The sequence below is a fragment of the Ailuropoda melanoleuca genome, chromosome 12 (genome assembly GCF_002007445.2).
Source record: "Ailuropoda melanoleuca isolate Jingjing chromosome 12, ASM200744v2, whole genome shotgun sequence".
Taxonomy (NCBI): domain Eukaryota; kingdom Metazoa; phylum Chordata; class Mammalia; order Carnivora; family Ursidae; genus Ailuropoda; species Ailuropoda melanoleuca.
In genome coordinates this window covers 15,947,203-16,017,199 of record NC_048229.1, presented here as the reverse complement: position 1 = coordinate 16,017,199, position 69,997 = coordinate 15,947,203, and the positions used below count along the sequence as shown (strand labels likewise).

The 69,997-nt window shown below is 50.0% G+C and overlaps 3 protein-coding genes across 4 annotated transcripts; all 3 read right to left on the bottom strand.

The window, feature by feature from the left end:
* Positions 1–20,773: 20,773 nt before the first annotated feature.
* On the bottom strand, positions 20,774–32,730 carry ACADS (acyl-CoA dehydrogenase short chain). The gene is made up of 10 exons (XM_034672620.1): positions 32,386–32,730; positions 31,152–31,315; positions 23,850–23,999; positions 23,510–23,621; positions 22,910–23,061; positions 22,424–22,594; positions 22,216–22,353; positions 21,992–22,087; positions 21,735–21,791; positions 20,774–21,591 (listed from the first exon to the last, which is right to left on the bottom strand). Exons 1-10 carry the CDS (start codon positions 32,429–32,431, stop codon positions 21,439–21,441), a joined length of 1,239 nt encoding a protein of 412 aa, XP_034528511.1. The 5' UTR covers positions 32,432–32,730; the 3' UTR covers positions 20,774–21,438.
* A 1,395-nt stretch (positions 32,731–34,125) lies between these two features.
* UNC119B (unc-119 lipid binding chaperone B) lies at positions 34,126–45,196 on the bottom strand. Its single transcript, XM_002928886.4, has 5 exons — positions 44,923–45,196; positions 42,233–42,346; positions 39,842–39,965; positions 39,543–39,715; positions 34,126–37,678 (listed from the first exon to the last, which is right to left on the bottom strand). The coding sequence occupies exons 1-5, from the start codon at positions 45,164–45,166 to the stop codon at positions 37,566–37,568; spliced, it is 768 nt and encodes a 255-aa protein (XP_002928932.3). The 5' UTR covers positions 45,167–45,196; the 3' UTR covers positions 34,126–37,565.
* A 6,088-nt stretch (positions 45,197–51,284) lies between these two features.
* On the bottom strand, positions 51,285–65,780 carry MLEC (malectin). 2 transcript variants are annotated; one of them, XM_034672856.1, is made up of 5 exons: positions 65,368–65,777; positions 59,202–59,380; positions 58,250–58,426; positions 58,086–58,143; positions 51,285–56,897 (listed from the first exon to the last, which is right to left on the bottom strand). In XM_034672856.1, exons 1-5 carry the CDS (start codon positions 65,591–65,593, stop codon positions 56,668–56,670), a joined length of 870 nt encoding a protein of 289 aa, XP_034528747.1. In that variant the 5' UTR covers positions 65,594–65,777; the 3' UTR covers positions 51,285–56,667. The 2 variants fall into 2 exon arrangements, with proteins under 2 accessions (XP_034528747.1, XP_034528748.1); XM_034672857.1 differs by lacking the exons at positions 58,086–58,143; positions 58,250–58,426 and having other exon boundaries at positions 65,368–65,780.
* Between the last annotated feature and the right edge of the window lie 4,217 nt (positions 65,781–69,997).

Here is a 69,997-nt window from a genome sequence, read left to right as displayed (position 1 = left end):
TATTTATAGAACACTGCACCCAACAACAGAATATGTATTTCTCTCAAGTGCAGAAAGAACATTTACCAAGATAGACCTTATTGTGAGCCATAAGTTAATAAATGAAAAAGGAGTGACATAATGCAAAGGTTGTCCTCCACCACAACAAAATTAAATTAAAAATCATTAACAAAGATCTAGAAAATTCTCAAATATTTGGAAACTTAAATCAAAAGGGAGGGAAGAGGGCAATCACAGGAAAATTTAGGGGGGAAAAACATTTGGAATGGAAAGTCGAATGAAAACACTACATGTCAAACTCATGGGAAACTGCCAAAGCAGTTCTGAGAGGGAATTTATGGTGTTAAATGTTCGTATCTGAAATCAAGAAAAGTCTCCAATACGTTACCTAAGCTTCTGCCTTAATCAACTAGAATGGAAAACCCGAATTAAACCTAAAGTACAAGAGGAAATAATAAAGATAAAAGCAGAAATGTCAGAAAATACAGAAAAATAATAGAGAAAAATCAATTAAGCCAAAGGCTGATGCTTTGAGAAGATCAATAAAATTCGTAAACATTTAACCAAACCGATGGGGGGGGCATAAATTACCAATATCAGGAATAAGAGTGGAGACATCCCCACAGAGTCTATAGCTATGAAAAGGATATTAATAAAATATTATGAACTTTACGCCAATAAATTTGAGAATTTAATTGAAATGGAAAAATTTCTTGAAAGATGACAAACTACCAGAGCTCAATGAATAAGTAACAGATAACAGGAATAGCCCTGAAGCTACTTAATTGAATTTATAGTTCGAAACCTCTCCACAAAGAAAACTCCAGTCCTGAGGTCTTCAACAGTGAGTTTTACCGAACATTTCAGAAAGAAATATTACTAGTTTTCCAAAATTCTTCCAGAAAATTGAAGAGAAGGAAATACTTGCTCTATGCGGCACCATTATCCTCGACATCTAAACCAGAAGAAAGTGCAAGAAAACGCCACACCAGTATCCCTCATGAAATCAGAGGTGAAAATTCTTGACAAAAGTTTAGCAGATTGAATCCAACAATATATAAAAAGGACAATATATAATGACCAAGACGGCTTTATGAACGCAAGTTTGGGTTAAGATTCAAAGATCTATCAACGTCATTCATATCAACAGACTAAAACAAAACAAAACAGATACAGAAAAAGCATGTAACAAAATCCAGTATCCATTCATCATAAAAACTTTCAGGAAACCAGCAATAGAAAGGAACTTCCTCAATTGGATAAAAGGCACCTAAAAAAATTAAACATCATACTTAAACTGAAAGAAATCAGAAAACAGAAGTGTGAGGAAAAAAGCCAATTCAGAAATCCCTGGTTTGGGGTGTCAGTTAATGAACTTTGCTCATGATTCCTGCAAGCACACTTTAATCAACTGCATAACTGACATCACATTTCTTTATCCTGCATATGCTTGTCCTAATAATTATCCTTAAAATCTTTTGGATATAAAAATAGCTTCTAAAGATGTTATTCTTAGAGCGACCACATGCACATGACTGGGGCGGGGGAGAGGGAGAGAGAGAATCTCAAGCAGACTCCACACTGAGTGCAGAGCCCGAGATCATGAGCTGAGCCAAAATCAAGAGTCGGGCCCTTAACCAGCTGAGCCACCCAGGCGCCCCAAAATAAGCTTCTAAAATTCTAAAACAACAGAATTTAGTGGATGGACTGAATTACTCAACCCGAAGAGGGCTGAGGAAATTATCCAGAAGGCAGCACACAGAAACAGAGATGGCAACGTGAGAGAGAGGTTAGAGCACACAGACAGGAGGAGAAGGTCTGTGTTGCATCTACCAGGAATTCCAGGTGGAAATAACAGTGGCCGCCAAGAGGTCTGTTCTGAGAATGAGAAGAACAATCATCAAAGCTCACACGTACAGCGTTTACTATGTGCCGACGATGTTCTGCACGTAAGACGATCTGGCAAAAATATCCTCCAAAAAGACTTAAATCATGGTAGACCCAGAAAAGTGGAAGCCATGAAGCTATTAAAAACCACAGGCTGGATCTACAAGTACTAGGATCTGGCGATGTTCGGGATTCATCACTCAGCGGAATAAGCAAATACAGACCAGCGTGGGCCTGTTCCCATGAAGGCGATGCGGACAGATCACATCGCCCTCACACACACGTCTCTGGGAAGTTGTGAGGCTAGAGGAACAGCCACTGCTCTGCGGGGAAGTAGGAGGGGAAGGAGTTTGAGCTTTTAAACGTGTGCCTATATTAAAGAATAAAAAAATATTAAGCTGAAAGAAAATTTTGCCAGGCAGTGGGAATCACCAGTGCATGGCCTGGTGGCAGGAAAGAGACACTGGGTCACCGAGTGTACACCAGGTGGTGTTCATGTCCCCAGCAAAGCCCTGCCATTAACCACAGACTCAGGCCACAGGCCAGGCTCTTGGCCAGACTAGGCTGCACACGCCGTCGCCATGGCCAACACCCTCCTCTTGGGGTGAAGCCACTTCAGGCCAGTCCCACTCCCCGTGGTAAAAAAGAGCAAGACAGACCCACCTCCTCCTCTTTCCCACGGGAGGGAATTAACATCATAAAATGGATGTCACTTGTCGTCATTCCCAAAGCAGATGATACACGATACAGTAATAATCTACGGTGACAAAAACCCAGGGATGCACCCGCAAACGTGTGAGGTGAAGGGCAGAGAAGAAAGCAGACATGCATGGTTATTTCTTCTTCCTGCGAGAAGTCAGTATCCTGACCCATTTCTGAAGATGAGAAACTGGAAATACAGACCTAAATATATTATTTAAAAAGCTAAAGATAGCAACTAGGAGAACTAAAAATGTCAATTTTCCTAATTACCCAGGGAAAGACATCGCAGCGAAAGACGAAGAGCAAAGAAAACAGTAAGGAAGCATAAAAAGGGGTAATGTGGAAAAGGTGAAGCTAAGATCAAGAATCTGGTACTAATGTAAGCAGGATAAAGTCACTTGTTGGGGGAACAAGTTCCTATCAGACCAAAAAGATAAATCCACCCACTGAGAAATGACTCAAAAGTTCCAAAGTCAAAGTTTGAGCAAAGATATACCAAGCAAACACACGTGAGAAGAAAGGACATGGTATTCGGATCCAGCAAAACTGAATTTAGGTAAAAAGCATTAAGCACACATTTCCTCCTGGTGAGACCCTCACCCACAGTACTATCCAACCCAAGCCGTGAGCCAAGGTTCCTTTGAGACAGGGTAACAGAGGGGAACCACAAATGGGGACTGTCCACAGCTTTGAGTGCTTCAGGACAATGTTTTCAGTTATTGTTTCAATAATTAAAGATAACTTTTTAAGATTTTGTTTGTTTGCTTGTTTTTTATTTATCAGAGACAGAGAGAGGGAGACAGAGCACAAGCAAGGGGAGCAGCAGGCAGAGGGAGAAGCAGGCTCCCTGCTGAGCAGGAAGTCTGATGCAGGACTCGATCCCAGGACCCTGGTATCATGACCTAAGCCAAAGGCAGATGCTTAACCAACTGAACCACCCAGGCATCCCCAAAATAAAAATCTTAAATTCTGACACTGTTAGGAACTTTTACTGGCCAAAGAGATCAAACTATATAAGCAAAGATGCAAAACAAGAAATTGAGAGAAATAAAAATGTTGCTGAAGAATGTGTGTAGAAAGGCTCATCATGTCTTGGGCCCTCCCCAACATCACTGCTAACAGTGGTGCCCCTTCTCTGCATGAAAGACACCACCATCCATCCAGCTGGACAAGTCCCTCTGCCCCCATGACCAGTCAACCCATCACTGACTCCTGTCCGTTTATCTTCCTAAATGTCCCTGGGACCCATCCATTTCTCTCCATCTCCTGTCTCCACCCTGGTCCAAGATACTACTGTCTTGCCCCTAGATTATTACAGGAGCCTTCTAACTCACTCTGACCAACCTCCCCTTCTGTCTCCCATCACCTGCTTTGTACACCACAGCCAGGGTGATCTTTCCAAAATGGAAATATTCTCATACCACCCCTCTGAGTCAAGTGGGCCAAGGCCTTCCTGTTTCTCTCAAGGTAAGGCAGAAATCTGTAATGTGACCCATAGGGCCAGGGCCACATTGTCCTCCCTGCCTCTCTAGGCTCCTTTCACACCATGCTCCTCTCCCACCACAGGGCATTTGCACAAGCCATTCCCTAGATCTGCACTGTTCACTTCCAGGCTCTCTGTCTCGTTGATGCCAGCTCATCCTTCAGATCTCAGTGCACCTGTCACCTTATCAGGGAAGCCTGCTGTGACCTACCATTCTAGCTCAGATTCCTCTGTGTTACGCTCTCATAGAACTCTGTTCCTTTCTTGTGTTGTAGTTATCCCATTTGGGCTATTATTTGATTGTCTGCCCCTACGCCCCAGCCTAACACCACCACCACCATTATCCTAGAAGGACGGTAAGAAAAGGAACTTCTGTTTTTTTCCTATTTCCCCCAATGGCTTGCAGAGGATCTCAAATGTACTAGGTGCTATAATAAACACTAGTAAAACAAATCTGAATCAAATTATTAACATTTATTAGATCTTATTAATACCTATTTACTGTCACAGAAATCATAACCCTTTTAGTTCTTATGGAATATTGATGAAAATTGCAATCGTCACACAACATCATAATCTGAACCACTTTCTCGGACTACCACACAGAAGTGAACATGAAAAGAAATAAGACCCAGAGAGGGCTTTGTCTCATTCCCCACGGTGTCTCCAGCACCTATTCCAGCTGCTCGATACATATGTGTCGAACAAATAAGAATGGAAAGATGAAACTGAAGACCCCCCAAAAGTAGGACAGAGACAAAGAAGGAAAAAAGAAAATTAGACATTCAGTCAAAAACAGCCAACATCAGATTCGTGGGAATTTCAGAAAGAAGACAAAAAAGAGAGAATTGATCAAAGACTATAATATTTCCAAGAAGCTCAGAACAGCAACCCCCAGACTGGGAGCAGCCAGCCAAGCACTCAGCTAACTGGCTGAGAAACGACCCGCATCAAGGCGCATTGCCTTAAAATCTCAGAGCACTGGAGACAAGGAGAGGGTGCCAGACTCTCAGGAAACACAGGTTGCCTACGAAGATTCAAGAACAGAACGGCTCTGGACTTCCAAACGGTAACACTGGAAGCTAAAAGACAATGCCTTCAAAATTCTGAAGAACCATAATTCCACTAGAATTCTATACCCTGCCTAACTACCAAAGGTTCGATAAAGGACAGAATAAAAGCATTGAAGATATGTGGGGCACCTGGGTGGCTCAGTCGGTTAAGCGCTTGACTTCAGCTCAGGCCATGGTCTCAGGGTCCTGGGATCAAGCCCCATGTCCAGCTCCCTGCTCTTCAGGGAATCTGCTTGTCCTTCTCCCTCTGCTCCTCCCCACTTCATCTGCTCGCTCCCTCGCTTGCTCTCTAATGAATAAATAAAAGTCTTTTAAAAATATTTAAGATATGCAAGGCCTTTAAAAAATTGCCTCCCATTCATCTTTTCTCAGGAAACTACTGGAGGAAATATTCTACCAAAACTAGGTAATAAAACAAAAAACACTTAGGATCCAAGAAACAAAGAATCTAACGCAAGAAAGATGGCAAGGAACGTTCCAGAATGATGCTGTACGTAGTGGGTTCAGATTAACAGGAAGAGGGAGGTTGAGGGGCCATGAAAATGCACCTGTCAGACCCTTAAGTACAGGGAGCACAACTGACCAAGGGCCTCAGCTGCTCTCCTTTACAGTCCATACTGGTATTTGCGCCACACACCCCCCCGCCCAGGCTGCTCGCTGTCAGTGACTGAGGGCCACAGGGATTCTAAGGAAGACCCATTCCTGGGAGACGGGGACTCTCCCAATGGCTCAGTTTGGATGGAAGATGCCCTGAAGGCTTTGCTGAACTTTCCTGACACTGCACGAAAGTCTAGGATGGTTCCACCCAAACTTCTCTCCTTCGCTGGGGGCCCGATGGCTCACCCAGCCTTCTCTGCCTCCCCCCGCCCACATTTTCCATCATGGGGGCATTCCTCTTAATAAGTTCTCATGTGTTGGGTCCCACCATGGTGCCTGCTTCTCCAAGGACTCAGCGAACACAAGTGAAACCAGGAGTGGCCTAAGAAAACAGGCAGTAAGACAGGGGTTTGGAGCTGCCTCTCCAGCAGCAGCAAGGGAAGAGGACACGGTCCCGGCTGGCAGGTGGCGTGGACAGATCCTGTCACAGGTGATGGCTCAACCGCTAAAGATCTCACCCGCGGTGACCCAAGGCACGTCGTGGTTGGGGAGAAGGGGATGCTGTGGCAGATGTGATGATCCAGGCATTTGAAAAATATCAAAAGCACAAGCGTGGGGGACAGTGTCTCTAGAAATAGCAGAGTTGGCTGTTAATATTATTACTGATCCTATGGATGCCCTGTAGAAGACAGTGAGAAACCGAGAGCTACTAACAGTTACCGGCCAGGGAGGAGCACCAGAGGTCCTTGATCCAGAATAGTGTATACAGAGGCTCTTTCTCTTTTCTTATTGAGATATAAGTAACACAGAACACTGTGTACGTTTAAGGTACACAACGCACTGCTTGCATACATTTCCATATTGCAGTGATTGCCGCCCCAGCATTTGCCGACACCCCTGGCACTTATGGTCCTTCCTAAGGAGGCTCTTTTTTTTTTTTTTTTAAAGATTTTATTTATTTATTTGACAGAGATAGAGACAGCTAGCGGGAGAGGGAACACAAGCAGGGGGATTGGGAGAGGAAGAAGCAGGCTCCCAGCAGAGGAGCCTGATGTGGGGCTCGATCCCATAACGCCGGGATCACGCCCTGAGCCGAAGGCAGACGCTTAACCGCTGTGCCACCCAGGCGCCCCCCTAAGGAGGCTCTTATCGCCCGCGGCAGAAGGGCAGACACGGCTGAGGGACAAGTGAAAGACCTGACTGCAGGAGTCAGAGCTCCAGAAACCGAATGCTCAGCCAAGGCAGGTCTGCTCTGCCAAGGTGAGGAGCGTGGCGGGGAAAGCCTGGAGACGTCGGGAGGGGGCCCCAAAGATGTGGAGTCCACCCCCTCCAGCCCAGACTCTCTGGGCTTGCACAGGTGCTCCCTTCCCGGGAGGCCAGCACGGCCGCTGAGCTGACAGCCGCTGTCGAAGCCTCTCACCAATAAGGCGACAGGTGCCCCCTCAGGAGCTGCCCTCACCCCTCCTGGCTGCCAAGCTGCTAAATGGGGTTAAGCCCTAGCATAACCCAACAGGGGATACGCCGGCCCTGCTAAGGCAGCGGACAGACTCGCTTTCTACTGCCGTGAACAACATCACCCCAGACTCCGTGGCTTTCAAGTTCCCGTTAAGCGTCCGACTCTTGATTTCAGCTTAGGTCATGATTTCAGAATCGTGAAATCGAGCCCCACGTCAGTCTCCACACCCGGCATGGAGCCTGCTTAAGATTCTCTCTCCCAGGGTACCTGGGTAGCACAGTCCATTGAGCATCAGACTTCTGGTTTTGGCTCAGGTGGTGATCTCATGGGTCATGAGATCAAGTCCTGTGTCAGGTTCCATGTTCAGCGGGGAGCCTGCTTGAAGATTCTCTCCTTCTGCCCCTCCCCCGACTCACACACACTCTAAGATAAATATATCTAAAAAAAAAAACAGTTTCTCTCTCCATCACCTTCTGCCTCTCCCCCCTCTCTCTCTCCCCTTCTCTACAAATTAAAAAAAATAAATTAAAAAAAAGTGCCATTTATAATCTCTCAGTTCCCACAGTTCAGGAGTCTAGGCACAGCTAAGCTGGATCCTTTGCTCAGGGCCTCACAGAGCTGCGATCAAGACGGTAGCTGGCCTGCATCTCATGTGAGACTCAGGGTTCTCTCCCAAGCTCATATGCTTGTCGGCAGAATTCAGTTCCTGGCAGTTATATGACTGAGGTCCCTGCTTTCTTGCTGCTGACAATTGGGGGTCCCCTCAGCTCCTAGGGGCCAGGCCGTTCTGGACATACTGCCCCCGCACAGGCCTTCTTCTCACAACATGGCAGCACGCTTCCTCAAAGCCAGCAAGAAAGCATCTATGAACTTGGAAGTTTCTGTTTTAAAGCTCACCTGATTAGGTATGGCCCACCCAGGATCAACTCCCTTTTGATTAATTCATAATAAACTGATCTGGGATCCTAATTCCAGTGGTACAAACTTCTCAAGAACTTTCTGGGTCACCCATGTATGTCACAAGGATTCACACCAGTAGACAAGGGGCTAGCCATACATCTTTCCTACATAATCACATCTCTATTTTGGGCCTCTGCTGAAGTGACTCCAGGGATCTGAGTCACACATGTAATCTCTTCAAAGAGACTGGTCTGGGATCCACTGACTGAAAAAGCACCCAGGTCCTCAGGAGCAAGGACACCCAAGCCATCCACCACGGATCCTGTGACATCACGGCAAGCACGTAATCCATGAGCATTCCCCTCGGTCATCCCCCAAGGGAAGTATGGTCCTTTACTTGGATGACGTACACCGGGAGGAAAGGGATTAACCACATTTTTCAAGGACTACTGGACACAGGACCTGAGTTGACACTGATGTCCAGAGGCCCAATGTTTCATCCCAGTCCCCCCTCCTTAGAGTGGGGGCTCACAGGGTCAGGTCCCAGACGGAGTCCTAGCTAAAGTCCACCCCACAGTGGGTGCAGACTGATGGAAAGGTCGTTGCTCCAGTCCCTGCGTGTGTGATTGGCATTGGTAAACTTGGCCATCGACATGATGCCCATGTTAGGTCCCTGGGTGTGGAGGAAGGGCTGTCACAGTAGGGAGGCCAAACGGAAACCTCTGAAACTCAGATACACACCCCAGCGACCCACCAAGGAAGAGGCACTAAACCACCAGGCAGACAAACCGGCTCGCTGAGCCGACAGTAGCCAGTGTTCACCGCCAGCCGCCCGAAAACCAGCACAACAGGTACGTGATGGAAAGGCCACAGTGGCAGAGGCCACATATGCCCCCAACAGCGTGGACTCCCCCTTATCAAGACTGATCCAGCTGCTCCTGCCTCAGAAGGTCCAGCTGGTCAGCACCAGGGACAAAACACCAAGCCCCTTACGGCACTAGTCCCTGAGAAGACCGCGTGCCTACCGGTCAACAGTCCCATCCTGGCAGGGCCAGTGGTTCACCGTCGCAGGGACGGATGGCTGCAGAGCGGCAGCCAGCACCAGTACCCGGGCCCGCAGTCCTACACAGCAGGCCGGGCCCGCAGCCACGATCCTGGGAGCCCCTGGAAGGTGTCACATACCAGAAGCGGACCCACAGAAACCTCCAGCGGCCTAAAGGCACAGCTGAAACTCCAGTTTAGGAAACATTCTCAAAGGACAGGTGCTACCCGTCACGCTGGGTTTTTATTAAATCAGAGACTCGCGTCTAGGTCTGAGTCCTCACGGGAAGAACACATGGCTCTCGAAACAAGGAGTGGCAGCAGGAGTTGCCCCCGTTGCCATTTTGTGCTTCCCATCCCACAACTCTGGGCTCTGCGGGGTTACATGTTGCGGTCACCAAAGGGGTGAGCAGCGAGAATCCTGTTGCTCTACGAGTTCCAGCTGCGGCCAGGGCACCATGGGTGTCTGCGGGACAGTGACAGGAGAAGAAGGATCACCGTGTTGGCAGAGGTCACTGATCCGCAGGGAGAGGCTGTTTTTACACAAGGAGGACAGGGAAAGAGAATTCAGGTGACACTCCTGGACCCCTCCTGGTACTCTCCTGCCCCATTCCAACCGTGAGCAGATCTGTGCAGCAACCCCAGGCTGAGAAGGCTCTGACGACCAGTAAGTGCTCAGACCGTTCAGAGACGAAGGTCTGGGCTACTCCACCAGGCAGAGCCACCGGCCCATGGCACGGCGACTGACTGCCAGGGGTAAGAGGGATGTGGGACGGACAGCGGAGGAGAATGGGGATGAGCGTCATTTGCAAGCTCAAAGTCAACCGCAGCAAAGGGAGCTGTAGTTCACCTGTCTTCCTCCTTCTGAATTTCACCAGGGGAAGAAGGGCCCATGGAAACCACAGAATTGCTGCTCCCCACACCTGCGTAGAGAAGCAGAACTGAAAATGCGCCTCACAGACCTCCAACATCAGGGAACATAGCTGACCAACAGCCCCAGCTGCTAAGTTTTGAACTCCACCCTCCAGGTTTTGCTGAGGCTTTGCCTGCCATGGGCCCCTCCCAGTCCAAGACAGAGTACAATAGGGATACTAAGGCAGAGGACCCAGGACTCCTGTGACAGTCAATTTTAGCTCAGAATTCCCTGAGAGCTTTGCAGAAACCTCCTTGGGACGCACAACAATCCAGGATGCTTCCACCCAACCTTCTCTTCTGCTCTCCTCTACTTAGTATAATTACATCTCAGTCTTGTGTCTCTCCCAGCCTGGGCAGGCTCCCTCATTTTCTCTCACACAGGTATTTCATGGAAAAAAACCTTGCATATTTAATCCCATCTTGGTGTCACTTCTTAAAGGTCCTGGACTAACACAGGAAGCCTCCTGAAGGGATGGCACCAAGAAAAACATGGAACTTGCAAGACATATAACGTGTGTAAACATGTAGAAAATATAATCAGAAAAGTTTTTCACTCTGGAGAGATTGGAAAAATTAATAACAGATACACAGAAATAAGCAAATAGAAAAACAAGGCAATTACTAACTCCAGAAAAAAACCACATCATAAAAAAAAAAAGAACTGGGTCTTATACACAATGAATCACAGAACACTACATCAAAAACTAACGATGTACTCTATGGTGACTAACATAATAAAAAATTTTTAAAAAAAGAAGAAATCACTACTTGGCTCAACTGTCACGGTAGTAACATGGTCATAATAAGATCAACACTGAATACTGACTAAGCCAAAAACTGGGACATAGCTAGACTGAGAATGTGGATTGGAGGGTAGTGGGAGGACAGGTTGGGTAAAAAGTTAAAATGGAAACCTTTATAACTGGGACAGGAACCTACAGAATCCCAAATTATAAATCAAGAAATAGAGTGAACACCCCCTGCTTGTGTTCCCTCTCTCACTGGCTGTCTCTATCTCTGTCGAATAAATGAATAAAATCTTTAAAAAAAAGAAAAAAGAAAAAAGAAATAGAGTGAACAGCATAAATATGCAAATACTGAAAGAGCCAGGAAGTGAAAAGGGAAAGGTAGGACACTAAGTGGTTTGTTACAACCTTGCAAATACTATTTAATCTTTGTACATTTTACTTTTTAAGAAAAAGAATTTAGGGGCACCTGGGTGGCTCAGGCAGTTGGGCAACTGCCTTCGGCTCGGGTCGGGTCATGATCCTGGGGTCCTGGGATCAACCCCACATTGGCCTCCTTGCTAAGCAGAGAGCCTGCTTCTCCCTCTCCTCCCCACTTGTGCTCTCTCTTGCTATCTCTGTCACTGTATCCCTCTCAAATAAATAAATAAAATCTTTTTTAAAAAAAGAATTTAATATATAATGAAAACATTATGTATCAAAACCTATAATAGTCATGCTGATAAAATTTTAAATCTACATAAATGGTTATCTAGGAAAACCTAGATTTAAATCTACATAAATGGTTATCTAGGTTATCTAGGAAAAATTTTAAATCTACATAAATGGTTATCTAGGAAAACACGAATTACCAAAATTAATCCTAGAGAAGGCAGACAAAAACCAGAATGGATCAGAAAGTCTAGAACAAATTGAAAAAGCAGTTATACATCTGCCCTGAGTGTGAATACTCTGTATGACACTAAGATGTTGGATACCTGTCATTACACATTTATCCAAACCCACAGAATGTACAACCGAGAATGAACTCTAATGTGAACTACGGACTCTGGATAATAATGACATGTCAATGCAGATTTGTCGATTGTAACAAATGTACTGCTCGGTGTGGGGGGAGGTTGATAATGGAGGAGGCTTTGCATGTGTGGGCGCAGGGGAAGATGGGAAATCTCTGTAGCTCCCTCCCCATTTTGCTGTGAACCTAAAACTGCTCCGAAAAAATAGTCTTAAAACTGAGAAAAAAGAATCTGTCCCTTGCCCTTAAAAAGGCATCTCATCACAGGTGTCAGTGGGGGTATGGAGCACCTGGAACCGCCCGTCGTCGTGGGCAGTAACCACTAAACACACACCCTATGCGCAGCACAATACCACCCTCACACTTCCATCCAACAGAACTGAGTGCTCGTGTCCCCAAGGCAGGGGCAAGAATGCTCAGATCAGCTTGACCTGTAACAGACAAAAACTGGAAAGCACCCAACAACCCATAGTAGAATGAATGGATAAATAAATCGAGGCATAGTCATACAGTGAATATAAAGCTATTTTTTAAAAATGAACTATTGACCATAATTATCATGGATAAGTCTCACAGACATAAGGTTGAGTGAAAAAAGCTAGACATCAAAAGAGTTCATGCCATATCACTGTATTATATGACGTTGAAATGTATGCAAAACTAATCTATGGTGATCGAAATCGGACTACTGGTTACCTTGGGAGCCACTCACTGATCGGAGGCACAAGGGAATCTGTGGGGTGCTGGGAATGTTCTAGATCCTTCCCTGGATGGTGGTTATTCGAGCATAGTCATGCAAGAAAACTCACAAAGCTGTACACTGAAAATTATGGAAACTCCTAGTTACACCTCTTCTTTTTGAAATAGAAAAATAAGGTATTGGGCCCAGATGGTTTTACTGAAAATTCTAAGAAAACTTTTATTGCTAATTAAACATTCCAGAGCACATCAAAAGTTGGAAACAACCTAACACGTCTTCAAGTTTGGCATAACCCTGACATCAGAGCAGAATAAAAAATAAAAAGCTTTATAGATCTTCCTTATAATATATATGAACATATATATTAACTTATATCAACTTATATATGCAAAAATGATAAATATTAACAAACTAAACCTTGCATTACATAAAAATAAACCATGACCAATTAAATTTCATCCCATAACATTCATACTAAACAGGAGAAAAAGTATTAATGTAATTCCACACATTTGTAGATTAGAGAAAAACCATCACCTTCAAAACTCAAAATACATTTTTTAACTTATCTTTTTGGTGTATTTTTTTTTAAGATTTATTTACTTAATAGAGCGAGCGAGTGACCATGCACACGGTGGAGTGGGGCAGTGGGAGAGAAAGAGAGAGAATCTCCAGCAGACTCCCCACTGGGCGAGGAGCCTGACTCGGGGCTCCAGCCCACGACCCTGGGATCGCAACCTGAGCAGAAACCAAGAGTTGGATGCTTAGCCAACTGAGCCACCCAGATGCCCCTCAAAACACCTTTTTAAAATCTGCAACCCAATCTACATTAAAAAGAAAAACACAACCAGATAAACACAGAGAAATAAAAGAACGTCAACTACATCAGCAATAAACAATTTCTATAAAAATAACGGATGGCTTCTGGTTTCCCGCAAGATGGTGAACCGGGGCAGGCTGCTGGCCCCTCCCCAGCCAAACTCCAAACGCTGCAGAGGCAAATGGAAAGCATACAGCACTAAGGAACTCAAGCGAATGAAGACTGCAAGAAAATTCCCGGGAGCGACGGTGGTGGACGTCACATGTAGAGGGAACCGCAGCAGCCCAGGGCAGAGGAGGGTCAGGGGCCACAGTAGATGTGTCAGTGGTCCCGTGACCATCCTCGACTCTGGTGACTCACTAAAAGGACTCGGAGGACCTGATATCAAGTTACATCACAGTTAAGGTTTCTTAAGCACAGGACACAGGACAGAGGCAGCAGGAGAAAGGCAAAGATAAAGCCTAGAGAGGTCAAGAGCAGACCCGAGGCAAGGGCTGCACAGATTTTTAAAATTTTACTTTATTTGAGAGAGAGAGAGCAGGAGAGGGGAGGGGAGGGGCAGAGGGAGAAGCAGACTCCCCGCTGAGCAGGGACCCCCCCCCCCAACTGGGGCTCCATGCCAGGACCCTGGAATCATGACCTGAGCCCCAGGCAGATGCTTAACCAACTGACTGAGCCACCCAGGCACCCCATTTTTTTTTAGATGAAGTGCTTATTTTTAGATCAAACAATATTTCACATAAAACCCCTTTAGTATGCAAACCCTAATCACAACAGCATCCACAGAGCCGGAAGGGAATGGGGTACAGCAGAGAGTATGGCAGGGGGGAGGGAAGATTTTCAGGGTCCCTCCTGCTTCCCTTGCCCGCAGTCACTCTGTGGCCTGTGAGAGCATGAGGCCTTAGCCGAAAGATCAAGGCAGCCAGAGGCTGAGAGGTCCTGGTGTTGCCTCTGAGAAAGGCTAAGCAGAGCCAGGCCCTTGCAACGTGTCATCTCCCCACTGCGGCAGCCCCCAGGGACAGCCAGATCCAGTCAGGAGGTAAGGGGGGCTGGCTGTGGCTGACAGGAGAGTCAACCATCATTCCTCAGCATCCCACAGACTGTCCCCTTCGGAACAGAGTCTTTCAGGGGCCCTCAGTGCAGCGCAGAGACGTGAGAGGTGCCCAGGGAAAGCCACTAGGTCTTAGAACCCAGAGCTCTTACAAGACACCCATAGAGGCACCTTCCTGCTACATGACCAGTGGTGCTAACACTCAGGACTCCAAAACAGACACCGGAGGCACAACACAAGCCCTGAGAGTCATGTTGAATATCCTAACATCTGGTAATCTGCAACATCGTACCCCAAGGCCCTGGGGATTGTAGAGAACGTAGTTAACTGTCATGATGTCACGCCCAAGAATGTTGCAAAATTAAAGACAGATAAAGACAAAGGCTCATTGAGTGCTATACAAACCAAACGATAAAAATCCCACCTGCAGGGGATGCCCACGTGGCTCAGGGAAGCGTCCAGACTCTTGATCTCAGCTCAGGTCTTGATCTCAGGATCACGAGTTCAAGCCCCACCTCCCACCTCCAAGCACTTCATGGTTTAACTTAAGAACCTCAAAGATAAAAACAATGGAAGGCTTCTAGAGATAAAGAGCAAATAATTTATAACAGAAAAGAAAAAAATAGGGCCAGACTTTTAAAGTGGGACACCAGAAGCAAGAAGACAAAGATATTCTGAGCTCTCAGAAAAGCTTCTGTAGAAAGGACCTCAATGAATCAATCTTGGATAAAGTCCTTCAGTAAGAATATAAATAAGTCTGGGGATGCATGGAAATAAGGGAAAACATCNGGGGGGCGGAAGAGAAAGGAGAGACCAGACAATGAGAGAATCCTCGAGTTCTTTACCTATCTTAGGAAAGGATGTAGATATAAGTTAAATAAATTGACAGGAAAAATTAAACATAACTACTGGCCTAAGTTACCTCAACCAGCAGAAGAATAAAACTAGAATCCATGCATTTTAAAAATAAGAAAATTCAATGTATGCAATCAAAGGCAGAAAGGGAGAAAAACGAAAACACAACAAAATGGAGAGGGGAAAATATAAAATGGCAGAAGTAGGTACAAATATGAAACAATTACAACAGATACAAATGGGTTAAATTCCCTAAGCAAAATTGAGACACAGATCTGGGTAAGGTGGGGGGGAGAGAAGATCCAATAATATGTTTTTCCAGGGAGACACGCTTACAACAGCAAGATAAGGCTGAAAACAAACAAAAATAAATAAATAAAATTTTATATATTAGGAAAATATGAACCAAAAAACGCAAAGGTTCCTCAAAAAGATAACATGGTTACTATATGACCCAGCACTCCAGTGTATGCAGAAGTGAAAACGTAGGTTCACGCAAAAACTTGTACACGAAGGTCCACAGCAGCATTATTTGTAAGAGCCAAAAAAGAAATGACCCAAATGGATAAACGAGATTATTTATCCATAAAAAGGCATGAAATGCAGACACGAGACATACCACGGACAAACCTACAGAACCTGAGGCTGACTGCAAGACGCCAGGTGCAAAAGGCCAAGTTTGGGCGACGCCATTTCCAGAAAATGTGCAGAACAGGTTAAGTCACCAGACTGGTGGTTGCCGGGGGCTTTGGGGCTGGGGGCTGGAAGGGAACGGGGAGAAGCTGCATAACACGTGAGGGGCCGACTTCTGAGCGAAGCTAACAGAGGCGTCACGGATCAGAAGGAGGTGCCCGCACTGCCGAAAACCAGCAGGGATTTTTCCTACCTGGGCTATAAGGATCCTCCACTAATTAACAAGAGAAAGACAGGGAGGAAAAACGGATCCGGGAAATGAAAAAGAAACTCACAGACAACAGGGAAGTAATCAATGAATATCTGAAAATAGGCTCAAGCTCCCTGGAAAACTACAAAGTCACATTTTTCAACTGTCCTATTGGCACAAATTAGACGCCTGATCATTTTTTTTTAAGTTTATTTATTTATTTATGTATTTAAGTAATCACTACTCCCAACATGGGGCTCAAACTCACGGCCCCGGGGATTAAGAGTCTCACACTCCTCTGACTGAGCCAGCCAGGCGCCCCAGATGCCTGGGAATGTCTGGCGTTGGGAAGATTCAGGGAAACAGGTGCCTCCCGGTGTGCAGGAGAAGTGGACGTGCAGTGCAGTTGGGCAGAACTGGAGGTAAAACCATACAACCAAATGTCTCAAATCGGTTCCAAAGAACAAATTGTTCAAATGTATTGCCATGAAGAAATGTGACTAAAGCTAAATAATGCTTTGGAGGACTCATCTCCCCAGGGGCAGGCGGACTCATCTCCCCAGGGGAGACGAGGGGACACATCAGTGAGCAGGGGCATCTCCCCAGGGGCAGGCGGACTCATCTCCCCAGGGGCAGGCGAGGGGACACATCAGTGAGATGTTCATAATGCACAGGAAAAGGTCTGGAAGGACGCACCCCCCAGAAAGGACTGTCACTTTTTGCCACGAAATGTGTATCTGAAATGTTTGCAGAGGACAAAACTTCTAAAACAAATTTTTAAAGTTAAAAAAAGTTAAAGTTAAAAATCATTTTTTTTAAAGATTTTACTTATTTTTTAAATTTAGAGAGTACCACTGGGGGGAGGGGCAGAGGAGGAGAGAGAGAATCTCAAGCCGACTCTCTGGCAAGAGCACAGCCCAGGTGGGGCTGGATCTCAGGACCCTGAGATCATGACCTGAGCCGAAAACAAGAGTCAGATGCTTAACCGACTGAGCCACCCCAGGCGCCCCTGCAAAACCATTTCAAAAAGTGGAAGCCACACATTATATGAGCCTATTCGCAACTATCCAGCTGACAAACAATTAGCATCTGAAATATAACCCAGAGACAATTACAAGTCAACAAGGGAAGGAGCAAAGAACACCAATGGCCAGTCACAGCAGAAACCACAATGGCCAATGAACACGTGAAAAAGATGTACCATAATAAGCAAGGAAATGCAAGTTAAAATCACAATCAGGTTGAAGAAAATGTGTAAAGTCGGGGGTTGGGAGGGATGGACACGCTCCTGCCCTTCTGGAAGGCTGCATGCTCCCCAGCTGCTGCGGAAGGCAACCGGGCAATACCTGGTAAAGCTGAAGAAACAGCCCAAAGCCCAGCAAAGACGGCTTCTACATACGTACTCAACAGTTGTCACCTGTGAACAAAGAGACATATTCCAGAATGTTCTCTGCACCATAGTTTGTGTCAGTGAAAAACTGGAAACTTCCTAAGTATATTTATACAATGGGACGTCATGTGGCTATCAAAATAAATGAACAAGAGTTAATGTATCACAATGGAATAATCTTTTTTTTTCTGAAGATAGAAGTATTTTTTTTTTGGTGGGTTTTTTTCGTTGTTTTTGGTTTTTTCTTTTTTTATTTAAATTCAATGAGCCAACCCATTGTACATCCTTAGTTTTTGGTGTAGTGTTCAATGATTCATTAGTTGTATATAATGCCCCGTGCTCAACACGTCAAAAAAGAATCTCTTAAACAATATTTGGTTTTTACAAAAAAAAGTGACTTAGGGACCATTAAGTAAATCCCAATACATTTTAAAGAATTTAAATCATCAGGAAATGTTCTGAGACCACAATGCAATTAAGGTAAAAATCAATATCAAAGGATACGGAGTTTCCTTTTGGGGTGACGCAAATGTTCTGGAACAAGATAGCGCCGATGGTTACACACACTATACTGTGCTAAATGCCACTGAACTGCACATTTTTAAAGAAAAAGGGTAAATTTTATGTTATGTGTATTTTACAATTTTTTTAAAAATCAACAAAAAGTACCAAGGAAAATCCCATGTTAATAAAATACTCCTCTCAATAACTGATAAGTCAAAGGAGAAGCACAACGGAACTGAGAATCCTGAAAGAATGAAAATACGTCAGGTTTTCTGGAGTGAAGCTAAAGCCCTGCCTAGAGAGAATGTGTAACTTCAAATTCATTTATTCGAAAAAAGACTGAAAAAATCCATGAACATTCAACCCCGAAAGCTGGAAAAAGCACTGCATATGGAATCCAAAAATAGAAGGAAACCAGGCATCAAACAAGATAAAATTTAAAACCACAAGACCCAAAGTCAGTAAAGCCAAAAGTTGTTTCTTTACAAAGACTGCAAAAACTGAGAAACCTCAGATTAATTCGGAAAAGGGTAACATAACTAACAACGGAAGTCAGCAATAAAACAGGGACTTCACCCCATTCTCACTGCCAAAAATAGGGACCATGTAGCCGGCCAATCCTGGAGAAACCACCAGACGAATCCAGACTGAGGCGCAGCCCGTGACATGACCGCCCGGACACTTCAGACATGCCAGCGTCGGGACAAACAGACGCAGTCTGAGAACCTGTCCTGCAGGGAAGGCGACAAGAGACCTCTCCATGCAACGGGGGACCCCGGACCTTAAAACAAAACCGACCAAGACCACGGGCCACCTGACAATTGTGCCCGACGTCAGCAGCTGGCCACCGCTGGGGTAACCGGCCTGGCGCGGTGACAGCGAAAGTCCTCGTGCTTAGGGAACGCGCACCGGACCCGGGCACAAAGGGACGTGACGCCGGAGACCTCCCTCGGCGGCTCAGCCGCAGACCCACCCGGGGGGGCGGAGGTCAGCATTTAGTCCTTGGCTGGAGGGGGCGCCTCGTCAAAGCCAAGGCCCTCGGCTGGAGGGGGCCCCGCGACGGCTCCTGGAAGCACCGGAGTGCGGCCCGGACCCTGGCTCGGCGCCCGCCCCCCGGCTCGGCGCCCGCCCCCCGCCGCTGTGCGGCTGCTCCCGCCGGTCCTCCGCGCCAGGCCCAGCCGCTTCTGAGAGGCAGATCCCCGACTTGGGAAACAGGCCTGTCCTTGGCGCCCAGCCCTTTGCCTTAGTGGGAGCAGCGTTCGGCTCCAGCCCGCGGCCTCTTGGCCCTCGCACACCCACGTGCTCTGCAGCAGGTGTGCCGGGCGGCCTGACGCCTGAGGCGGAGAGCCGGGGTTCCAGCTCGGCTACCCGGGCCACGGGCTAAGGCTGCTGTGGGCTCCCTCTGCCCCCCACGGAGCCTCCGCATCACCCGCGCCCCCCACCACCCAGACTAACGCCCAGACAACACGAACCACCTGCTGCTCCCTCACCCCTCGGCTGGGCCCGCGAGCCAGTGCTACCCGGCTGAAGGGGTCACAGAGCCACCCGAACACCCTCTCCCGGCTGCTCGTGGGGTCAGGGACTCAGCGGGGAGCGGGGACAGGCCTTCATCTGCCTCCCAGGTGCGGCGGGTCAGACTTGGCCGCTCCTGGGGAGAAGCCCCGAATCCCACCCGGTGCCTCGCACCTTCGGCTTGCACCTGGAGCCCAGAACGGCGACAGCGGCTGGTCCCCGCGGAGGGTGTGAGCCAGGAGCCAAGCCCCTCGGGGCGCTCACCTGTTGCAGTTGGGGGCGCAGATGTCCGGGACGTCCGTCCTCCGGCCAGCCAGCCTGAGCTGGAGAGCGCGCAGAGAAGCCGCAATCGGCCTCGACTGCCGCTTGTTGTCGGACGTCGCACCTGCTGCCCCGCCCCGCGGCCCGTGGGCACCGCCCCGCCGCGCAGGGAGACCCCACCTCCACGTCCCCGCAGCGCCGCGCACGCAGCGAGCCCCTGGCGTGGGAGCGTGGGCCGGGGTCAAGGGCAGGGCCTCAGGGGAGGCACGCGGCTCCGGGCGGCTTCCTCCGCCAAGAGCGTGGAGAAGGCTGTTCAGCGTCCACGTGACGGGGACTCCAAAGGGGTCACGTCTCAGTCCCCACTTCCCTGCAGAGACCTCACCCTGCCGACAGGCCCGCTTCCCCGCCCTGCGGAGGGCTGACCCTCGCTCCCTCGAAATCTGTCTTGCTCGGTTTCTCTTCCCGCTGTCTCACGGCCGTGGGTGGAAGTCATTAAAAGCTCCAGGGGCACCAGACCCATTACCCGCGGAGGATGCTGCGGCGGTCCCATGTCCACCGATCCGCAGCCGGGCTTGCAGGCCTGTACCGCCTTTCCCTGTCCCCTAGACCCCTCCCCACCTAGGAGGCACCATCCCCTCCTCCTGCTCAGGGGCTGGACGCACCCTGCGCAGCTCCCTAGACAAAGCCCTCTGACCCAGAGGCCCCGACCTGCCCTCCCTGCGCAGCGGTCACTGTCCTAGACCCCCACCCCAGCCGGGGACGCAGGTCCCTCCCGGAGCAGGTCAACCCTGCCTGGTGCTGGATCTCTCCCTCCAGACGGATACCCCTGCAGTCGGCTTTGCGCAAGCGTGCACACACACACACACACACACACACACACACACTCTCTCTCTCTCTCTCTCTCTCTCAGGTCGCAGCCGTCCCAGAGCACACTAGCCGACCATGTCCCCTCCCCAGCAAGGCCCAGGCAAGGACACGAGGACCAGGGCACAGGTATGTTTTATTAGTTTCCACAAGAGTGTCCTCAAGGATGATTTAGACCCCTTCCCACTCATTTACACTTTATGAAGAACACAGCTTATGGGGTTCCAGGTGCTTCGCGAGGAGCCAGCCAGCCTTCCCAAGACAACTGGTCATTCTGGCTCCCACCCCACTCCTCCTCCCGACCCCTGACCTCAGGGAAAAGAGCAGGCACAGCCAAGAGCCTGTCCCACCTGGACCTCCTGCTGAGAAAGGAACTGGGGGTCCCAAAGTGGTAATCTTCCCAAGGCCCCGCCTCCAGGAGGCCAGGTCCACTCCGATGAAGAAAACAAGGCACAGGTGTGAAGAGGAAACAAAGTCAAAAAACTGAGCCTAAGACGGGCGTCCTCCAATGCAGGTCACCGCCCCTCACCTTTCCTTTCTCCCTGACTTACCCCCAGGCAGTTGGGTCTGGGGCTGGTGGAGGTGAGGGCGGCAGGTGAGTCCACACCAGAGGGCTGGGGCCGGGTGGTCCCGGCAAGAAGCGGCATGGCCCCCGGCTGTCCACTCCCCAGGGTCCTGGACCAAGCGTTGGGGTTAAGGCCACACGGCTCCTGCCCCCCCTTCCCGTGGTCCTCAGGCCAGCCCGGCGCCCGAGCGGGGAGCTCCTCGGCCCTGCAGCACGGCTCAGCCCCGGTAGCACTTGAGCAGGTGGCCAGCGATCACCAGCCTCTGGATCTCGCTGGTGCCCTCATAGATCTCCGTGATGCGTGCATCGCGGTAGTGGCGCTCAGCCGGCATCTCTGTCACGTAGCCCATGCCGCCCAGGATCTGGATGGCCTACCGCGGAAAGCGGGGCATCCGGAGGGAAAAAGCCGTGTCAGGGGCAGGGTCAGCCACACTAGGGGACCAGCAGGGGAGGGGTAGCCGGCCCACTTCCTGCCACTCGACCCCAAGGTCCCCCGAGGCACCGGGACGCTCACCTGGTGGGTGACCGCAGTCGCAGCCTCCGATGCGGCCAGCTTGGCCATTGCCGCTTCCTAAGCACAGGGGACAGTGGGGTAAGGGACTTTACTTCGGGAGGAGCCGCCAGCACCGGGCCCTTCAGCGGGGCTCGTCCCGGGAAGCCTCCCTGTGGCAATAAACCCACAGGCCCGCGAAGCAGAACCCCGGCCAGACTTCTCCCTGGGCACACCAAAGCTCCGGGCCGTGCCTCGGGAGACCCCTTCCCCACAGGCACCTTGGTGAAAGGCTTCTTATTATCCTTCAGCATGGCAGCACGCCAGGTCAGCAGCCGGGAGCTCTCCAGGGCCAGGGCCATGTCCGCCAACTTGAACTGCAACAACCCAGCCCCCAGCGGCAGTCAGTGGCTGCCCCTCCCTCCGAGGAGGGCGAACGCGGGAGCCAGAGAGGAAAGGCCGCGCTGCCCTCCCTCCAGCATCTGGGCCAGGCTCCCCTTGTTACCTGGATGCTCTGGAGCTTGGTGAGGGGCGCCCCAAAGGCCCTGCGGTTCTCAGCATAGTTCACGGCACAATCAAGGGCGGCCTGGGCAATGCCCAGGGCCTGGGAGGCGATGCCAATGCGCCCCATGTCCAGGGTTTGCTGTGGGGAAGGCCCCGGTCAGCGGCTGGCCAGCTGGGCCCCAGGGCCCCCACCCCACTGCCAGGCTCACCATGGCTATCTTGAAGCCCATCCCCGGCTCCCCCAGCAGGCTGTCCTTGGGGATGCGACAGTCCTCAAAGATGAGGTTGGCTGTGGATGAGGCCCGGATGCCCAGCTTGTCTTCCTTCTTCCCCAGCGTGAGCCCAGGCGTCGGCATGGGAACCAGGAAGGCACTGATGCCCTGTAAGGCCCAGAGGCAGGGAGTGATGTTCTCAGAGGCCGGTCAGGCACACCCTGTACTCCCGCGCTCCAGACACAAACCAGACCCTTCCCGCCACCTCCCTCACACCTCAGCCCGGGGCGCCCTCTGCTGGCTGCTCAGGGGAAGGTGCAGACTCCCGCCTCAGGCCACCAGCCGTCCACAGAGGGAAAGGGGCAGCCTCAAGCAGTGTGACAGCAGGAACAGCTCCACTGGGCCACAGGAGAATTTGGATCGACAAGCTAAGAAATGTCTGCAGCCCAGAGGTCTCACCGACCCTCTCCCTGGGGTCCCCACCTTGTTCTGCAAGGATCTGTCTGTGCTGGCAAAGACCACGGCAGCGGAGGCCTCCCAGGAATTAGTGATCCAGGCCTTGGTGCCGTTCAGGACCCACGAGTCCCCCTCTGCTCGGGCAGTGGTGGAGGTGGCTCCCGCGTCGCTGCCATTCCCTGCCGCACACACAGATTCAGAATCCAAGGCTTCTGCCCCAGTGAGCAGGGGGACGCAGCCTCGCCCCAGCTCGAGCACAAAGACCTTCTGACCTGGCCTCCAAAGAATCAGGGTTCTGGCTCCCAAGAGGAAGCTCCTGGGCCACACCAGCTCCCAGAGCTCTCAGAGACAAGTCCAAGAGGGCCGGGGGTGCCAGAGTGGGGCATCTGCATGCCAAAGGGACCCCAGAGCCAGGCGTCCCTCCCAGCTCAGCTGAGTTGACTGCACGCTCCTTGGCCGATCCCAGGCGGCCAGAGCTCAGCCCCCACCACCCACACCAAAGGCCTGTGCCCTCGTGTCTTCTGCCCAGCTCCTGCCTCTGCCCCAGCGGCAGCCCAGCTCCAACTCGAGTCTGTCCCTCCAATTCTGCACAAGAGGACGGGGCCAACCACCATCCCACCGTGATACCTGGTTCACTGAGTGCAAAGCAGCCGATCTTGTCGCCACCGGTAAAAGGGGTGATCCACTGTTGCTTCTGCTCCTTGGAGCCGAACTTCAGGATAGGACCCAAGTAGAGGGACTGTGGGGGTGGGGGTGGGTAGGTGGTCAGCGGAGGCCTGCGGACCCCACTCCAAGACCCGTTCTCTCTGGGGCCCGACCTGAAAGAACCAAGCCCAGAGGAGGTCGGGGGCTGGGTGCCAAAGCCTGGCCGTGCCCGGGACGCCGGGACACCTGGCCCGAGTGCCCAGCTGCCCACGGGAGCCTCCTTCCACCTGTGTGTCCCAGGGGCCCAGGAGTGGGGACTCACGTTGTTGACACTCATGATGACTCCTGTTGAGGCACAGCCCCTGCTGATTTCCTCCACGGCGATGGCATAGGCCAGGTAATCGAGGCCAGCACCGCTGAACTCCTCAGGCACATCCATGGCCAGAAGCCCGAGCTCGCCCATCTTCTTCACCTGGCCGCAAGGAAGGCTGTCACGGCAAGGGCAGTGGGGGGCCAGTGCCCACCCCTCCCAACTCCAAACCTTTCTGCTCCTGAGCCAGTGCCTGCAGAAACTCGAGCCATGTGGCTCCATCCACCCACCCCATGATCCTCGAGTCCGGACGCTGAAGACCCAGCCTCAGCTCGGATCTGCATGACAGCACTGGGCATCCAAGCTGTTCTGCCCCCACAGTCCACACTGGCTCACCTCTGTGTCTGCAGCCACAGCCAGCAAGCAGACAGAAGGCACAGGAAGGAGCAGGGTAAGGAGGGTAAGGAGCAGGACAGCACAATGCTATACCGACCCTCTCTCAGCCCTACACACATACCCCTGGCTCCCCACCACAGGGCCTTTGCACATGCTGTTTCCTGTCAGTAATGCCCTTTATCAACTAGTTGTTGTGGTCTCCTTCCCTTCAGATCTCAGCTCAAGCCTCACTTCTTGCAGCTGCTCTCTCCGTCTCCTAACCATGCGCTCTCCCAGAACCTGTGCCTTTCCAATGCGGGGCTTATGCGGCTGGAAGTTCACACCTATTACTCTGCTGGTTTTGGTTAAGATCCTTCTCCCTAACCATGAGGGCCGAGACTGGTTTTTGCTCACTGCAATATTCCCAGTGCCCGTGAATGAGTGAATGAATGCTAAGAGCCTGGAGTTTCTGATTTAGAAAAACAATAACAGTAACGGTCAACCAGCAAGTGCCTACTGTGTGCCCAACTCCGCTTCTGAGTCTCTCCAGACCTCAGACACACAGAGCAACCTGTTCGGGGCCAGAGCTTGCGAATAATGCAGCCAGACCGCACTCCGGGCAGTGACTCTGGGGTCACAACCAGCTCAGCACAGCGCCCAGCTCCGCCCCTCCGACCTGGGACAGGTGAGCCTGCCTTCTGCAGGACCAACACGGACCACACAGAACCCACTGAGCTTTGAAAGGAAGAGACTAAAACCGACTGCCTGTGGGGCGCGGCAGGGGGCACCACTATTCACCGTGAGCCCTTGGTGTCACCTGATTCCCGGAACCGTGTTCTTACACTATTTGGACTTAAAAGAAGCAAACATAAGAATGTTCGCAATATTTTCTCATTTTTCCGTAATCAGTATTACTTCCACGATTGTCAGTGTTGCCCCCCGTCCGCAAATAGCACCTGCTCACAGAACTGCTGAAGGACTGAGAAAAGACACAAAGCGCTGAGCCCAGTGCCTGGCGCAAGCAGGGCGATCAGTGAACGCGCTCACTGTCACAAAGTGGCCGACAAGTGTCACCCGGAGCAGAGTGAACGGGACGCGGGGCACTTCCATCCTGATTTACAGGCCCCTCTATGAAATTCTTCCCAGATTCCGCCTTGAACTGATCCCATGGGAAACCCTCCTGTAAGCCTCCACGCTTGGGGTGGCCTTCCTCCCCCCTCAGTGTCTCCCAAAAACACCTGGGGGGGGGGGTCAGACACTTCTTGTCAGCCGGTGGCACTGACCTGCCCAGCCCACAAGTGCTGATGGTGCCCTGCGGCCACAAGAGGGCAGATGCGGGCGCCTCTGCTGCTGAGAAAGATCGTGAGATGGGGGTTACCCTGGATCATCCAGGGGGACCCAGTGTCATCTCAAGGGTCCTTACAAGGGGAAGAGGGAGACAAGGAGAATGAGAGGTGACCCGAATGCTGGCTGGAAGGACCGGGATCATGGGCCAGTAGCGCCCGCGGCCTCTGCATGCTGGAAGGGGCAAGACACAGACCCTTCTCCAGAGCCACCAGCACGCTGATTTCGGCCCAGCGAGACCCACTTTGGATTTCCAAAGTTTCCCAGGAACTGTCGGATAATAAGCTGGTGTCGTTTTAAGCCACTAGTCTCTAGTCTGTGATTATTTGTCACAACAGTAAGAGGAAACTGACAGACACTGGCTCAGGTGGGACGCCTGGTGACTCAGCTGGTTAAGCGTCGGATTTTTGATTTCAGCTCAGGTCATGATCTCAGGGTCGTGGGATCGAGCCGCGCGTTGGGCCCCATGCTCGGCACGGAGCCTGCTTAAGACTCTCCCCTCCCCACCCCCCACCACTGGTGCCTACCACTTTCGCTCTCTCTCTTAAAAAAAAAAAAAAAAAGGCGGGGGCGGGACTCAGAAGTACCCCAGATGTGTCATTTTGAGAATCCCTAAGACAGACGTTCTGTGGTGACCACAGCTGCCGCAGGAGGGGGCGGACCCGCTCAGAAACGCTGCAGCACTGCAGCAGGCAGGAAGCACCCCAGCTGGCAGGGAGTCTAAAGTAGAATGGTCTACACAGCACCGTCTCTCAGCCTACATGGTGGCTTGCAGGGCCCGGGGCCAGCATGAGCGTGGCCTCAAAGCAGAAACCGTCAGACCCGCCCGTTAAGGCAGCCCACAAACCCAGGCTGGGGGAACACGGCCTTTCGTTAGGGAAGGCGAAGGGGCTTAGGATCCTGGGCCACACTCCACCAGGGGCTGGAAGCACATGGGCCTCCAGGATGCAAGCACAGGCCTCCATGGGAGCGTCGATGAAAGGCTCTCTCTGGCCTCCCGGCAAAACCGTCCCACGCCACCGGCACCACCCAACCTCCTCGTCATCCCACAGCCCTTCAGGTATAAGCCTGGAATGAAGGACGGATTCATCCCACACCCCACAACCCCACTTCACCCCAAGAAACAAAAAGGGAAGCGAAATCCCCAGGTGGGGTGTGGGCAGAGTGGGGAGGATCCGTCTTCCTTCTGCAGGAGGGGGAGCTCCCACAGAGGCCTGACCTCTGGGACACAAGACGTCAAGCCATGTCCAGGCTCCAAGGAAGCCAGAGCTCGGGGCACTCTCCCCTTGGCCACCCCCCACCCCCAGCGGCTCTCCTGACGGATCCTGCAGCGGGAGCTCACTGCACCTGACCAGTCACTCCCCTGGAGGCTCACCCAGGTCTGCTCCGCCCCCACTACCTGCCACCAGAGTTTGCTTGAAAAGCCTCCAGCTCCAGCTGGCTCGAGGGCAGGGGCTCACCCATCCCGGGGCCCAGGGCCTGGACGTATTCCGGCTCATCCAACTTCATCAGTGATGCCTGGCTCTGCTTTTCCCAACCTTGCTACTCAGAAAGCTCAGGGAACGCCTGGGGGGCTCAGGTTGTTATCTCAAGGTCCTGGGATGAGCCCCACATCAGGCTCCCTGCTCAGTGGGGAGCCTGCTTCTCCCTCTCCCTCTGCCCCTCCCCCTGCTCACAGGCAACTGTGCTCTGTCAAATAAATAAATCTTAAAAAAAGAAAGGTAAAGAAACAGGTCACCAGATCCCTGGCAAGATACTACAGCAGTATCCATAGTACGGCTGGCACGTTCCAGGAAAAACACAGAGGCAGAAGCAATGCCGGCGGGCGATGTACACTTGCCGAAGTGTGTCCGAGCCAACAGCCGCGGCAGGGGCGAGCCAGCCCAGCGGCGCAGGGAGGAGACGACACAGCACTGAAAAGGCAGCGAGACGGGGACAAGATGCAAAGCAGCCAAAACAGGACGAACCTGCAGGCCTTCCCATCAGGGAAGCGGTGCACGGCCTGTGCTAGAGAAACAGCACCGTGAGGTGCCTCTAGAGCTCAGGCCTTCGCACCGTCAGTGCGCCCTGAGTTTGCAAAAGCTCAACAGGCAAAACCGACTCCCTTCAGAGAATCCGCTCTCCTCACTTGCCGGAGATCAGCCGCTCATTCCAGCGGCAGAAGCCCTGTTCAGCGCCACCACCGCCTCAAGCATACACTGGTGGCCGGGGGGTGCTGGATGCTGGGCCGGCCACGCAGGGTCACCTCGCCTCCCCGTCCCATCAGCAACCCGCTGTTGACTGTCGGGCACGTCCCGGGAGCCTGGGCCGTGTGGACAGGACGGCGCGGGCGTGAACGGGAAGCTGACTGCCCGCGACAGCGCACGGTGACGTGCTCAGCACAGCCACAGAGCCGCGGTGAGGAATGGGACGGTCCTGGGACACACATGGATGAATTCGCTTGGGACAAATGGCAGGTGGCATTGGGGATACATTTCCAGGGTGGAATTAACAGGACTCGGTGGGTAGGAGAAGAAAACGGGGTCTGGTTCTAGAGGTTTCTATGTGGCTAACTGGGTCAGGGAAGCACCATCATTGGAGAGAGGACGGGAGAAAGAAGAGCGGGTCTTGCACCTGGTCTAGTAAAGTTACTCAATAAACAGTCACTGAGGGAAAGAGAAGAAACAAGGCTCGGCTTTTTGTTTTGTTTCGTTTTTAAAGTAGTCCCCATGCCCAACATGGGGCTCGAACTCATGACCCTGAGATCAAAAGTCAGACTATACTTGACTGAGCCATACAGTCGCGGGGCTCAGTTTTACACAATAAACATACAGCCCCCGTGTGCTGGAAGGCTGATGAGTCCAAAACACCACTGAAACACCATTTTATTTCTTATTTCCCTTTACAACAAAATAACATTGTAAATTTTCCTATGTTTCCTTTCTTCCTTTCTTTTTTTTTTGGGGGGGGGCGGGTTTGAATACAGGAAAACTGAAGCTCAGTTTAGGTTCCCAAACCAGCCAAGCAAGCAGAAATTGGCACTAGCCTTCCACCTAATTCTTGGCCTGCCTCCCTTGTCCCCTTGACTCTTCCTCCATAAACCCACTTTTTTGGGGGGGAGCGGTGGACAAAAAATTCTTCAGGAAAAAATATTAGAAATCACTAAGCACCTCGTATGGGCCAAGTGGGGGCCCAGGAGTATGTACGCGGCCCCTCCCACCCCACCTGTGCGCTGCTCAGCAAGAAACCAAACCTCTGACTTCAGATTCTCCATCTCAACACTGAAGATACTTGAAGTCCCTACCCCAGAGTGTTGCGCTGAAGATGGAATATAGAAGCACCTGGAATACAGTAACCCCCAAATGATCGCTATTCCTGTTCTCATCACCGTTTTATTGGGAAACAATAGGTGGTATTATTACTTTGAATTCGGCAACCTGCCGTATTATCTGTGCGTCTAGTTCCCCAATGCCGCTGCCCACATGAGCCCCGGCTTCCCTTCTGCACCTGGGAACTGAGCACCACCCAGGGTGACAGGCCCGGGATAAAGGCACAAGTCCTGCAGGCTTCGATCTGCCGTGAAGGGAAGCGAACACGGATTAACCTCCGTATGCCGTCAGCCACCAAGACAAGCGGCCCGCTCGCATGGGGTGGCGGCCAGATCAGAAGCTGCAGCTGGCCAGCTCGACAACCCCCGGCAATTCAGGCAGCTTCTCCTACAAAAAGGAGAAAGTACAAGCCGGACACGGGGTAATTAACGGCATCAGCGACAGGAAAACACCTAGACAGACATAAACCCAAAGACAGATGCCATCACAACTTGGAGCTCCGGCCGTGTGTTCGGTGAGTCCTGACGGGCTACCCCACCCCCCAGCGGGAGGGAGGCTGATGCCGGTGGCCTCGTCCCTCCACACCTGCGTCTGCCACGACTCCAAGGGGTAGCTCGCGAAGTCCCCAGCCCCAGGAAGCAAGGAGATTATAAAGCCAGAAGACTGGTTCAGAGGAGGTTGGGGGAAAAAATCTGTTTCTCCTGCCAGCTTTCCTGCCCAGAGCAAATCTATGTCTGTCATCTTAGTAAGAATTTGAGGGAATATAGGATTAGCACAGGAAAAGTCAATCAAGCCGTCTGTCTTTTGGTAGGAAAAGCCCCAACACACAGCCACGTCTCAGGCAACTGCTGTGGGGGCAGCGCCTCAGAACTCTTCCTGCTTTTCCATGGCCTCTCTGCTTGTTCCCAGCCTCTGCTCACAGAGAGATGGGGCCTGGTCATGTCTCCATGAATGGCACTGAAAGATGAAAGAAAAGTGCCAGGTGGGGTCACTGAGAGCGGTACGTGTGGGGGCAGAGGGCAGAAGGGTAGTTTAAGCTCTTGAAGGGAATATTCCCAACTAGAAGAGGCCTTCCCTGCCCGCCAGCCGGGCTTCTGGGCCAACCGCGTGGAGAGTGGATGGAGAAGGTTCTGGAGCCAGCCAGGCTTGGGATATGAATTCTAGCGCACAGATCAGTAACCTTGGAAAATCACTTAACCCCTCTCTGCCTCAAATTTCTCAACTGTAATAAAAACGATCATAGTGCTGACAGCTCCCACTTCCCCAGGACCAGGAGGCACCAGAATTCGGCATCTGTTAGCTCACTTAATCCTGGTGAGCATTCTAGAAGCCACATGGGATCAGATTTGCAGGTGAGGATGTCCTCAGGAGTAGACGGGAAGATACGTGGTAGTAAGCATTCCACCCCGAGAGTTACCCAACCAGCATTGGTGCCTGGGGTGCCATCTGCCCACCTCACTCTGAGCTCCCCGCATGTCACTACAGTCTGGGCACGGTGCCCAAGACACTGTGAACAGCGCAGTATTTTCTAAGCTGGAAATGTGGCCCGAGAGCCCAGGAGACATGAAATGGCAACCAGAAAACTCTGGAACTCCTTAGAGTGACAAACAGGCAGGGAGAAGATTTATTCTTCCATAAATTCTTTACTGAACAAATATCCGTTGGGCATTTATACCACGTGCCACAGGGCTTGCCAGGCCCCGGGGACACAGCAGGAACATCTCACACAGGACAACAGAGGCGCTGACGGCAAGGGAAAAACGCACAGGCATGGGAAGGAGCACGCTCCCTGGGATCTCAGCGTCTGGCAGAAGAGCTGGGCCTCGGCCCTTGCTCTGCACCGCATTCACTCTGCGACCTGTGGCATAATACTTAACCCCCCCAGTCGAGTTGAGCTCACCAACTATCCAGCAGGGTGTATAATACTTGGACCCTCACCTCATAGGTTGATTGTGAGGTACAGACAGGCCGGCACACCTCAAGGGGCCTAGAACCGGGCCCAGCCCCCGGCAAGCATCCTGCAAGCGTGAACCGTGACCACCAGCACCATGCCCGGCCCACAGTAAGCGCGTCGCCCATCCACCATTATTACTGTCATTGCGGAAGTTAAATACGGGCCATGGGCCTCCTGCTGGATGAAGGAAACCTCCAGAGCATCTTCTGGGTTCCAGGACCTGCCTTAGGATTCCGGGCCTGGAGTCTCAGTGCCTCTGGTTGTCACTGTCACTGCCAGGCCAGCAGCAGCTGGCAGACCGTGATCGGGGGCTGCTGAGGTTGGAACTCTCACCTGGGCCGTGGGGAAGCAATGTTCCTTGTCCACCTGGGCTGCAATGGGAACCAGCTCCTTCTCGGCAAATTCCCGGCACGTCTGACGCAGCATCTGGTGTGTCTCAGGCAGCTCCACAGACTGGTAGATAGTATGTAACCGACGCCAGGCCCGAGGACGCAGAGCTGCCGACAAGAACAGGTAGTGGTGGCGGTCCTGCTGCATGACTGTCATCATAATGACCATCCAGTGACTCAGTGGGCCTCCCCCAGGGATGATTTTGCTGCGCCCCCCGCCCCCAATTCCCAGGAATTCTGGCAATGCCTGGAAACATTTCTGGTAGGTGCAACTGAAGGGTGGAATGCTATTACTATGGCGTGGGTAGAGGCCAGGGATACGGCCTAACACCCTACAATGTATGGGACAGACCCCACAACAAAGTAGTATCAGCCCAAAATGTCAATGGTGCTGCTGTTGAGAAACCCACACCAACTGAACGCTTACTCCACTTGCTACACACTTGCTACACAACTATCCCACTCAATCTTCAGGACGACACCAATCCTACTAAGCCCACAGCTTTGCCACCTTAGGCAAGGAACCTCACGGAGCCCCGGGCCTAGAAAAGGTGGCGGCCAGCAGTATTCAGACCCGGCGGGCGGGGGTGGGAGGGTTAAAGAGATGCTGACCGCTGCTCTCAACACAGGGCCTGGCAGGGACAGCCCTCCGTGGGGGTCCCCTCACTGTTGTTACTGTTGTCCTGCAGGCAAAGGAAGCCCTGGCCACATGTGTCACTGCCCCTGCTGCGGGAGGGAAATGAGCTGGGAAAGGTGCGGTATGAAATAATCAACAAGCCCTAACAGTTACTGAGCGCATTTGACAGGCGCTGTGCTGAGTGTTTTAAACAGCCTGCGATCTGACCCCTGTAACAACTCCATGAGAATAGTGACATCGCTGGGACCATCTTACACACGGGCCAAACGAGGCGGACAAGGTCTCGCCCAAGGTCACAGACGCAGATCTGGGTTCAGGCCTGGCTCGGGAGGAGGGGCGCCCCCGGGCCTCCGCGGGCGGGGAACTTNCGGCAGGTCGCAGCGAGAGCCGCGGCCGCGCACGCGCCAGCAGCGGCCCAACTGGGGCAAAGGCCGCCCGGCTGCCACTACCACCGAAGGGGAGAGCCCGGCCGCCGGGACTGACGCCCACTCGGTCGGCCTGGGCCGCCGCCCCGCGCTGTGCGGAGCCGGAGCGCACTCACCTCCGCGGCTGGGGCCCCAGGCCCGAGCGAGCAGCGCGGCGGCCATGTACGCGGACACAGCGCTGGGCTTCTGCTCGCCGACCTCCGGCGGGAGCGCAGGGGTTCCGGGCCGCGGGGGGCGGGGCCGGGACGGACCGACACGCCCCCTAGCCCCGGGGGCGGGCTCTGCCGCGACACCTCCCGGCCCCGCCTCCCTCCCGGGAGAACAGACCGCGCTATCCCGCGTTCACGAGGTCGCCGCGGTCCGCCCTCATCCGTTCTCAAAACCCTCGGACGGTGGCCCATCTCTCCTAAAATCCGATTCCGCGGCCTAAAATGCTTCATACGATCAACCCGCGCCTACCTCTCCCGCCCTGTGCCCACCGCGCCCTGTTTTGCTCCAGCCGCACAAGACAGCTCCAAACACCCTGGCTTGTTCCTGCCTCCGCGACTTCGCAATCCCTCTTCCCCTACATGGAATGCTCCTTCCCTCCATCCAGGTCTCAGTCTCACTGAGGCCTGCCCTGACCCCACATTCTCCATTCCAGTGTCTGTTTTATTTATTCCTGGCACTCAGCGTCGGACATATTCTCGACTCCTCCCTCTAGCCTGTAAGCTCCGAGAGGCACAAGGGTCTTGTCTTGCCCCGATGCATAATAATCAGGCCCAGGGAATTCGGTTGCCTGGAAGGGGGAATCTCTCTCCTCCAGGAGTTGTGCAGGTGAGGCGGGAGCTGTCACCCCCTTATTCCACTGTAGTCCTGTCTCACCCCAGTTGTGGGGCAGAGCCCATCTGGGAGCAACGGGCACTGCCCCCAATGCCATGCATTTGGTCCTTGGCATCGTCATCAAGACGCCTTCACCCTCCCCAGAAAACTGGCAACTCCAGCGCCCTGACAAGGGTCTTCCCTCAGCACAAGCATGAGTCAGACTTCCACACCCTCCTGGGCACCCACACACCCCTCTATCCCCGTTTTTATGCCCCTCTAACTCAGCCAGGCACCTGTCCCCAGCACTGACACACATGCCAAAATCTGTCTTCCACCAAGACCTCGCTCTCCCTCCCCAAGATCAACGAAAAGATGCAGCAAAGTCCTTAATGTTACCTCTCCTTTTAAATCCACAGTACTTTAAACCCGAACTAATGGCTGTGGTTGGCTAATGCCCTGAGGCCTTCCTTATCTTTCCACTGCCCCACCTGGGTGCCAGTTCTGGGTCAAAGAAGAAAGAAAACAGGAGAGGGGGAAATCAGTGAGTGGACATGGGCCAGTGATTGTTTCTGCGGCCAGACCATCCAAAGCAGACTTCCTTTAAAATTGTATTGTTGGTCACCTTAAACAACGATGTTAGTTTTCTATTAGAAGTATGCCAATTTCCCAGTAGAGACAGAAACCAGACAATGGTTTCAAGGGAACTTTAGGGGGTGAAATAACAGCCCTGTACCATGACTGTGATGGGGTAATACAGCTGCATGCTCGTCCAGCTGTATCTTAAACCAGGTGAATTCTACTGCAGTTAATACACACCTCAACAACCCTAACATTGAAGTATTATATACATTTTTTATTCTCAAAGCCTCCCAGCAAAACAAAGCAAAAATATTAAACCTAGAGCCCAGTATTTTTCCCTGATCACCCCAAAAACCAGCTACACTCATTATTTACAGAAAGGTCATGTAAAGAAGCGCAGAGCCCACCCCACCTCACACCTGCTCCCCCCAGCAACCCACGGGGCCCAGTCAGGGGACAAGAAAGGTTGCACGTACTGTGAAAATCTTTTATTACTGTCTCTTGTGGCAAAATAACATTTTGTACAAATAAGTCACCTAGTTTACTTTGGACACAAAGACAATACAAACTGGAATGAGGATCTTAGGTGAAGGGGAAAGAGGAGGAAGGACAGATCAGGTCATTGATGTTTCTTATATTCTGTGAAAAATAGATTTACAGGGGGAAAAAATAGACTTTCACAACCTCAATGACTTTACATGATCCTTTGTAAAACAAGGAGTTAAGTCCGCCTCCACCAGCCCCTTCCTGTGGCGAAGACGTTGTGACATGGAATGTGAGAAACAAGGAGTCACGACCAGCGCTTACAGCAGGCGAAGCAGCACCTCTGCATCGGGAATCCCTGGGCCCCGGCAAGGGATCTACACTGTGGCTCTGGGGACAGACCGTCTCCAGTCCCCACACCTCCCTGCCACCATGGTGACAAGAGCCAGCCAAAGTGGCTCGACAGAGAAAAAAAAGAGAGTACCCTGGGAGCCTACTGGGGGCGGCAGGACACACTAAGGCAAGACTCCCCCAACTTGTCCATGGCACGCAGCCTACTAAATCCAACCCAGAAATGAATTCCACCTCAACTGGAAAAACAGGTGGACGATTCACCGTCACTGCCATTTCAAGAATCACTCACCAGTCTACGGTGAGCCCCAGCTTCCCTAAATCACTGCCCTTGTTGGAGAATCAGATGACCCAAAGGCTGGAGGTGTCTTCCAGAAGTTCTGCAGGCCCCTGAAAACTTTCTCTGCCAGGCTGCTGCCATGTGTCCCTCCAGGAGCTGCCGCTCAGATGCCAGCTCTGAACAGGAGGCAGGGTCTCCCCGTGCATGTCACTTTCTTCCCTCCCCCTGTAGCACCCCAAGACAACTGCTATCAAAAGCCCCGATTCCTTAGGAACATGGCCTCCCGACTGAACTTCTGACTGCTTCGGCTACTTTCAGAGAAAGGACGACTTCCAATTCTCTCCGCACGTCAGGTACAAAAGCTTGAACTCCAAATTCACCCTTGTTAACCGCCCCCCCCCCCATGAGTGGTGATGCTTCTCAAGATTTCCTGAGTAGTGAGACACAAAAATCCAGACTCCCAGGTACAGAAAACCAGACTGACCTTCTGGAGCAGATGGCATATCCCTGTCCCCCTGGGCACAGATGGAGCACATGGCCTCAAGATGGTCTCCAGTGAGACTAAGGCAAGCTAACGGGGAAGAGGATACAGCACTACTCAAGCCAGAACGCCTGCCTCCCCTGCCCTCCCCCTACCGAAGGCAAACACTGCATATAAGAGACAGCCCACTAGTCCACAAGACGTGGTCTGCCCTGGGACACACTTCCAAGACATATGCTATTGAGCAGAGCTCTGGACAGCTCCAGAAACCACATCCTAGATAATAATTAAATATCAAATAGTAGACAATCTCCCGACGAGGTTACTGTCCCACAGAGAAGGAGTTATTCAGGATGCACACACAAACACGCTAAAGGAGCCACAGGGAGAAACGAGGTAAGGAGGCGGTACTGCTGTCTGTCCACAGATAAGGAGGGAAGGAGGGCAATGCAGCTTTTCCCAGCAGCACGTGGGACAGAGCCACACATAAGGCACCTGGATTTGCAGTAGACTCCAGTTCTGAGATTCACCGGGTCCAGTGATGAGTAACCCATCTGCAGGATGCCTGGTCTCGTCCCTGCCTCAGTGGTTGGATCCAGTGCCAGCACACAGGAGTAAGGATTTCCTCAGCGAGAAAGCTGCCAGCATCTGGCACGGCCCAGACGCTGGCCTGGCACAGAGCACTTGGCCAAGGTTCAAGGCCACTCACACTCCAGAATCCGAAGAGGGAGCAACACTGGTTAGCGAATGCACAGGGGGCTTCTGTGGCCAAGTGCTGGCCCTTCTGTCCTGGGCACCGTGTGGCCTTTGTCCCAAGCACCTTGGGGGACTGCTCTCCTTCGGCTACTACGATGCTTCACAGTGACTATTACCACATGCCCAGGCCCTTCCTCCTGCTACCTTTCTGTCAATGCTAAGCCCCGGCCACAGTGACAATCTTATCAGAGGGTCAGCCACCCCAGTCAGACCGCTGGGAGGAGCTGAGGCGGTAAGAGGCTATCCAGGAAAGGCCCAGGGACAAAAGTAGCCCATGAGGATGTGCAGGGAAGGTTTTCTAAGAACACCTTTCGAGAGCCACCTTGGCCTAGTTCATTCATCCTTTCCAAACACCCCAAAGCATTTCAACTAGGAGTATGAAGGATCAGAATACGCATTACTGAGGTCTGACCTGCCAGGATGGTCCCAGAAATTACTTCAGGAGAAAGGTCGACAGGAAAATCCTCCTAAATAAGAAATCTACAAAGAGTCTCAGAGGCAAATCCACACCAAAGCCAATCCTGCAGGCTCTCCTGTGTAGAGAAAATCAAATCCCTCCTTTAAGTAGCTGCTGGTCCGTAACTATCCCGGGCCCCAACATGAGCCAGATTAGCCCCAGAAGTCTGTTTAATACTATCAAAGTCTAACCACACCTCACATATGCTGGGAACACCACGGTCCTCTTATAAAACCTCCCTGAAAGATGACTAGGGAAAAAACAAAAAACAAAACCCAACACAAGATACAAGGCCTGCTGTGGCCTCGAGATCCTACTGTTCCAAGAGCACAAAACTGACAGTCTGTTTCAGGACAGACTCCAAAGTCAGGAGGCAGGACAAGCAGAGCAAGCTCATCTTTCCTCCGAAATGGCAACAGGAAGGCAGTGCCAGGCTGAAACCTCTCCGCATCCCCAGGGGAGCGGTGGAAGATCCTGAAGTCGGACAGAGAAGCACGCCTCTCCACAACGTGGACCTTTCAGTTTGACAACCCTAGCGGCCCCCGGCACTCCCACTCTTGGCACCCCTCCACCACCCCCTTTCTTTCCAGTTGCTTTAGAACTACATACAAGCTGAGGTCAGACTACGTCAACAGCAACACTGTAAATGAGAGGAGGAATTGCCTAGAAGAGGCCTACCTTTCAGTTTCTCACAGTGCCCAGGAATCTACGGAGAAGCTGCTGACCTGCGAGCCGGGCAGCCAGAGCCTCCTCACCCCGACACAGCTGCACCTGCAGACACCCAGGCCATCAACACAAGCTGCAGGCGGCTAGGACTACAGGAAAAGACACTTGCTTTTTTCTCTGGACTCCAGGAGCCTTACCCTAATCCTTACTTTACTCTAGTACCTCTGCGACCTATGGGGCAGGGAAAAGGGAAGGGGAAATACTGCGGAAGAAAACACAGCACTGCTTGGCACATCTCGAGTACAGGAAACTACCACCCCAGCCCTGGCTTCCTGGGACCAGGTTCCAGACGTGTGGTGACGAACAGCAGGCTCAACCAGCTCCATGTGCCAAGACCTTGGGCCACAGCAAAGCACCGCCCCGTCCGCTCCTGCAGCAGTCACTGGCCTCCATTATAGGCATAGTCAGCCTTGTTGTGCATTATCAGCTTGTTGTCAACAAAGTAGAAGCTGTCAGAACGGGTCTCATAGGGATTTTCAATCATCAGACGAACTGCAAGTCAGAGAGAGGGAAACAGCAAAGACATATGTGAGAATCTGCCCCATGGGCTAGGTGGGGAAAACGTAGTATCCCCTCTCTCATTCATAAGACAGGCCTCCAGAACGTGTGAGTATACTCTGCCAGAGTCACGAGGTCGGAACGGGGCAGGGGGGGGGGGGGCTTGGAGAACCGGAGAGAACCACAGAGGCCCCCAAATTAAACACGATACCCACTTCAACATAAGGAGGCGATCAACTCTGACGTGGCGCTCCTTGGGCATCTCCAGCCCTTAATCAGAACCCCAGGGAAACGGGATTACCTTTTGGCCAACAAGGCCCACCGAAGACTGTTTATTCAGTACTTCTGGTCTGTTCCCCACCTCTAGACATTCTGGTCCAAATTCCAAAAGCTGAGCCTCACTGTGCCCACTTCCCACGGGCACCCCTGACAACCAAAGGAAGCCTAGGAGTGTATGAGTGGGGGGGGGGTGCGCGGCACAAAGGGCGAGGAGCCTTTCACAGGCATGGCTCAGGGTATTAACTCGCAAATGACCCAGCAAAAGATCTGCTTGTCTTGGGATCCAGATTTCAATCTTCTGTTTGCTCAGGCAACTGCCCAGCCATCTTTAGCCATACTAGAGTCAAGATAATTCATGGTCACTACCTCTGGTCAGTTTTGAGTTCATGACCATATGCTAGTTCAGTTCCTCCGGAGAAACCGCTTGTTTACCACAGTTCTCAGAAGATGAAATGGATTGTTTAAAGTCCTTTGAACCCACTCAGGCCGAAGTTATTTGGTTTATATCCAGAATATTAACCTCCACAATCTTTCAGCTCATTTGGTTTCAAGAAGAAAAGTTCTACCAACTTGGTTAAAAACTTGAAATGTTACGCATAACCCTTTCTCATGAGATCTACATACTCCGGCCCAGCTTGGGTCCCCGGATCAGATGCTGCCGTGAACAGCCTGCCCCATGGGCAATCCTCGTTTTACCTGGGAACTGCACTGTCAATGCAAGTGAGAATATTCTGGTTTTTGGAATGTAACAGTTTTAAGGACCTGGGATTCTGAGAAAATCAGTCAGTGTATGTAGATCCTTCCCTACAACTCAGCCCAACTCCCCCCACTATTCACAAGATCCTGCTCACATTCTCACTGTTCTGGAGCCATTTTCCCCGGTTACCAGCAGAGAATGGTGGTGACCCAAGAGAGCTCCACCAGAGTCACAGGGACTGATAAAGTGCATCTTTCTCTGGAGGAGTCCACCTCTTCCCCTGCCTCAGCTTCTCCCTCTGGTGCCTCCCCAGTTTTTCCTCCTCTGAACGATAGGATTACTCTTCCTAAGACATGGCTTCCATCCGGCCACTCCTGCTGCTCCAAACTCTGTAACAATTCCTTATTTCCTGCGGATCTATTCTGACAGCAGAGGATGAGAAAGACCTCTGATTCTAGTTAGCCCCCAGCTTCACTTCTCCCTCTAAGGAGAAAGGGGAAGGCGAACAAGGAGTTCCGGGCAGGAGCCAATGACTAGAACACAGTGGAAAACCAAGTGGCTCGGAGAAGCGCTCTAGCTAACCCTAGGTCCGGGGATCGTCACGGGCCTCCCCTCAACTCCTCAGTCACCCCCTTTCCCGCAGCAGGCACCTGAAGCAGAAGGCTTGCATTATTAAAACCTTCGATGCTCCCATCCAGGCAGAGCTTGAAACCCTAGACAGGAGCGCTAGGAAATGAGAAGCCTGAGGTCAAATGCCAAGAGAGGCATCACGTCATCACCTCCCTCCTCTGCCAAATGAGGGCGTTGGACCAGACGGACTCCAAGGTTTGCTCCTTCTAGCCCCAAGAATCGAGAACGGTACAGAATTCAGGGGATACATACTGACATCCTCAGAAAGCTGGGGAAACTCATAGATATGTTCACAAGTGTTCCTACTACTGGGGATGCAGAAGCCGAAATCGAAGTCAAAGTTTTTCAGCAAGCGTTCCCGGAAATAGTGCCGCTCGATCATCCGGAAGTTTGACACAGGTTTGTCTCCCACTGTGAACTCCACTCTGCAAAATAAATCTCTGTGAGCCCTACTTGGCCTCCTCCCTCCTCTAAAGCCAATCCAGAACCCAAATGAGAACATTCTTTGTGGACATGCGAGTGTTCTCCCCTCCAGAAACACCGGTACTCACGTCGCCCCGACTGTCCGGAGGCGGAGAAAGGCTGGTGTGAACTGATAGCGGACAAAACGTCCTGCACTGATATCCACGTCTCCACCTTCATTCTCCTCTTCTTCCTCCTCCTCCTCCTCTTGGTCTGAAAGAGCACACAGAATCTTGAACGTATTCACGGGTCCCAACAGCACAACAATGAACGGTACTAACACCCACAGCAGGATGGCCATTATTCACTGCGCATTTGCTACATACCGGGCCTTGTGCTGATCACTTCCCAGAATCCTCAGAGCAACCCTGTGGGGGGTCATCATCATCTCTGTTACAGATCAGGATGCAGCAGCTCAGAGAAGTTAAGTCACATGTCCAAAGTCCCCCAGATAGTAAATGGAGGAAGTGGGGATTTGAACCCAGGGACTCGAAGCTTGTTCTCAAACGCTAAGCTATTTACCTTTTATGTAGTCTAGGGGCTTGGGCCATATCCTAAGAGAGCCAGCCTGAAATACAAGCCAGGTGGTAGGCCCCTGGCACGGTTGACGGCATACAGACACGTCTGCTGGTGACAAGGCTGCAGTGCTAGCCGCCAACCAGAAAAATGAGACTACAAAGGTTGAAACTAGTCAAAAGGCCAGTTCAAAGAATGCAAAAATTTCTGACAGGCAGCAAAGATAACCCCTAGAAATAATCTTGTTATTTAAATGGAAGTACTGGCCTACAGTCTTGGGGTACCCCAGGCCACGCCAAGTCCAACACTGACCATCTGGGAAAGTGAGGCAGACAGGCAATGGACCAATGTGTGGGACCTGAACAAGGACGAGTCTAGTCCATTCCCAAAGCCAGAATGTAGAAGTTTTGTAAAACGAATCAGAGAACCATTCTAATGTGAAAAACAAGGGAGTTCCCACTAGTAGCCATCCAGAGTCCAGTTTCTCCAGGTATAGGCTGAATGTGGGTGCAACTTATGTCTTTTTTAGCCCCAAACATCTCCGCCTATGACAACCCCAAGAGCATATGGGGACCCAGACTGAGCAGAGGTTCAAAGCCAGCCACTCAAGAGTCCTCCCTCCAACAGTGTGATTCAGAGACAATCAGACCAAATCGTCTCAGGGATTCGAACTCATCAGAACAAGTGCAGCAGGAGGTACTCTTTAGGCAGGAGCACAGTCTAAGTGAATCAAGATCCCTAAAGGGAAAGGCTGAAGAAGTTGAAAATCAAGGTATTTTTACAGGATCTAAAACTGACTTCTTGAGATAGTTCAATTCTATACTGAAATGACTACTGTGGGCCCAGCTTAACCCAAATCCACACATCTGAAGGAGCCCTGGGGTCCTCCAAACATCTGAAGTGCCAGGATGTGTCACTTAGGGATGTGAATGCCACAGAACCAGGAAGCTGGTTGGCCCGGATCCTCCCAACACCAGCTAAGTACTCTCAAGCTGGAGCCGTTAGGTGCCTTGGTCAGCCCTAGATTATGAGAGCACAAAGGATGCCGGATGGGGTGAAAAGACCAGGGCTCCAGCCTTGGCTGGACAATGAACCCGACCTAAGACTTTCTCAGGAAAGCCTTTTGACCCATCTGGGATACTGCCTGCCTTACCAAATTTACAGGCTCTTTCTGAGCAGCAAATCAGACGCAAAAAGAATTATTAATACAGACTTTGGTGACTACTCTGCAGTCATCTGAGCTGGTGTTCTAATAACTAACGCCAGAGGGTGCTCTGTCTCGGGTGATGAGCTCCAAGACTGCCATGTGGTCCCCTAGCCGGGAATGAGTCATCCTGGGGCTGCATCACAAGCACCGGAAGCATCTATTCAAAGCTACTTTAAGGAATCCCAAGTAGTTCATAGGTCTGGGCTTTCTGTTCATCCAAAAAATGGTGAAGATTAAAATCCAAACTAGGACTTACAGAGAAATAGGAGGCACTGATTAAAGGAAAGCAAGGGAGAAGACAGGGGAGCCTGGACCAGGACCCTGAGCATCACCCTTCCAGTGTCCCCAGGACATAAGGCTCAGGGGTGCTTTCCTCATTCCACTTTAATTCCAAGGCTTCCTTTCCTAAGTGGAGGCAACGCGGTAAGATAAACGAGCACAGGACCTTAGGAAAGTCACTTGGAAATTCTGAGCCTCAGTTTCCTTATCTGTAAAATGGGTATAATAGCTCCTCCCAGAAATGTGAGGATTACATGACCTGATACAAACAGAAACATGTGTACAACCAGCAGAGGGCAGATACTCAACAAACACCAGCCTCTCAGGGCAGCTTCTGACCAGCAGGGCCCAGCAGGCCAGGCTTCAGGAGGAGGTGTGGCAGGGGACTTGCTGGGGTCCTCGCTGCAGGATGCAATGGCTCACACAAACGGGAGCCTCAGAGAACTTCTCAAGTGGCTGCGACAATACTGAGGCCTACCTGAAACACAGGGTTTGGCAATCTCAAAGAGCACTGTCCCTGTCTCCAAGTCTCGAATTTTGAAACGAGTGAAATCAATACTGTAGATGTTATCTTCGGGTTTACATAAATAATCTGAAAATAAGAGAGAAAGACATAAATGCTGTTTAATAATCCTCCAAAACTACCATTTCTTTCTTGGTCAAGTTTTGAAGCAAACTCAGGGTTTTTCTTCTTACACAATTCACTTAAAATACACCCAAAAACTTCCTCTTATGTTATAAGCAAAAGTTGCGTGAAGAGAATAAGGGGATTGAAGAAAGAAAAAAAGAGCATGGATTTGGATGGGATGAAAGATTATCACAACACTTTTAGAAACAGGAATAGTATACGGGGCTTCCTTTGGAAACACCCCAAAAATGGCCTACAAAGGTTTCATGATCTATTAACTTGATGTCACAACAGGAGAGAATTTTTTTACAATTCCGTTTTAAAACATTTATGATGATCTAATGGCCAATATAGTGCCGGTTTGCCAGCTGTGAGTATCGCACAGCAGAGATTAGCAAACGTTTTCTGTAAAGGACCACATCATAAATAATTTAGACTTTGGGGCCACACTGTCTCTGTCACAAGTACTCAACTCTGTCACTGTAGCGAAAAGCGGTCGGAGACAACCTGCAAATAAATGAGCATGGCTGTAGTCCAATAAAACTATTTACAGACACTGAAATGTGAATTGCATATAACCATGCATGCCGAGATTTTTTTTTCCTCAACTATTTAAAAATGTAAAAACCATTCTTAGCCTGTGGACTGTACAAAATGAGGCAGTGGGCCATACCTACACAGGTGACAGGGCAGATCTGCTGGGAGGGCACTGGGCCAGAGAGAAGTGGAGCCTGTGACAACCTGAGCAGCTGGTCAGAATGGTACTGATCATAGGAAACTTCCCTGATTTCTTTCTACGACGACTCCTGAGAGCATCTTCTCCACAGCTCACTTGAGCACTTTTTCTTACATTGTCTGCTTGTGTTAGTTGTTCCATGTTTTACAAGCTGTCTCTCCAGTAATACGGCCAACTTGAGAGCTGCTGATTACTTTGTAAATCCTAAAAAGACTGAGATGGGTTCTGCACCTCAGAGGGTATTCAATAAATAACTTGCTGAACGGAACAGACTTGAACACAATCCAGAGGTCACCAAACTCTGCCTGTGGCTTTCTCCAGCAGGCTGCTGGGGTGAGTTTGAGCAAGAGCACCGATCCCAGAGTGCCCACTGAGAATGCCGCTTAGGGACAGGCAGGAGAATGGCCTGACTGACCCTGATATCAGGAGAAAGCAGGAGGCTAGAAAGCTCAGGTGATGAGCACTTCTGGACTTTATTGCCCCAAATGAAAATGGGGACAGAACAGAAGCAGCGTTTTCCCAATGTTTCAATAAACTGAACAGCAAGACCTTCTAAAGATACACTCAGGCATGCAAAGGACAGGCCCAATCTAACGGAAAGTGGGGACGATGAAATATCCAGAATCAAGTTAAACCTATCAGGAGATGGGAATTCCTTTTCATACGGGCTGGACCAAGGCCCACTGTCTAAACTCCCACCCTTAAATCACTAGAGCTGCCACCAGTTACCTAAGGTACACCTAAGCAGCCCCGGGCTGACAGCTAAAGCAATTCAGCGGGTAACACTGTGGCAGCCTTAGATCCATGGAGGAAGTGCTGGTGTGGCAGGGTTAGAAGTCTGGTAGGCCACAAGGATGGGCAGGGCAAGCAGGGTCTAATGGGGGAGGGGCGGAATAGCAGCAAGAGAAAGAGCCGCAAGTCAGGGCTTGGCTTGGAAGAGAACATAAAAAGGGAGGAGAACCAAGACAGGGTGGGCAATGTATTTCTTCCCACCCTTCCTTATTAACAACAAAACCGTGTAGGATGGCTGCATTTTAGGCAAGAAATGCATTTCTTAAACCCTGACGCATTCTTAATTCACTAGAACAGGTGTCAAAAGCAGGATTCACATTTTGGACTGTGTACATAAACTGAAACTTTATTAACATATTTTCTAATGTGGCAGTTTTAAATTTACATGAAATGCCACGGCAATGTTTGAGGAAGGAAGGGCCCCTCTGCACACAAAGGGGCAAGGCTTGGGACCAAAGGAGTAAGGGAGCCAAGGCAGGCTGGAGAGGGGGCTGTAAGGGGATGGAGTGGAAGGAAAAGCAAAGAAAGCAGGTAGGGGTCTGGGCGGGCAGAGACTTCAAAGGCTGGGAGTGGGCAGGCTGAGGGAGCCTGGCTGAGTAGGAACTTCACTGATATCCGTGGGTCTTCCAGGACGAGGGTGCAGTGGTCCCACTTAACCAGGGTCAGGAGGTTCCGGTTAAGCTAAGGGGGCTCCCTACCCAAACGGATCCAGCTAAGAAGGGGAAGGGCCGGGTCTGGAGGCCCAGCTGAAGCCCGCCGAGGAGGAGCCTGGCGTGGCCGGGCACAGGGGAGCGCGGTCAAGCTCAAGGAGAACCCCCTCCCAACCAGGTCTGGGTGAGGGTGGGGAGCGTAGAGCCGGCCCGGCAGAGCGGGGAACGACGCGGCCTGGCCGGCCGGGGGGGCCTGGGTGGACCCCGGGGCCGGTCAGACGGCGAGCGGCCGGCTCCGCTGAGGGCGACAAAGGGGCCCGGGGCCCGGCGCGAGGGCAGGGCGCGGTCAGGCCGGCACTCACTCTCGGTGACCCGGCTGAGGCGCAGGACGTGCTCGGGCCGGATGGTGTCCAGAGCCAGCAGCTCCTGCTCCGTGACCGCCGCCCCGACGCCATCCTCTGCCGCGTGGTGGGGCGCCTGCCGCCGCGCCTTGAGTCGGTTTAGGACACCGCCGCCCGCCTTCTTCTTCTCTTCCTTGCTGGCCACCAGCCCCCCGGGCCCAGCCGCCGACCCCGCGGCCGCAGTCTTCGGGTTCAACCCGCTCATCGCTCCGCTGCCAAGATGGCCGCCGCCTCCGCAGCGCCGTAACTATGGAGAGCGGGGGCGGGGCCCCGGGGTGGCACCGGGGAGGGGAGGGTCTGGGGGCGGGGCCTGCGGGGCAGAGGCCAGCAGCCGCCTGCTTGGCCAGCTGGGTCCCAGCCAGGTGGTGAGCCCTGGGGGCGGCCGGGGGTGCTAACCCCCCAGACTCCATCAGTCCCCCAAGGTCACCCCAAATGTCTTTAAAATATTTCATACAGTCAAATGACTTTCTGTCATATAAACTAGACAAGGCATCTTGAGGAAATATTTTCTAATCCTGTAGCACATAAGTTAAAACAGTGCTTGCTGTGCAAAAGCGGCTTTCCAATTAGATTACCATTTCTAAACCCTACTGTGCCAAGCTCTGAGCTAGACATCGGGCTAGACAACAGGAAATGTGAGAATGTGAATAAGGACACCTTATTCACTACTGTATCCTGGCAGTAGAGCTAATGCCTGACACAGTAGGTGCTCAATAATGACTGTATGAGTGCGTGAAGGAGTGCCCCACCATGAAGGAGCCCCCCCTTTGTTAGTGAAGGCTGTGAAGTACATAACTCGTTATGTGGACCTTCCTCTTGACCAGCCCAGTATGAATGAACTAGAAGACAAGCCAGACTGCTAACTGCTCTAACAGAGGTACAGCAATGGTGCTACCAGAGCACAAAGGAGTGGTCTGGCCGATTCGGTAGAGGCTTCACAGAGGTAACCTTTGCAAGGGACCCTGGAAGTTAATCATGATTTCACTAAGTGGACGAGGTGGGCCAAGGGATTGGGTGGGTGGGCAGAGGGTGTTAGGTTAAGGCTGCCCTCTCACACCCCAAGTGGCTCCTTCTCTAGGGATTCTGGGTCAACAGTCTTCTGTGTTAGAGGACTGGGCCCAACTGTTGTACCTTGTCTGCTAGGTCTGATATCACCTCTCAGGCAGACTTAGACCAGAGAGAAACCCCACCCCTCTCTCCATGATCAGCTTCAAGACTTGGTTTATGCCAGGGCTTGCTGGGTCCCTGTCACCTTATGTAAGGGGCTTGGGAGGGGCTGACAGGCCTAGCCTGGTTCCTGGACAAAAGTCAAACCTGACTCCATCCCAGCTGCCCAGCCTTGTGGAACAGTATGTGGCCAAGTTCCTATCTAAATGCTGCCCTATCTTCGAGAGATTACCACTGGGTAGCATTTACCAAACCATTCAGGAAAAATCTCATTTATTTTCTTTATTTCTTTATTTCTTTATTTGAGAGAGAGAGAGGTCACTAGCAGGGGGAAGGGTAGAGGGAGAAGCAGACTCCCCGTTGAGCAGGCAGCCTGATGCAGCACTCAATCCCAGGACCCTGGGATCATGACCTGAGCCGAAGGCAGTCGCTTAACTGACTGAGCCACCCAGGCGACCAGTTCAGGAAAATTTTAATAGGTGTGTACAAAGAATTAAAGTCCTTCCCTTCGCAAACAACTCTTTTTAAACCACTCAGCAGTGAGTGGTTGCTGAAGAGTATCCAGAAGTTTTAATATGCTACTTAATTGTGAATCACCAGAAGGGAGGCTCAGCAGGCAGCCATTTCCCACGCTCACTTGCTCACTAAACATTTGTTCTCAAAACACCGGGACTAGTTACCTGGATCCCCACTTTTCTTTCTGGGGATCACAACAAATGTATTAACCCCCTTACCTGCAATTTCAGATCGTTTAGCACAAAGATGTTTATCACAGGACCATTTCTAACACTGAAAAATCAAAATAAACTACAGTTGCAGCCATTCATGTTATGCAGCTGTTAAAAAGAATGAGATCCATCTATATATACCAGTATAGAGAGAGCTTAAAGATATATTAAGGGGGCGGGGACAAGGCATAGAATCCCATTTGTTTAAAATAGAAAGGACATGAATATATGGATTTGTATTTGTGACTGCACAGGAAGAGGTCTGGAAATGCACTGAAGTGTCAACTGCGGTTCCCTCTGAGGAGAGTATTGGAAGGAACTAAAAAGGGAATATATTCACTTTTGACACGAGGGCTGCTTATGTACTGTTTTATCACCGCAGGCATATGATCATGGGCTGCTTGTATATTAAAAAAATATATATCTTAGGATCTCTGTCTGGAAGAAAATGCTAAGCCAAAGTAGCCTTATCTTCTCTTAAAATTTAAAAGCAACTTCACACGTGATCACTTTTTTCTGCTCAAAAGAAAGTTAAATAAAAACTGCCATATAAGGGAGTTAGGGCCTGTACTCTCTCAGGTCACCACCTATGAATTGTGATTAAAAGGAAAAGGCTGTCCTTAGAAAACACACACAAAAATAATACGTGTATATAATAATATAGTGTATGTATTATAATATATATGTATGGAGTAGGAAAAATAAGGGCTATAAACTCCAATCTGCCTGTGCTTCTCTTCATCAAATCTTCCTAAGGTGTATCAAAAGGCTCTTTTAAAAATTTTTTACATAATACATAGTACATAAACTCACACTGTGTTTGGGGGAAAGAGGACAACAGAGATCTACCGCACTAAATAATAACCCCAAGGTTTCCCTGCGCTAGACGGGTGAAGAGCGGCATGCTGGAGAGGATGGATGGCCTTCCTTTCACCCCAGCTCCAAGCTCTGCAAGTCCCTCTCCTTTAGCTGGTTGTTTTCCTCGCTGTAAGAGGTGTGACAGTGGCTTTTCTCTGGGGCAGTCCCAGAGTAGCCAGGCAGTCTGCCTCAGATCAGGCCAGGCAGGTGGGGCCTGGAGCTGGTGCCGCCAAGGTAAGCAAGACATCAGAGGGCTTTTTTCTGCAAAGACTGGGAAATTGAGTCCTCCTTCCTACTGCCTCCTGAAGCTGCCATGCATCAAATCAGCGGGTCAGGCTGGGGCTGCAGGAATGCCTTGTGGTCTGGGACTGAGAGCTGGTAATTTCTCTAGTACCCAAGTCAACACTCTCCCTGGCTGAGGGTTGTTTTTACAAAGCATTAATTTATTATTTGTATCCCACCTGTTTCCAAAAAGGGTATCTGGCCTATTTCCAAGTCAATACAGCACAAGATTCGTGAGTGAAAACTCATGGAGCCTTGTAGAGGGCACGACTTTCAAATTTGTAAATGCATGAATTGTTTGACCCAGTAATTCCTTAATGGAGTCTAAGAAACACTTGCACGTGTGCACAATAAATGTGAAAATATGTGCATATGGACATATATAAAAATACATATAAAAGGAAATACACACACCAGACTGTCACCTGTATTAACCTCTAGGGATCAGACAGGTAGGTATGAGAATGATTGAGTTTTCACATTTTGCAACCCATATAACTTTAAAATATACATATATGTTTATGCATTTCCTGTATCCCTTAGTCTTAAAAGGTTACTTTTTTTTTTTTAAGATTTTTATTTATTTATTTGATAGAGAGAGACAGCCAGCGAGAGAGGGAACACAAGCAGGGGGAGTGGGAGAGGAAGAAGCAGGCTCCTGGCAGAGAAACCTGATGTGGGGCTCAATCCCAGAACGCTGGGATCACACCCTGAGCCAAAGGCAGACGCTTAACAACTGCACCACCCAGACGTCCCTTAAAGGGTTACTTTCTTTCCCAGAGAAGGAATATGATAAACTTCCACGTAACCATCACCCAGCATCATTAGTTATCTTCATTCACACAGTTCTTCTTATTTATTTTTTAGATTTTATTTATTTGAGAGAGAGAGAGAGTGAGAGAGAGCACAAAAGGGAAGAGGGTCAGAGGGAGAAGCAGACTCCCCACTGAGCAGGGAGCCTGACGCGGGACTTGATCCTGGGACTCGATCCTGGGACTCCAGGATGGTGACCTGAGCCGAAGGCAGTTGCTCAACCGAGCCACCCAGGCGCCCAAACAGTTCCTTTTAAAGAAAAGCCCATGGTGGCGTTGAGACCACAAGTGTGCGGTTCAACAGTCCCAGTCCTCACTCTGCCACTGACCAGCTGGGGGACTTTGCATGGGTCATCTATCCCCTCTGAGACTTCCTTTCCTCCTTTATATGTCGAGCTAGTCATGCGTCTCCCCTAGAGGTGTAGTGAAGAGGAGACGAGAAACAGCAAAGAAAAGCAAAAAGCACGATGCTGGTGCCAGGTAGTGTGTCTCATGAATGGTCACTATGCCAACCTATTTCTGCAGCCTTTCTGCAGGACCCCTCTGCCAAGGGCAGGCACGCCGGACGGGGAGAAGACATGGAGCTGGATGGGAGAGCGTGTTGACTGGAAAGAGCTGAGGGGAAACGAGCGGGGGACCAGGCTTGAGGAAGCGACACATGGACTTCAGGGGCAACAGCAAGGAAACCTAGGAGAGCAAGTCTTAGCACAAGGCCAAGCCAAAAAGCAAGTGGGGTTAATTTTACTAACATATACATGGGTAGCAACAGACAAAACTACAACTCTTGGGCCAGAGTCCTGCAGTGAGGTGCCTGCCATCTCAGGTTGCTAGAGAGCAGAGGCAATCCTGCTCCAGAACCTCCCTGCTCCACCTCCTCTCTGCCTTGACCCCTCACCACTGCTAACAGCAACAAGCTTTCCAGTAAATGTGGGGAAAACTCATCTCTCTTCCTCTATAAGGGGTGGAGGGGGGTGGGGTACTAAGTATGGAGAAAGGTCCGGCACACCGGCTCCAGCCAACCGGGAGCCTGATTTCCTTAGCGAGATTAAGATCTGGACCCAAGGAGTGGTTTAACCCAACCCCCAGCACTTGGCCCAAGATCTTCTGTCAGACAGTTTTCCTCCCTGCAACTCCCTAGAGCAAGGCTTCTTTAGGTCTCTTCCCCCATTTGGCAGCTCATGGAAAGCTACTTGAAATAGTAACCGCCAGGTCTGAATTAGTAAAGAACTCCAGTTACGGGTGGGCTCGAGCTAAGAAAGAGGCTCTGTGGGCCTCCTAGTTTATTTGGGCCCTGAGAACAGACTCCATCAACACTGGCCTCATTCTTGGAGCTGAGCACTGAATTCTGCCCTTCAAGGGATAACTGAGGGAGGTAGGCCAAACTCTCCCTCCCTCTCCTCATACCAGCAGCCTCCATTCCTGCTGGAGAAATATAGCAGGTAGGTTCTGGAGTCTGGAGCCAGTCACATAGCATTGTGGGGAGAGGAAAGGTAATGAGAGTAATAGAGAGTAATGATCAAGAGCCAGATCCCGGGTGTAAAATCCCAGCTGTTTTTTGCTGGCTGTATTGCCTTGGGCAAGTCACTTCACCCATGAAAGGCTCATACCAACTGGTTTGTTGAAGATTAAACAGGAGTAACATCTGTAAAAGTGCTTGACATTGTGCCTCATCCATTTCAAGGGCTCCATAAGGGGTATCTACAATTATCCTTACAGCCTTAGAAAGAATATGGGCTTTGCAGGCAGACGGATGGAGTCTGAAGCCTGCCTTGACCTTTTACTGACTCGCCTGGGGTAAATCACTTAAGTTTTTTGAGTTTCATGTTCCTCAGCTATAAAACAAGGCAGATAAATTCCAGGAAAAACATCCTTCGGTCTTTCTGCCCCTTCCCAATGTATACTCAACACTGACAACACACTAGAAGAAGAGAGCAGTTAGGGTATGTGGGTGGCTCCGTCCATTAAGCATCTGACTCTTGATTTTGGCTCAGGTTACCATCTCAAGGTTGTGACACTGAGCGCTGTGTTGAGCCCACGTCAAGCCTGCTCAAGATTCTCTCCTTCTCCCTCTGTCCACACCCCACCCCCCGCAACCCCACGGTGTGAGCTCTCGCTCTCTTAAAAAAAAGAGAGAGAGAGAGCAGAGCAAACTGTCCCAGGGCTTGGTCTGCCACAGGCTGTCACGGAAGCTGAGGGGAAGATGTGCACTGGGAGGGAGACAGTCATGGCCTGGCGCTCCAGTGAAAGTGGAAACAAAACAACTGTTTATTTTTCCTTGAATGCACTGCTGGCTGAAATGGCCAGGCAGAGTTTTATAGAACTTCATTCCCTTAACCAAACATCCCGGCTAAAATGGACAAAAGCCCCTAGTCTTGTCACAGGAGAGCCCTCTGCAGCCAAGTGAGCCCCCAGGTCTCCCTTTCCCACCCCATCACTTCACCTCTTTGCAAAATCAAGTTCAAACTCAATCTCAACAGAGTGTCACTGCAAATTGTTTATTAAAACACAAAGCAATGGACAGTGAAAAACATCCTGATTTTTTTACTTTTTGGTGGGAGTGAGGGGGGGGCATGTAAAGGGTAGGGACAGATGGAGACAGCCCAGAAGGAAAGACAGCTCTATCCACCCCTACTGCTTTCCCGGGCCAGCCAGGTTCAAAGCCCCTCAATCACATCTCACTGTGCTGCTGTAAATGCATGTTGTGGCTACAGACATAGGGTTGGTTTGACCTCTGCAGAAGAGGATGGGCATCTAGGAGCTACCAGGGCTACTAAGAACTTGACACTATGCTCCAGTACTTGGTACAGAACAGAGCAGCCAGACCCAATCTGGAGGGGTGGTGTGGGTTTCCTGACAAGCCAGGTTAGGCCGATAATGGTTGAAGAGGCTGCTCTGAGCTCAGAATGGGCAGCTGTCCTAGTGTGTGAGAACACAGTGGAAAGAAAATCCAAGGAAGGGACTAATCCAGGGTCAAATTTCTTTTCATTCCCTGGATTATGACACACCAGGGAAGAGAAGAGTCAAGAACGCCTCATTCCTGGTTTGCTGTGAAGATCTCCCTGCCAATTCTCCCCTCCCACCTGGCAACTCAGCTCTCCTTTCCCGACAGTTGTCCTTTCAAAGGACGGAAAGCACACTTCAGTTTGTTGTTGTTTTCCCTCATACTGAAATAAAGCACTGAAGCTCAAAATAGAGGTGAGAATGAAGTTCTGCTTCTCCTGGTGCTATGTGCCCCCATCGCACAAGCCTGCCTGGATGTGAGAGGTGCCAGGGCCCTCCCTGCCAACTCTAACAGGACTACTGTTTCCCTGGCTGCCAGCACAATCCTGGCTCCTTGTTTTTATATTCCTGGGGGGTGGGGGGGGGGGGAGGGGACCGTCCCAAGAGATCCATCCTGCTCTTTTCCTGCCAACCCAGCCAGTCCCCAAATCATCTGCTCTTATCAAAATGATTTGGCAACCGAAGGCAGGCTAGTCAAAAGGTAGCTGGGGAAGGACAAACTAGATCGGCAGCGAGCCACCCATGTACAAAGAAACCCGCCCTAGCTGGGCAGCTAACCCACTGGTGCCAACCTGGTCTCCTAATAAAATAAGGAAATCTAGCCCTCTTGCCCCAGGAGAGGTCTAAACACAGAAAGAGTCCGAGCTCGGATGGATAGGGAGAAATTACTCTGATCTCTCTGAAGCTTGAACATTAAGGCTTCTTTGCAATTTTCTTAGAGTTCTTTGAACCCTAATTAGATCCTTCCACAGAAGAGAAGCAGACTTCTTCTAAGATTTCTGAACACATCCCAGGTGTTTCTGGTTCTGCTTCTGCACTATCACTTAGCCCTACCCCAGCCTCCTTCCCCAGGGCCACAGCACAAGGAAGCCCAAAGCATCTCGTCCTCCTTCCCTTTTTTGAACAGGAGCATCTGTTAGTCTCTCGCTTTGGAAAGCTCACCTGCTCTCCCAGGTCCTTTGGAGAGGCATGGAGGACAATATTACATGTTGCCACTTGATGCTATTAAGGCTCCTTGAGGCAAGAAGACACTTGAATTAGGTCAGAGCCGGCCAGCAAAAGGGAAGGGGAGAGAGGGATGGGGAAACAGCCCCATGGCAGGGACTATAAGACCCCTGCCCAGACCTGAATCTAGAGGGAATGCCCACCCTGGCTCAGAGCAGGAGAGGAAAAGGCACTGTGCTGACCGGGGTGGGTCCTGCCCCAATCTCCAGGGAGGGTAGAGAACTTGTGGACTCCTTCCCTGGGCTTCCCAAGGTGAGCCAATTTCTAGAGAAAGGAGTATACCCGCTAGGAAAAGGAAAATACTGCTGCTGTTTTCTGAAGTTCAACTGAGATTCTAGAAGCCATGGCCAGGCCTTCTCAGGAGAAAGTAGAGGCAGGATAAGAAGGAAGAGAAATTCCTTAAAACAGAAGCTTCTCCAAAAAGACAAAGAAGTCAAAACACAATTCTGAAACTGGATTAAACAGTTTCCAGGCACAGAAAGGGGGAGGTAAACTTAAACTTCGCTTCATCTCTTCAAAGCCTAATTGACCTCTAATGTGATCCCCCAATTTCAGGCCAGTATCTCATAGGCAAACAGTGGGAAAAAGAGAACAAGGTCACACTCTCAAACCGGCTGGTGGCCCCGGGAGTCTGACACAACTGACACTTAAAGATAACCATCTTTCAAGTCACCAGAATTCAAGATATCCACTGAGCAGCTTCTCCTCCATAGCAGAGACTTTATGGGAAAATGGATCTGGTTTAGGGGACATGGGTCCCACAAATTATTTCCTGGCACAGCGTTTCAGTCAGCATGAGTAAAACCCAAAATGGCCAGCTGGCCCCCGACCCAAATCAGAGTTAGGCTGCAGACTCTCAGCCCATCCCCAGCAGACATCTTTATGTGGTCCACCCAGAAACTGAACTGAAAAAGGAGTTTCATCTTGGCCATCTCTTCTTGGCTTTAGCCAGCTGGGGTTAGGGAAATCTAAAAACCTAGGAGAGCATGGCTCCAGTAGAAGAGCCCAGACCTCTCTTTCCCCAGGCCTAAGTGGCATCCCTCATCACCTCCCCGACCCCAGACAGACTCCCTACAGCATAGCCGCCTGGTCCTAGCACTAGCTCAAAATACAGGCAGGGGAACAAACAGTGCAAAAAGCAAATGATGAACAGAGTAATTCGTGACACACACAATACAAAAATAAAAACAAAGAGTGCCCCACCCCACCCCTTTAACCTAAACTTCATGTACCTATATCATCTTGGAGGAGCCAAAAAAAAAAAACCCAAAAAAACAAACAAAAAAAACCAAAACAACAACAACAACAAAAAAAAAAAAAAAAAAAAGCTTTCAAGTTCAGCATCATGGGCCAGCTGTGACAGGCCCTGGGCAGCTCTGTTAGCTGGGTGGGCTTGGCTCCAGGAGACTCTACCCCAGCCCCCACCAAACTCCTTCCTGTTTCCTCACTTCTCCTTTAGTTTTCGTGAGCCATAGAAAGATGTTCCTTCCTTTCGGACACAGGCAGAGGAAAATGCCCATCCCTATCCCTGAGCTCAGGGGAAAGGAGTGGGCTTGGAAACAGGGGTGGGCTTGGAAGCAAAGCTGCTTGGCTTACAGTACCATTAGGAAATGGCCCCAGGAGCCAGAGTTTCCTTCTGAGACTCTGAGTCACTGAAGGGATGGGTTGAGGTGAGGAGGCGGGACCCCTCCTTCCTCAGAGACCCAGGCAAACTAACAAACAAGGCAAAATGGAGGCAGCAAGTCCTCCTTCCTCATCTCGTCTACTCCGTTGGCAGTGGCCTACAGCTGTGGGGAATTCTGATGGAAGAGGAACCGAAGCCACTGTCGGAAGCCCAATTAATGGTCAGGATGTCCACTGCCCCAGGCAGGGGGTCCCCAGGACCAAGGCCATAGAATGTCATCCTTTAAAGCAGGGAGCTTTGTGAAGCACTCCAGGAAGTATTCTCTTACTGCAGCCTCAGGCCATAGCCATCCAGATGCCTGACTTAATACCCTACTACTGAGGCCTAAGTCACAGCTAAAATAAAGGGCTCCAACTCTCAAAGGACTAAATGCTGACCCAGGGTAACTCATCAAGAGTCAAAACCCAGGACATGAGCCCAAAGGCTACTTACTTTATCATATAACGAATAGTTCAATTATATGGAGCTCTTTAAAAACATTGAAAAAAAAAAAAAGAAAGACAAAATTAAACACACTGTAAAATGATGAGCCTCGTCTGAGATTCTGTGCTGTTCCAGCCCAAGCAGAAGCTAATCCTGCCCAAGCAGAAGCTAATCCTGTGCCCTCCATCCACAAAGTTCCTTGTAGCTTGGCTGGGCCATTGCTGCCCTAACTAGGAAAAGGATAACAGTGACCAGAAAAGAAGGGAACAGGGAAGCTTCATTTCCTGCAGAAGTTTTTCCAGGGAATTTAAGACAGACACTTAGATGCTAAGGTTGGCTTCAGAGCTGCCAGGACTATGGCTGACTGGCAATCTTTCAGCACCATCACATCAAGAACCCAACTGTAACTTGGACAGGGAGATGCAAGGGCAGAGAGGCATACTATTAAGATCAGTGAGAGGCGGCCCTGGGCCAGATACAGACAATCAGTCTAGTTCTGTGGGGCAGCCCTGGGCATAAACCAAAACTTGCTGACTTGTGCCACAGACACAAGATGGGAATAAATGAATATCAGATACTAGATAGACACTCTAAACAGTGGTCAGTCACTTAGTAGGGCTCAAGTCTCTGAGGTGGCTCTTAAATTATGCTAACATAAGCCTTTTCTAATCCAAAGACCAGAAGAGACTTTTAAGGTCAAGTGTTCTGTTGCTGCAGGCTGGAAAGCATCCCTGTCCCCTGGCAGCAAGACCCTACAGAGGGGCCAGTAAAAGAATTGCTGGGTCAGGTCCTCCTGGCTGCTGGCTCAGAGATCCAGGGAGAGAGGTACCAACAAGGTGAGGTGGTAGAGGATAAGACATTCAAGCAAAGGGAACCCCAAATCCCCATGTCTCCTTCCCTTCTTGGCAATAACTTAGCAGGATGATTGAGAGAGAGAGAGAAGAGATTTCAAGTGAGCCAGATTAAGGGGGGGAAAAATGAGAAGAAATCAAGTCCCCAACAGGCACTGAAATAAAAATGATTTGTTGTGGTAACAAGTCAGAGGCAACTTGAGGACCTGACATAACCTAATTGTCTTGGATACCAGACAGTTCTCTAACTGGCACATGTCAGGGAGACAAGCAATGACAAAGCGCAAACACTTAAGGTGAAACCATCATTAGGCTGAAACCAGAAAGGCTTCCAAGTAAGGAAGTATCTACTTTTCTTTCTTTTTTTGTTTAATCCCCCTCTGTTTTCGTCTTTATCTTACAAATTATACACCTTCACACATACACAAAGCACACACACTTTCAATCCCATGACATCTGAAAACTTATCTGGGCATCACTTCAGAACATACCCAACTCTCAGCGCTGGTCTTCTCAGGTAATAAGATGACATTTCCCTGCTGTTAATTTCTAACCTAAAAAAAGGAACCGTGTCTGCTCTGGGTTCAGAGTCCTTTCCACTAGGTGCGCAGACGAGGATCCTTGAACGTGTAGGATCTGCTTACCCTAAGTACCCTGGAGAGGAAAGAGACGGCTGGGGCCAGCCACAAAGAGAGCACAAGGACTGAAGCAGGGCTGGGACCAGTGGTGGATGAGGGCTGCTCTCTACCCACTCTGCCTCTTTTTTTCTCCTTTAATTTTTGTGTGTGGTTTTTGTTTGTTTTTTTGTTAATCACTGTGAAAAATACAGAAACCAAAACCAACATGTTTGGTTTCTCTCCCTCACCCCTCCACCCAGTTCAGGACAGTATTTGTTCTCACAACCGGCAGAGGCAGAAGAGGGTTGGAATGAAGACTCCAAAGGCCACCAGGATGGGAAACATGAGGCTGCTGTTGTCCGAGGCATAGGGGTTGGGCGTGCGGGGCCCTGACTGCACCCGGTTCTTATTGGTCTGTCTTTTGAGATTAGACCCTTCATCGTATTCTTCTTCTTCTTCCTCCTCCTCTTTCTTCTCCAGTCCTGGATGAGGCTGCAGCTTTGGTACATCTGACACAAGAAAACAGACACCTTTTAAGTAAGACCCACAGCATTTAAGTGAGACCCTTAAGAGCCGTAAATGAGCCACAATAAAGAGATGCTATGACCTAAGCAGGGTCCACAGGAAAAAAGAGAAGTAGCAGAAATAGCTCCTGGCCTAAAGAATAGCAGACTGCTGCAAACACTAGTCTTCTTTAGATTTAACTAAAACACAGTAAAAGCCTTGCGCCCAGGGAGGCTCGCTATCTCCTCTTCCTGTCCTACTTCTTCAGAACCATGGGAGGACCAGATTGAACAGAGAAAATGACCCGACACCCAAAACTTAACATTTTCAAATCCCTCCTGCAGCCTCCACAATCCCACATTCCCTTCTGATTCAAACAGCAACTAAGGAAAAGCTGAGCCACAGAGCCTTGGGTTGTCAGCACACACTACCCCTCTGCTCTGCCTCCTCCTTAGGGACTCAAGCTACAAATCTGTTTTTGTGGCAAGACATCTGCCTAGATGTCAAAATACCAGCATCTGGGGTCACATCAAGGTGTGCACCAGATGAGCTCCCTTGTGCATTCAGGATGAACTGGGAAAACGTACAGAGGCAGAATGGAGGAGAAAAGTCACTAAGACACAAGCCTTCTCCGCAAAAAATCAGCCTGGGAAGCTAGCGGCAGGATCATCTCAACACTGAGAAAGCGGTACACCCTAAAGCTGGATCTCAAGGACAAGGAGACACTGGAAAGTGAACTTTTGTCCAGTGCAGTCCAGCAATTCTGGACTCTCTCAGAGCATACCAAAACACTAAAGGACTCCTCCTCCTTTTGCCTTTTCCCTTTTTGCCCCCAGGAAATAGATGTCAAAGAAAGAGAATAAGGACAAGTTTAAGGCAATTCCAAAAGACCTCAAGGGTCAGGGCACACCAGTAGGTACCATTATTAAGCCAAATTTACAGTGAAGTTAAAGGAATTTGTCCAAAACCAAAAAGCTGATTAAGCAGCAGCAGCAAAATTTGAACACAGACCTTACTCCAAAGCTTACGGCCAGCACCACGCTACACTTCATCCCCAACCATCTGGCTCTGGATTCCCCACAATTTGGCTTTAAGTGTTTTCACAAGAGTGATCAGCTAAATTATTCCCCCAAGGGTTTCCTCAACCATATCCTTCAGCCCAAGGAAAAAAGGAGATTAAAGACACCACTTACCATCCACTGTCCCAGCCATGATGTAGAGTGCACAAACTTTGGGATTGTCATAGTACCCCTAGGAAATGGGAAACAGTGGTCAGCACCACACAGCAGTAAACATTCCCCCTGCACCCATTCTTTTAAACGTTTCCTCAGATGGGAGGGCAGAGGGAAAGCGTTACCTTAACAAACTCGATGTAGAGTTTCCCTGTGAAGGTGGACACCTCCCCTTGGACACTGAGCTTCCCCTTTCTGATGCTCATAGGGATGATTTCATCATGAGCTGTGCTGTGCCCAACACGATCAAAGATATCCAAGTCCTTCACCACGACATGGCCATTCAATCGCACATCAAATACCTTCCACAATTAAATAAAAGAGAGACAATGTCAAAACCATCAGCTTCATACTCCTTTAGCAGCTGGACATCATGTACCTGCCCAGGTTTCAAGTTCAGAAATAATTTTTAAAATGACAGGGCTGGATATAGTCAAGGGTACAGAGTTTTTTATATTAGCTAAATCAAAGCCATGTTCTTTCACTGTCAAGGTCTCATACTGGCCTTAGGGAACAAAGAATACAAACAAAAACCTCAACATGGACAGAAGGAAATTTGCAAGAAGAGACAGGAAAAGAGTAGGGCTAAGGGGTGCCTGGGTGGCTCGCAGTCGTTCAGCGTCTGCCTTCGGCTCAGGGCGTGGTCCCAGGGTCCTGGCATCAAGGGCCGCATCGGGCTCCCTGCTCCACTGGGAACCTGCTTCTTCCTCTCCCACTCCCCCTGCTTGTGTTCCCTCTTTCGCTGGCTATCTCTCTCTCTGTCAAATAAATAAACAAAATCTTAAAAAAAAAAAAAAAAAAAAGAGTAAGGCTAAAAACAAGAAGGTGCTGACAACTGAGGAGGACAACCAGGATCAGGTAGTTGCCAAGAACTAAGATTCTGGCATCGCGTTCTGTCACCAACCCCCAGGGCAAGTGCAGCCTTGTGAGCAATGGGACATTGCTTCTCTAGGGCAGAAGGAATCCAGCTTTTCCTCAAAGCTCACCTGTTCCTCCCTTCTGGGGAGGCTCTTACATTCTCTGGCCCATAGCAGGGGACTATCCAAGAGTGGCAATGTCCCACTGACCAGGCCTCACCTTCTGCTGGGACTGTGCAAAGTAGACCTCAGCAAATTTCAACACCAGCACATAGTCCCCCTCCTCCTTAATGGGCACTTCGTAGCCAAAAGTCTCCTCATTGTACCGCTCTGTTTGATACAGGATCTGGTCCTCCGGGTTGGAACGCAGGATTGGCAGTTTCATACCATAGTCAGAGGCTGGGGACAAAAAACAAAGAGAAACCACATCAGAGGCAAGACACACAAAAAGAGCAGAGATCCCAGAAGTGTCAGAGCCATTACCAGGGCAATGCTAGTAACCCTCCCAGAGGAAGGGGCCACCCCCTATCTGCCTGGCTCTAAAGAGACCAGACACAAAGGTAAGAATCAGAGAGCCATTGCCGAGGAAGAGTAAAGTGAGAGAAACCAAACACTAATCACCCCAACAGCTCCCTAACCCTCAGAGTAGAACTTTTTAAAAGCCTGTTAAAATGACTTTCCTCAACTGGACAGAGAGTGACAGGAAGAAAACAGGCGATAGCTACAGGTCCTGGCTCCCTGAGAAGGGGAGCTTCAGAGAAACCTCATAGAATGGGGGGGATGGCCAAGAACTCTGGAAGATGACTAAGTTCAAAGAGAGAGAGAGAGAGAGAGAGAGAGAGAGAGAGAGAGTGTGTGTGTGTTTTCATTCAGAAAAGCTCAAGAATCTAAAACAAACAGGATATGTTAGGAAAGTCATTTCTGCATTGTCTTTACTGCAAGTAAGATACCAGCTTAGTTGCTTTTTATAATTTTCATTCACAAAGTTCCAAGGCTGGTAAAGAGAAACATGCCCATAAAAAGAAGGGTGTGATGCTCTCTAATTTCCTTTACATGCAAGCACCTTACTTCTCACAAATTCACAAAACTCAACCTCACCTATTCTCTCTTGCACATTCTCCCAGGTAAACCAAAAGAAGAAAAAAAGTTCCTCCTGTGTCCCTAGCACCTAACAAGGTGGCTGGCACATAAACAGGCATTCAATATGATTTGCTGAACTAACAAACAGCAACAAAGGAGGTGCCTGCAGAGCAGTGAAACCATGCTATTCTCTCCACAGGGATAGAGCCATCCTAGCAAGAAAAATCTGCCAAGATCCTACTGGCACCTTTGGCCTAACATGCCCAAGTCCTGGGGGAGCCACCTTTCCCACTTCACAACTGGCAAGGAATAAGGCAGGGTAAAAGTAAAAAGACGCCTGGGTGGCTCAGTTGGTAGAGCATACGACTCTTGATCTCAGAGTCATGAGTATACAAGCCCCACTTTGGGTGTAGAGTTTACATTAAAAAAAAAAAAAAGGTGAAAAGTTACATACCTTGGGTCAGTACCAGAAGAGCAGAAAACCTCTATTGCCCCCAGCCCTCTTCCCCCGGCCTTGGTAGGAGACGAGACTACATATGTATTTCTCCCACCCCATAACAAACTAGACTGGGGTCTTTCTTCAAATATAAGACACCACACTCCAGCCCCAGAGATGAATAGCTATGCTTCCTCCTTCCGAAAGTAGCTTCTCTGACTCCTTTATCCTATAAACACAATGAGGTCTTCCAGTGCTCCATAAATATACTTTCCAAACTACAGACTTAGCAATAATTTTGGTACACAAGTCCAGTCTCTCCTCCAGCCTGGAATTAAGATTTCAAGACCACCTTCCAATCTCACACAGTGACTCTGAAGACATTTGGCACCTAGTTCCTTTGAGAAATGTCCAAAAGCAGTCATCCCTGGAGCTTTATTTTCTGAATCACCAAAACTCCAAGGGGATCTTTTATCTCCAAGGGAGGTAAAAGAGTAACTAAAAGAGGGGGGCGCCTGGGTGGCACAGCGGTTGGGCGTCTGCCTTCGGCTCAGGGCGTGATCCCGGCGTTGTGGGATCGAGTCCCACAATCGGGCTCCTCTGCTATGACTGCTTCTTCCTCTCCCACTCCCCCTGCTTGTGTTCCCTCTCTCGCTGGCTGTCTCTCTCTCTGTCGAATAAATTAATAAAATCTTTAAAAAAAAAAAAAAAAAAGAGTAACTAAAAGAGCCAGTGGCTAAGGTCAAGCCCTCAAAAAAATAAACGTAACTGTTAACAGTTCCTGTAAGTGAACAGTTAGCCATGACATCAGATGGACCTGATGAGACAATGCAACAGGAAACTCATTGCACTTTTGTCTTCGGACTTTTTTCTTATTTCTTCTAAAGAAATCAAAGAAGGGTGCTAAGTAGCACTACAAAGGACGTACTGCCAAGATGCCTCAGTTCTTTCCCAGGCTCAAACCATTACACCAGGGCACAAACCCATAAAGATTAAAAGACTGCTATTTCTCTTCCACTTGAGTTCTTAGAATTTCCTTCTTCCATGAGAACTATGATCCTTACAAATTTGGAACATTAACTAGATTTGCTTTTTAGGTACACAGAAAATTTTGTGCATGTGTGGGGAATCTTTTTTTTTCTTGCCGAGTGGAAAAAGTGAGAAACTGACAGTAATGTAATTTGTTAACAGCCTTAGTCTCACAAGGAAGAAAACTCAGCCATGTGAATAGAAACTACTTAACAACCTCGGAATTACCTTTAAATATTTTCCCTTTAAAGCCCAAGCGGCTTTCCCAGGAGATCTGCCACATGTAAAGTTGCATTTGCCCAAGTCCCAAGAGACACAGCAACAAAAAGGATTTTTTTCTTTCCCCCTTACACTTTATGTATTCACAGTGAAACAGATTTCTCTAAAATACAGTGAAGTGTACATAATCGGCACACTGCTGGAGTTGGCAAAATACAGTTCAGACAGTTAACAGAAAGGAAGGGGGCCAAAGGGCCTACATTATGTCTGCTGCCTCTTAGTTCAGGACAATGGACAAGCTCGAAAAATTCAGCCCCAGTTTTACAGTAAGACAGGCCTGGATTTGAATCCTGGCTCTGCCACCTACGATGTGATTTGGAACAAATTATTTTCTCGATGCTTTCTCACCTGTAAAATGGGGGAAACCACCTACCTAAATTCTCCACCTACGAAATTCTGCTACTTGGAGGGCCTGCAGATGAAGCCTGCTTCTTAGGTGACAGTATAGGGAGAGAATTCTAAACAAATCCAATGGCCTTGAGCAAATCAGAGGGAGCAATGACTCTCATGCTCTTTTAAGTTCTTATCTCCCCAAAGCCAAATTCCTCCCCAGCCAAAAAGAAGGCTGCCCTCCCAGAAAAAGGTCTTCCTTAGGCTTGCAGAATAATCTGATAGGCTCAGGCTCTAAGCCACATTTTTACCCCTCTGGAACCATAATGTGCTCTAGTTGTAACTTCATGTAAAAGGTGATCGAGCACAGAAAAAGATAGAGACACTAACCCATTCTGGACAGGAGAGTTTTCAGACTCGGGGCCACTGATTACTAAAGCAATAATAAGTTCTACTAAAAAGGAAAACAAGGCCCAGAGAAGTAAAGAGTATTCTTCAAGGTCAAACAAATGATCAGCAGCTATCTTTCTATGAAGAGGAAACAGCCTCTCTTAAAACCAAGCAAAGTTCTATGCTCTTAGGCCAAATAACCAGCTCTTTTCCTCCTCAGTCAGGAGGAACCCAGAATGAGCAAGTTGAAAAGAACCCGAAACATTCATGCCAAAACCCCAGGTTGAACACTACTGAAGCATAGTGGTACTTCCATCTGGTGAAGCACACAAGTTGAAAAAGCCTTTTCCAGGCTATGAGTATCTCCGATGGCGCTAGCTATCCTTAAGGCAGAGATGAAATTCAATAAATACTATGGAGTGCTTTTGAAAGCAAAGCCACTAGGTGCCCTAGGCCACTCAGTTACAAGAATGCTGAACTACAAAGACACTACAGAGAAACACGAAGTTCAAAAGCAGGCCAAACCCTTTTCTGGATTAACTTGGCAACAAATACCTGGATTCAGTCAACATAAAATGAACTTCCTTCAGCATGCTAGAAACAATATCACACGCATGTGGCAAAAGAAATAAGACACACAGCTCCTACCGCAATTAGTGTAAACAGCTGCATGAAGCATCGGTCTCCAAATACCTGGCACACCCTACCTACATAGTGCTGGAGAAGGGAAGGCAGAGTGAATGTAATGGCTACCCTTCCTTCGGTGGTGCCGACTCCTCACCACAGAAAGAAATGAGAGAGTTGCCCCCTGAGAGTGGAAGCTGAATCGTATCTCAAGCCCAGGTCTAAGGCCACCAAATGCTACTCTCAGGAACCCAGTAAGTGCAATGTTGCAACAGGCTGGTCCAAGCTGCGGCTGACAACCAGCCTCCACTCTTCTTCTACCCCTTCCTACTGCTGTAATTCATGGTCCGTGTATGTCATACTCTCACAGAGTGGAGCAGAGAACCTCTGTTTATAGAGTGCCCCAACGGCCAGGGTCCAAGATAAGGCTCCAGTACACATGGGCTTGGGTAGGTCTCATGGAATTTTACCTGCTACAATAAACTCCAAAGAAACTGCAACCATGAAGCAATAACCCAAGGAAGCAGAGCCTGGCTGAATGATGACCAGCACCAGCACCTCCCCCGCTCCTCCCCCCAAATCACCTACACCGCAAATTAAAACCAGGATTTCCGAATAAGAGGAGAAGCTGGGAACTAAACCTCTATAGTCTTAGCTTTTTCCTCTGCACAATAAACCTAATAGGATAACATAACCTACTGAGGCCTGGTATCTGTTAAGTGAAGGAAACCATCTGCACACTGTCCTTACCACTGCTATCTCAAGAGGCAAAGTCCACAAACGGTCTCTAGTTTCCTCAAGGGCTCCTTCCTCCCTGCCCACACTTGTGAAGAAAGAGGAAGGGTCCAGGATGGAGATAGCAATGACCTCCTGCTTATGTTAAGTCTGGCTTTGGCTGCTGTTACAGCTGCTAAAGACCGGAGCCCTGACTCAGCTGAACCCAGGCTACTGAGACCTACATGCCAGGGCTAACTGAATTCCAGAACAAACATAGAACTTCAGCAAACAGCCCTGTGTCCCAACACCCTCACATGTATGGAAGCAATAAACTCATTAATATAACAAACTCCAGGACACTGCAATTAACTTGGAAGAACTAAGTTAAACCCTTTCCTAAAGGCAAGAGCCAAATCTGGGCATTGTGGAAAGAATGAGAGAAAGTCTGTCTCTTGGTTTTCTGGAGATGGCATACTGCCAATCTGGCAGCCTCTGAACCCAGCATACAACATAAATCTCCTTCCAACACATGAAGTAAGGAACTTCCCTCTTAAACCTGTTGTCCAATCCCACTTACAGAAGAAACAGAGTCTACAGCAGATTTTCCCGGAAGTCTGATCTGGGGATAACCAACATCAGAAGCCCCTGGTGCAAAAACGTGGGTTTAATCTATTAGGTCTGGAATTTGCATTTTTAACCAGCTCCCCTGGCAATTCTTAAACTAGCTTTGAGAACTGTGCAGCTCTCTAAAAACTGCTGTTGCTAGTCAGTTAAGCCAAAATCATTTTTCCCATACACTGGCAACATACCTCTGAAGGCCACTTAGGGTGGGCTCTACACACTCTGGGACACAATACTCAGATCTTACACTGGCTGACCCAGTTGACACGCTTACAGCCTCACGTGCAGGACGGCTTCAATACAACCACCCTCTAGGGCAGCCTCAACTTCCCCCTTTAAGCACACATATTCCAGGCTCTAAAGAGGGGACGGGAGGAGGCTACAATCAAACTTTCCTGGCCCGTCCTCTTCCAAGATTCCTTTCCTTGCTGGCTAAGAATCAAGCCCCGCTCCTGAAGAAGGGGTAAGGAAAGGGGCTGGTTTCTGGGATGGCAGGAATCTACCAGGAGCTGTCTTGATAGAGAGCAAAACCACCCAGGCCTGAGACTCTGATAAACGTACAACCCGTGAGGCCTTGAGGTGGCAGCAGGCCTCCCTCGTCTTTACTTTCCCAGACCGGGTGGAAGTGAGGGATTAAGAAAATGCAGGATGTGAGGTCCAAATATAACTTCTCGCCAACTCTGCCTCAATCGTTCTCCGTAGCTTCGAGCCAGCGCCAGGCTCTGAGCTCGGACCGGGTCCCTGAGGAAACTGCAAAGAGAGAGACTTGGCTCCCGAGACGTGGCCCCAGTGTCGAGAGGGCTCAGGGCCCGCAGCCCTCGGCCGTCTGTGCCCAGCGCGGCAGGCCCCGGATCCCACGGCTCGGCTGAGGGGCTCTCACCTCGGCCCACCCGGCCTTCCAAAGGGTCCTTGCGGAAGTGGATCCCATGCACGTCCACATGCGCCTCGCCGCCCGCGTTGACGGCCCAAATGACGCTCTCGGACAGCCCGGCCCCCGCCGAGCCGACCACGCCGAGCCCCGGCCCCTGGAGCGCCGGCAGCAGCAGCAGCAGTAGCAGTCGCAGGAGCGCCACGGCGGCTCCCTCAACCGCCCGGGCCCCCAGCATGGCGGCCACCACAGCGGGGGCAGCCTCCGCCGACCCTCGTGCTCAGCCGGCCGCCAGGCCGCTCCAGACTCAGAAGAACAGCGCCACGAGCCGCTCTGCCTCAGCCGCCGGGGACATGTCGCTCTCAGGCCTCCTTCTCAGCCACCGGTGCCGCCTCCCACCTCAGAACAACCTACCCCGCCGCCCAGCCCCCGGCCACGACCCCGCAGCCAATCAGCGCCCGACCCTCATTAATTACCCATCACCCCGCCGGGAAACTCCCGTCCATTGGCTGCCAGGCGAGGGAAAGGGCGTGGCTACTCGCAGGCGCCGGCCCAACCATCAGGCTCGAGAGGGAGCGCGCGTAGAGGTTGGGAGTTCGGTTGAAGCGGCGGTTCGATGCGGAAGTGGCGGGGTGCAGCGCCCGGGCGGCCCCGGAATCCCGCAGCTGAATAGAAAAGGTGGCCTAGGAGGGAAGGTTTACAGTAGGGCGCACTGACACGTCGCCAACACTTCCGGTGCTCCAGATCTTGGGACCGAATAGGCTCCGGAGGGGGCGTTGCCGAGTTTCCCGCCCCCTCTCCCTTTCTCAGGGAGACGCATGAACATGAGCTTTAGTAGGAGTAGCAGTGGACACTCTTCCGACCTGAGCCTCAGTGTTTTTCTCCTTGTGAGGCAGAGAACCCATCCCTCCAGAGAGGCCAAAAGCACAGGTCTTCAGGGCACGAGTCCCAAGAGGACAACACCCCGCCCCCACCCCTGAGCAGGTTCAGGTCTGGTGGTAGCGTCCAGGCGGCCACCCAATCAGAAGGCTCCAACGCAGCGGAAACGCGTGGCCTTGTGGGGGAGGGGCTCCAGGCTACCCGTGTATCCATGGTGACAGCCTCGGGCCCGCCCCAACTACTCAGGGGCTGGATCGGGGCTTCCCCCGCATGGTGTGGGGAGTCTAGCGTGGTTCCCAGTCTGGAGGTGTAGGCTCGCCCTGAGCTCTCTTTCTGCTCTTTGGCAGTTCACCCAGCACTTTCCTACATTGGCGATCCCTGCGCTGTGGTCGCTGTCCGAACCCCCCACTTCTCATACCGAGAAAGTGAGGCCCAGAGAGGGTCGCAGTATTGGCCAAACGGTCACACCGCAAGTTTAGGGCAGAGCCAAGGCAAAGTCCGCAAATATTTTTTGAGACCCTGCTACTGTGTTTGGCAAATTTAGCATATAAAATACAGGAAGCCCAGTTCAATTTGAATTTCAGATAAACAAATGGGACATATTTATGTGAAAAAATAATTCATATTTTGTTTAAAGTCCAAATTTAACTGGGCTTTTTGCATTTTACCCGACAACCAACCTTACCTCCTACGTGCCAGGCAATGAGCTTTGTGCAGCAGTGAACAAAAACACACCCAGGGTCCTAAATGAGAATAGCAGACTTTGAACTACCCACAGCTCAATTATTTAGTTAGAACAGAGATAAAGGAACAAAATGGGATACCAAAATGGAGAGTATCAGTGAGGGATTTAAATGCCCCATAATTCCTTCCCTAGCCCCCAGGGCCAGACCCCACAGGGGTAACTTTCAGAGTATCCCCTCTTGGTCCCACTTCTCCCCTATATTTGGCAAAGATCTGGACTAGCTTGCTCCCACAGACATGTTTTCCATCTCAAGTCACCTCTGGAGTCCTGCACTAGGGTGTCTTATCCTACTCTCCACTCTTTGGAGGAACCTGATAAGTCAGCACTTGAATGGCCCTCAGAGCAGGGGTATGGTGCAAATGGGGATCACAGGTACAAAGAGGTGATGGGGGCTTCCTCCCTCCAAGGCAGTTGACCTGCAGAGCCCATGTTCTAGCCACATACTACCTCCAGGAGCTCATGTTTATTTTATCCATAAGGCAGCCTAGTCCAGGAGAAACTATCACAAAAATGGATTAAATCTTTGGGGAGGACTCAAAAGACCCAACCTTAAGCCTCCTCTCCGTTCCCCAGATCCTTGGTCACCCCGTGAGATGAATAAGATACTTGGCTAACCCCCACTGGACTCCTCAAATTCCATTCCTGGCTGGGCTACCGGTGTATAGCGGAGCTTGGCCCAGTTTTTTGAGATTCAGTAACTGGTGGATTAGACTACCTCTTAGGTTAAACAAAAGTTCTGAGACCTGCAGGCAGGATGAGCCTGGAATCTGAGCTAGATTGCCTGGGTTCCAACCCTGTTCCACCATTTACTCACTGTGTGGCCTTGGGCAAGTGATACACCTCCCTGAGTTTCAGTTGGCTCAACTGTGAAAGTAGTAGTTCCTACTCTGAAGGCTAGATCTGAGGTTCATAGAAAGTAATGTAACCATTTGACACAGCAATTTCACTCCATTTTACCCAAGAAATGAAAATGTGTCCACACAAAAACTTAAACACGAATGTTCATAGCAGCAAAAGTGGAAGCAACCCAAAAGTCCATCAACTGATGAATGGATAAACAAAATGTGGCCTATCTATATAATAAACGATTGTTGAACCAGAAAAAGTAATAAAGTACTGGTATACACTACAACATGGATGAACCTTGAAAACATTATGCTGAGTGAAAGAAGCTAGACGTAAAAGACCGCAAATTGTACTACTGATTTTATATAAAATGTTCAGAATAGGCAAATCTATAGAGACAGAAAGTAAATTCGTGGTTGTCTGGGGCTGGGGAGAGGGAGGTGGGGGGATGATAGCTAAATTCTATTTTAATAATTTACTTGAAGCCCTCTCGGGGTGGAGAACTTGCCCTCTATGGAGTGACAGGAACTGAGATTTTGGGGTCAGAAAGAACTGTGTTCAGTTCCTTTCTCAGTGGCTTCCCAGCTACTTCCGTTACTCCTTTTCTCTGCAATCACCTCTCCTAAAATGCAAATAAGATCATCCACCTCACAGTTGTTGTAAGGATTAAACGAGATATTTTAAAATAGACACCTAACAATTATCTGAAAAAGAAATAAAGAAATCTATTCCATTTACAACAGCATCAAAAACAATAAAGGGGCACCTGGTGGCTCAGGCAGTTAAGCATCTGACTCTGGTTTAGGCTCAGATCATGATCTCAGTGTCCTGAGATCGAGCCCCACCTCTGGCTCTGCGCTCAGTGGGGAGTCTGCCTGGGATTCTCTCTCTCCCTCTCCTCCTGCCCCTCCCCCTCGCGTGCTCCTGTGCGTGGGTGCATGCGCGCGCGCTCTCTCTCTCTCTCTCAAATAAATAAACAAATCTTGAAAAAAAAAAACAATAAAGTACTTGGGGATAAACTTAACTAAGTGGAAGATCTCTACTCCGAAAACTATAAGACATCAGTGAAAGAAACTGAAGAAGACATAAATAAATGGAAAGATATTCCATGTTGGTGGATTGAAAGAACTAATATTGTTAAAATGTCAATAATACCAAAAGCCATCTATAGACTCAATTCAATCCCTGTCAAGATTCCAATGGCATTTCTTTACAGAAGTAGGAAAAAAACACTCCTAAAACCACAAAAGATCCCAAATGGCCAAAGAAATCCTGAGAAAGAAAAAACAAGAGGCATCACAATTCCTGATTTCAAGGTATCTTATAAAGCTATAGGCATTAAAAAAAATTGGTGTCCATCAATTATTTCTCACTAAAGTTGGAAAAATTTAAAAAAAAAATTAATAGACACCATTTTTTGTTTGTTTGTGGAAGAAAAATATACTTTTTGTGGAAAATACAGACAACTCAGAAGAGAACTTTAAAAAGATAAAATTCACTATAATTCCATCCAAAACTTTGATAAGGCCTGTAAACCTGGGCCCCCCGATGGACAGTTTCTCTATAACCATTAATTCCCACCCACTTATTCTCACAACCACCACAAGAAGTTGGGAAAATAGTGTCCAGCATTTCACAGATGAGAAGCTAAAGTTCAGCAGGGTTAGGTGATTTCCCCACACAATGAGGGCCAAAATCTGGTTTTTTGGTTTCTCATCTAATAGCCTCTGAACCAGGCTACCTCTCAGATAGAGCTTGGTGCAAATCACAGCTCTGCCATTAAATACTGTGTGAGTTCGGGTAAATGAATTCATCTCTCTGAGCCTCAGTTTCCTCATCTGCGAAACGGATAGAACAATTGTACATATTCCGTAGAATTGTGAAAAATAAAAAGACATATTTTAAACAAGAAAAACAAAAAGGACATGTTTTACAAGCTAGCATGGTGGGACCCTGGAGCCCATAGTTCAATGATCAATAAATATTAGTCATGGGTGTTTGGGGGCATAGAGCCATGGATTCGAAGCCTAGCTCTACTTTTTTAGAGCTTTGTGGCCTCAGGAAAGTCATTTCTCCTCTCTGGGCCTCATCTGCAATGGAAATAACTAGAAGAGCCACCGTACTAGGATGATAGGAGCCCTTAACAGAATGCCTGGCCCATAGTAGGTCCTT

Bases quoted from the DNA above. Each gene is read 5' to 3' on its own strand.
- ACADS (XM_034672620.1), bottom strand. From the start codon at position 32,431: ATGGCCGCCGCGCTGCTCGCTCGGGCCTGGGGCCCCAGCCGCGGAG. The intron at 23,622-23,849 runs GTGAGTCCCCAC...CCACCCCCACAG, and splicing joins TCATCATGAGTGTCAACAAC to TCCCTCTACTTGGGTCCTAT. The intron at 22,354-22,423 runs GTGAGCCTGGCA...CCTTCCCCACAG, and splicing joins TGGGCTTCAAGATAGCCATG to CAAACCCTGGACATGGGGCG.
- UNC119B (XM_002928886.4), bottom strand. From the start codon at position 45,166: ATGAGCGGGTTGAACCCGAAGACTGCGGCCGCGGGGTCGGCGGCTGGG. The intron at 39,966-42,232 runs GTAGGCCTCAGT...GTGCTCTTTCAG, and splicing joins TGCCAAACCCTGTGTTTCAG to ACCAAGAGGAGGAGGAGGAG. The intron at 39,716-39,841 runs GTGAGTACCGGT...TTTATTTTGCAG, and splicing joins CTCCGGACAGTCGGGGCGAC to AGTGGAGTTCACAGTGGGAG.
- MLEC (XM_034672856.1), bottom strand. From the start codon at position 65,593: ATGCTGGGGGCCCGGGCGGTTGAGGGAGCCGCCGTGGCGCTCCTGCGA. The intron at 59,381-65,367 runs GTGAGAGCCCCT...TTTTGTCCCCAG, and splicing joins GGAAGGCCGGGTGGGCCGAG to CCTCTGACTATGGTATGAAA. The intron at 56,898-58,085 runs GTAAGTGGTGTC...TTCTTGTGTCAG, and splicing joins CATGGCTGGGACAGTGGATG to ATGTACCAAAGCTGCAGCCT.